Source organism: Uranotaenia lowii, chromosome 3, assembly GCF_029784155.1.
Source record: "Uranotaenia lowii strain MFRU-FL chromosome 3, ASM2978415v1, whole genome shotgun sequence".
Taxonomy (NCBI): Eukaryota; Metazoa; Arthropoda; class Insecta; order Diptera; family Culicidae; genus Uranotaenia; species Uranotaenia lowii.
This window is the reverse complement of record NC_073693.1, coordinates 305215144-305286944: the sequence shown is the minus strand read 5'-3', so window position 1 is coordinate 305286944 and position 71801 is coordinate 305215144. Positions and strand designations below refer to the sequence as shown.

The 71801-nt window shown below is 36.5% G+C and overlaps 5 protein-coding genes across 5 annotated transcripts; 2 read left to right on the top strand and 3 right to left on the bottom strand.

Moving 5' to 3' along the window:
- Positions 1 to 11262: 11262 nt before the first annotated feature.
- On the bottom strand, positions 11263 to 13027 carry LOC129756830 (neuroserpin-like). Its single transcript, XM_055753859.1, has 3 exons — positions 12889 to 13027; positions 11874 to 12833; positions 11263 to 11809 (listed from the first exon to the last, which is right to left on the bottom strand). Exons 1-3 carry the CDS (start codon positions 12944 to 12946, stop codon positions 11685 to 11687), a joined length of 1143 nt encoding a protein of 380 aa, XP_055609834.1. The 5' UTR covers positions 12947 to 13027; the 3' UTR covers positions 11263 to 11684.
- A 326-nt stretch (positions 13028 to 13353) lies between these two features.
- LOC129757307 (leukocyte elastase inhibitor-like) lies at positions 13354 to 14819 on the bottom strand. Its single transcript, XM_055754487.1, has 3 exons — positions 14688 to 14819; positions 13677 to 14624; positions 13354 to 13610 (listed from the first exon to the last, which is right to left on the bottom strand). Exons 1-3 carry the CDS (start codon positions 14743 to 14745, stop codon positions 13486 to 13488), a joined length of 1131 nt encoding a protein of 376 aa, XP_055610462.1. The 5' UTR covers positions 14746 to 14819; the 3' UTR covers positions 13354 to 13485.
- A 1630-nt stretch (positions 14820 to 16449) lies between these two features.
- Positions 16450 to 22008, bottom strand: LOC129753684 (uncharacterized). The gene is made up of 5 exons (XM_055749529.1): positions 20754 to 22008; positions 20609 to 20689; positions 20351 to 20530; positions 19425 to 20245; positions 16450 to 19360 (listed from the first exon to the last, which is right to left on the bottom strand). Exons 1-5 carry the CDS (start codon positions 22006 to 22008, stop codon positions 16820 to 16822), a joined length of 4878 nt encoding a protein of 1625 aa, XP_055605504.1. The 3' UTR covers positions 16450 to 16819.
- Positions 22009 to 45933: 23925 nt separating this feature from the next.
- LOC129758337 (ovalbumin-like) lies at positions 45934 to 47417 on the top strand. The gene is made up of 3 exons (XM_055755836.1): positions 45934 to 45956; positions 46026 to 46985; positions 47054 to 47417. The coding sequence occupies exons 1-3, from the start codon at positions 45953 to 45955 to the stop codon at positions 47218 to 47220; spliced, it is 1131 nt and encodes a 376-aa protein (XP_055611811.1). The 5' UTR covers positions 45934 to 45952; the 3' UTR covers positions 47221 to 47417.
- A 10466-nt stretch (positions 47418 to 57883) lies between these two features.
- Positions 57884 to 68338, top strand: LOC129753682 (neuroserpin-like). The gene is made up of 4 exons (XM_055749528.1): positions 57884 to 58040; positions 58105 to 59064; positions 66898 to 67851; positions 67913 to 68338. The coding sequence occupies exons 1-4, from the start codon at positions 57983 to 57985 to the stop codon at positions 68047 to 68049; spliced, it is 2109 nt and encodes a 702-aa protein (XP_055605503.1). The 5' UTR covers positions 57884 to 57982; the 3' UTR covers positions 68050 to 68338.
- Positions 68339 to 71801: the final 3463 nt, after the last annotated feature.

Below are 71801 nucleotides of genomic sequence, written 5' to 3'. Positions count from 1 at the left end.
AATTACAAAATTACTTTGTGGATTTCAAGATGGTGTCGGATAGCGAAATTCGACTTCTACTTGTTTAGCGCTTTAACACAATACCCATATTGGGGACTTTTCATGAGATTATCAGTCATTTAAAGCTTTGAAAAGAAAAGCGAATGTTGCCATCTTGGATTAATGATGACTTTAACCAACAATTTCAAAGATTTTACATATTTTTTTTTTTATTATGAAAACAACACAGATGACTTATCAAAAATGTGTACAAAACACACTTTTTTCGAGCGTTTTTATGAATTACTGAAAAATTAGCAAAAGGTCGATTTGTATTTGTGTTGTTGTTTTTAATAATGAAAATGAAACAAAATTTCATTGTGAAAAAGTTTATATTTCCAATATTTTGCACAGTATAGCCTAGCTTAGCTTAGCTTGATTTGCTACTCACATCCTACTTAAATCATTGAACTCGAAACCATTTTCGAAATTGTACGAAATATTGATTCAGCAATTTTATGCATTTTTGATTCAATCCAATATTCTTTTTTTTAGCTGAGCTTTTTTTTTTTTTAATAAGTCTTTATTAGCCTTTTAATCATTACATTCAAGTTATATTATTACAGTATATTAAGTGTTCAGATCAATTATGATCAGTTCAACTCTTTAATTTAGTAAATATTAAACATTGTTTATTTGATTTAAATTTGCTATAGCAATTTGCTATATCTATATATATAAAACAGGGAGAGAGACAGCCCATACAGAAATGTGCGAACACGCAAAACTCTTTACTGGATCATCCGATTTGCATGCGATTTTTTTTGTTGTGTTCGTCTTCACGCGAAGAAAAACACAACGGAGAGATAATTTCGAAAATGTTTTTGTGGAATTTGAAAATTAATTTTTAGTTTTTATTCGTATCAAATAAAAGTAATGGCACCCAATTTCCATTTTTTTTTTCATTCGAATCACCCAGAGTAGGAAGGCACCAAAAGCATTCAAGGCTTACTGATGTTCATCCATCTCTCTATAGGAAGTTTTGGCGCCCATTTTCGTTGCAAGTGTACTTATCACGTGGCACCAGTAAAATGGATACTTGGATGTAATTGGTCACCTTCCGTATGGGGTGAAAAAAAAAGAACGCAATAAGCTGGCATGGAATAGGTATACCTATTTTCGAAAATTGTCATTTTTGCTTCAGCATCAAGGCAAGTTATCAAGAACTTTAACTTTTTTCGCTTAATTTCAGAGATTTTCAAGTTTCGCCCTTTTATTGTTTTCGATTCCAGTTACGCTTGCAAGTTTCGCCCAATTGATCGGCCGTTTTTGTTTTGGTTTTGAAGTTTCGCCCATTCGTCCTACACGCAAAAACAAATTAGGCCGTTTTGTCACACACGGTCAACTCAATTACGCCTATTGGCCCTACACGTATAGAAAAATTCACTCCATTTTGAAAAGGGGTAACTTCACGTTCCAACGAAAATGCAACATTCGCCCAATTGAATTTTATCAATTTTTTGAAAGTTTTAAGTAATTTTAAAATGAAACCGCGTTTAATAGGTAAAGTGCAACCGCGTGCATCCGGAATGACCGTTAACTCGATTTGTTTACATTTGGCAGTTTCGCCCTTAGTAAATGCTACGCTAGAATTCATAATTTGATCCAACACTCAGTATCAGAAATCAAGAACAGATCATTGGTTCAATAACATCTTCAAATACAAGAAGCTTGGAAAATAAAAATTTTAGTCTCGACGAAAATATGATTCAAGATCCAAAACAGAGATAATGAAAACTGAATTAGATTTGCAAAGACTTTTTTGAATTTCATTTCTGATTTTGAATTCAAGATCTCAAAGTAAAAAAAGATTTCATAACCGTTTGATTTGAAATTGCTGTGAATAAAAATTCCATGTACATTATTGTACATACACATATATTGAATGTTCTAATTTTCTTTGTTCAGTGCTTAAGCATCCATTTCTCGATAAATATGATAAAGTTAAAGTCGATATAAAAAAGATGATTTTAAAAATTAAAAGGAGATTATCTAATATAGAGAACATATCAAATGCATGATAGATAACGAAAAACAGAATAGTATATGAAAATTTGTTGATATTTATATATTAGCAGCATAAAAAAATGGCAAAATTTCATACCATGAAAAGTGTTGTGCCATTTCTACAAATTTGGTACCTATACGATAAAGAAAATTTCAAACATGGTTTTGGCGAAAAAGGAAAGACAGTTGATCATAACTGCTTAAAATGACGACACATTTCAACAAAACATTTTTTGGCACTTATCTTGGGGTTAATAGAAATTAAACATATCGGTGTCTAGGATCCTCTGTTAATAAAAAAAAATGTAAAAAGGGAAGAAAATAGATTTTTAACTTTATCTCAGAAGATATTCGCTTTCCAGTTTTGTTGGAAGTCAATCTTCTTCGAAAATTTTTGCCCCTGGAGGTAGGCACTACCATAATATGACAGAAGTATTACGAAAATAGTCAAAAAACTGTGTCGATTCACTCCGTTTGAAGGTAACAATCCAGTTTCATGAGCGTAAATAATTATTTACCTATTTTCTGCTTATTTACATGTTCATTATTTTTGCGAAATTCAAAGGCTTAACGAAGTTTGCCGGGTCAGCTAGTTTATATATAAACTTAAGCCTAAACTATATCCTAAAAACTAATTTAATTGTAAAGAGAACGAATCTCTGCGATGGAAGACTGCATCGATTTGCCTCTGAAGTTGGAGATGATTTTGTTGGCCATCTCTTCGATAGACTCCATGCCCGCAATCCGATGAAGATCTTCGGTGCTGTGCCAAGGTGGAAGCCGCAAAATCATTTTCAGAACCTTGTTCTGAATTCTCTGGATGGCTTTCTTCCTCGTCGCGCAACAGCTAGACCAAATCGGAACTGCGTACATTATCGCTGGTCGGAAAACCTGCTTATAAATAAGCATCTTATTCTTCAGTCACAGTCGGGATTTCCTGTTGATGAGAGAATAAAGAGATTTAGTGTATTTATTACATTTAGATTGAATATCTTCAATGTGATTTTTAAAAGTAAGATTCCGATCAAGTGTAAATCCCAAGTACTTCACGTGATCAGACCATTCTAATGAAACCCCATTAAAAGTTATAGAATGATTTTCATTAGGTTTTAAAAATTTAGCTCTTGGCTTATGGGGAAATAAAATAAGTTGAGTTTTGGAAGCGTTAGGAGAAATTTTCCACATTTTCAAGTAATTCCAAAAGGAATTTAAATTTTGTTGCAATCTACTGCGTACCACCCGTAAATTTCGACCTTTGGCTGAAAGCAAAGTATCATTAGCAAATAATCTTCTACCTTTTCCTTCTGGTACATCAGGAAGATCAGAAGTAAAAATATTGTATAAAATCGGCCCAAGTATACTGCCCTGAGGGACCCCAGCTCTAATGGGAGTTTTTTCAGAGCATGAATTTTGATAGCTTACTTGTAAGGTTCGGCTAGTCAAATAATTTTGAATAACTTTAGTGAGATATACAGGAAAATCAAATCGAGCTAATTTAGCTACTAAACCTTTGTGCCAAACACTGTCAAAAGCTTTTTCAATATCTACACAGCAAAAAATTTCTAAAAGTATACGGAATCTAAAACACGCGTGATCTATTTTTTCTCAAGTATAATCAAAAAAAGAGGTAATTTTCCACTCCTTTTGATGTAATTTTAGACTGTTCTCAAAAAGCGAATAGGAATAAATTGTTTTGCTATAATTTTACATTCCGTGATGTAAAAATAAAGCGACCAATGAAATTTATATCGCAAGCAGTGTAATATTATATCGATATAATCTGTTGATTTAAAATTGAATGAAATTGTTTGTTTGTTGTTTTTTTGTATACCATTTGCCAGTCGAGTCATTCTTCGGAAACCGAACGTCTTCGTTTCAATACGCAGCTTAATCATCTCTATACATAGCTAAAGTGGTAAATTTCTAAAGTAAAATACAAACGAATGATGTTATAAAAATTAATTATTTGTTTCTCGATTACAGCGACGGCAGATGTTGCACTGGCAGGGATCCGGAATATTGCCAGGAGAGGAATTTGCGTGAACAATCCGAGGCATTTGTGAGCAAAAATCCCTCCTGACCCGGCAGTGACCGGTATTAATGGACCATGACTGTCCGGAACGAAATTTTGTTTGGTTTCCCCAGTGAGCGGTTAAAATATCAGCAGAATATGAATATATTCGTATTCTACCGTGCCCCAGCCTGGCGGTGCTCGTGATGGTGGGTGTTCTTTGGTTTTTCTTTACTATTTAGGTTTTTTTTTAATAAATGTTTAATAATAGCAAACTGTAGTGTAGTTTTCTTCTCAAGACTCATAATATTTCAATATTTCATAAAAATTGCAAATATCCCGAGGAATATCTAAAATTTTACATCGCTGTGTATTTTTACACGACAGTAAGCTGTTCTCTTTTCGTGCATCGTTTATAGTCTAAATTTACACGGCTCAATGTAATGATGATGTAAATTTAGATTGAAAACGATGTTCCGTTTTCGTGCATCGTTTTCAATCTAAAATTACACGAATTTTTCTTGCTGTGTAGAAGAGCAACACCAGTTGAATAACCTTCAGATTTGCTAGCGTTAATCATATTAGTTACACTCAAAAGTTGATGTGTAGTAGAATGCCCATAACGAAAACCAAATTGTTCATCATGGAAAATAGAATTCTGATTAATGTGAATCATCATTCTATTCAAAATAACTCTCTCAAATATTTTACTTAAAGAAGGAAGTAAACTAATTGGTCGATAACTAGAAGGCTCTGAAGCACTTTTACCAGGTTTCAAAATTGGAGTTACTTTGGCATTTTTCCATTTATTGGCAAAATAAGCCAAGTGAAAACATTTATTGAAGATTTTAACTAAAAAATTTAAAGTGCTTTCAGGCAACTTTTTAATAAGAATATAGAAAATCCCATCTTCCCCCGGAGCTTTCATATTTTTAAATTTTTTGAAAATCAATTTAAGTTCATCAATATTTGTCTCACAGGAACTTTCAAATACATTTTGCTTAGAAAAAAATATCATCAAATTCAAGGGAAATTTGAGCATCAATTGGACTAACAACGTTTAAATTAAAATCATGAGCAGACTCAAACTGTTGGGCTAATTTTTGAGCTTTTTCTGCGTTAGTTAAAAGAAGTTTATCCCCATCTTTCAAAGTAGGAATTGGCTTCTGGGGCTTTTTCAGAATTTTAGTTAATTTCCAAAACGGCTTTGAGTAGGGTTTTATGTCCTCTACTGCTTTAGCAAAATTTTCATTACGAATGAAATTTAAACGACGTTTGATCTCTTTTTGAAGGTCGCAATAAATAAATTTCAAATAAGGATCCCTAGTAACGTTGAAATTGGCGTCGACGAATGTTTTTCAGTCGTATCAAGAACTGAAGATCATCATCAATTAAAGGTTGATTAAATTTATGTTTAACTTTGGGTATTGAAGCGGCTTTAGCATTGACTATTGAAGTTGTCAAATTTTCTACAGCCAAATCAATATCTTCAATTGAATTCAGTGGAACGTTTACATCTAAATTACGTTCAATAAAATTCCTATATCGCTCCCAGTCATCTTTTTGAAAGTTAAAAGTTGATTTTAAAGGGTTTTCAATGGGACTTTGGGATAAAGAAAAAGTTACTGGAAGGTGGTCTGAATCGAGGTCCGCATGAATAACTAATTGACTACAATGCTCGCCTAAATCCGTTAGAACCAAATCAATTGTGGAGGGATTTCTAATCGAAGAAAAACAAGTATGCCCATTAGGATATTCAACAGTATAATAACCTGCAGAGCAGTCATTAAATAAAATATTCCCATTTGAATTTGATGAAATAAAGCTTAGTTCTTTTAGAAATGGGACACTTTCTTTTGCTAATAACTTTTTTACTAGTGATCGGACATTCAAAATTTTGACAGCATTTTGCTGCCTGTGAAAAGTACTTCCAGACCTATTTTTGTCAAAATTTAAAATATACGCGTTTTTGAGATATTTACGATGCAAGAGAAAAAGAAAAAAAATATTTTGCACAGTTTTCTTTAAAATCCGTCATTATTAAATTGAAACCTAACAAAACCGTTGATTATTCAAAGAATTACTGTGTGTGAGTTGTGGAAAAGTATGCAAACACTGTCAAAAATGCCCACAAAGCTCAAATCAAGCATTGGAGTGAAGCACATGATCTGCAACTACGGTTGAGGGTCATCAGGGAAGTCAAGTCTCATACCAGAATTTTTGATTTTGAATAAGCGAAAAACTAAGTGTAGATCGCTGAAATGTCCAAATTTTTTTCTCCAATAAGCTGAAATTGTTGTCTAGATATGAGTTATTCAAATCTAACCTCAAACAATAATTTTTTGATAGTTTCTGAAGCTTTGTAAGCTGTATAGCCGGTACCGAGGCTTGCGACAGATGATTTCTGATGGACGACAAAACTTATGAAAAACCCTATTTCAAACCAATTCCACCGTTGGAATCCTTTACCATGTCTGCTCGTGTTAAGGTTCCTAGCATATTAAAGTATGTAATTGCTGGTTTTTTTGTATAAAATTTAATGATTAGCTAAAATTCTGCTGCTGTGGAAAAAAAACAACCATTTTCAAACCGAAAACTTTGGTTTTCACTGTTTTTAAAAGCCTTAAAAGCGTAATCTTGTATGTACCTTTCCCAACCTACGATATACACTATCCGATTATACTTTAAGTTCAATCTCATGGTGGTTTTGCTTCGTTATTTTCAGATTTTGCCAGTATAAAATCCACTAAAAACGCTTTCAAGTGGCTCAAAAATAATTAAGTTTTATTAATTTCCATTCTGCTGTATCTACTAAACTGCCCTCAGTTTCTTCTAAAAGAGAAATATTGGACCGAAAAGTAGCAGAAATTGAAGAAAAAGGATGTAGCCACCTAAAATACACAATAGACGAAGTATAAGTTTGAAAAACTGATCAATATCATGACTGAAAAAAGTGTGCGCCGGTCGATGGGATGTATCAAGAATAAAGCCGATTTTTTTCTTACAAAAAACGAAAAATATTTTTTTTCAATTTTTTTCATGAATTATCATAAAATTACCATCATTTCTTTCATAGAAAGTATTAAGATCAAACGAACGGTTTTTGAGATACACGCATTCGTAACTGTCCCATTTCTAAAAGAACTAAGCTTTATTATTCCAAGATCGGTGTTTTGCATTAAAGTCACCAATAATAAAAAATTTAGATTTGTTTCTGGTGAGTTTTTGTAAATCTCCCTTCAAAAAATTTTTCTGTTCACCGCTACATTGAAAAGGCAAATATGCGGCAAAAATTATAATTTTCCCCATAGACGTTTCTAATTCAATTCCAATTGTTTCTAAGACATTGGTATTGAAAGAAGGAAGAAGTCTAAATTTGAGGCGGCTATTGATGACTACACCCCCACCTTGTCGATCAAGTCGATCATTTCGCAAAATTTTAAAGAAAGCATTGCTTTTCAAGTTATTTTCCGGCTTTAAAAAAGTTTCAGTGATGGCAGCAATATGTATGTTTTGAGTTTTCAAAAATAAAAAGAATTCATCTTGGTTAGCCAGCAAAGATCTAGCGTTCCAATTCATAATATTTAAACATCTATTTGGATCCATGAGGGAATCGTAAAGTCATAATAATTTTATTAGCATAATTAAAAGAAGTTTGGAAAGCTTCAAACATTGAATTTGCTTTCAACATAAGTTGCATCATTTCCATTAAATTTTGATGCAAAAATTTTAATTTTTCCTCAGTAATCTCACCCAAATCAACAAAATTGTTAGGATCAGAAAATGAAGGAGAAGAACAAGTATTTGAATTTCGGGGATTTTCCCAAGCCTTCGCATGAACGTTGAGACTTGGTTTTTTCCCATTTTTATTAGTTAAACCTGAAGAGGGAAACCCATTTTCAACCACCTCTGAGAACGATAAACAACGAGTCTGTGGCGCAGATTCAGCACAGGTAACATTACAATCACTTCGGGTATTACCCAGCCGTGATTCCAATGTAGGCCGAGGCTGACCGCGAACAGGCAGGTTGTTTGCCGGCCCGACGTGTGAAGACGAAAAAGAGGAAGGAGGAGAAGAAACTTTTCTGGAAACTTTGGGATTTTTCCTAGAAGCAATAATTTTTGCCCTGATGGGACAGTCTAGCGAATTCGAGGAATGATTACCTGCGCAATTACACTTGAAAAATTCTGTTTGTGGTTTATCACCACCAAAAAGGCATTTAGATTTTTCATGATCGAATGAGCCGCAAAGCATGCATCTGGCATTCATTCTACAATTTTTAGTGCCGTGACAAAAAGCTTGACAACGACGACATTGCGTAATATTTTGAAGGAAATTGGTTGAAGATTTTCGAAAAGGTTCGAATTTGACTCGACAATGAAACATAAGACGAGCCTTTTCAAGAATTTGCAAATTATTAACTTGATCCTTTTTAAAATGGATCAAATAAAGCTCAGGAGCAAAACCAACACTACTGATATTATTCGTGTTGGTTCTTTTCCTCATTTGAATTACTTGAATTGGAGAAAAACCTAACAAAGAATTTAATTCAGTTGTGATCTCATCCGGTGTCTGATCGCCGGTGAGACCACGAAGTACAACTTTAAAAGGACGATCACTTCTAGTGTCGTAAGTAAAAAAATGATGTTTTTTTATTATTCAAATAATTTAAAATTTTTTGAAAATCATTAAAAGATTCCGCCAAAATACGAGCTGTTCCCCTTCGACCGATCTGAAAAGAAATCTTCACATCCTTGACGGAAGTGACGATTTCTTTTCAAAAGGCATTGAAGTCAGGAATCGTGACCGTAATTGGTGGAACCTTTTCGTTTTTAAGAGTATAAGAAGAAGAAGGTTTCTTAGTACTCTTATCAGAATTAAATATGAATATTTCCTCATCACCGATGTTATGAAGGACATCGAATGAATTGGAAATTTCAACTTTTTTGGGCGATGGACCTGAATTAGGTTCGGCAATCCGTTTTCTTCCGGTCCTTGAACCGGCCGATGACTTCCCCATGCTGGAAAGAAAAGAGAAAATATGAATAAAAGAAAATAAAAATAATTTTAGCACTGAGAAGTGCTGATTGAAAAACAGGTAAGGAAAAAATAAATAATGTAAAAATGTTCCTGCAGGTACACAGCAACGATACGATGCTCCGGCGTACGTGTTGACGGCTCAACGGTACAGATGGAAGTGAGATTTTTTAGCTGAGCTTAATCTGATTAATCTGAATTGGTTCAGTAGAACGAGTCCTACATCGCCAATGGTAACTACTCCGTGATTGACCGAGCCCATCAATTTTGTTCAATGGCCAAAAGAATGGTACTTGGGATTAGTAGGTCATTCTCATTGTACAAAACCAATGCTCTCTCTTTGAACATCAATAACGGCGCCGGCCACGTCCTAGAAGTCAATAGATAGTTAGCAAAAATAGAGAAAGGGATGAAAGATAAAATTTTGCGCTTTAGGACCGAGGTCACGTCTGTATCCTAGCAAACAATTTTTTTTTGGGAATGTGTGTAAAAGTATACGATCAGGAAACAGTTTTGACAAGTGCATGGATCTTACAATTTTAACCTGTTTTTCTAATATCTACATACAACAAAGAAACACCTATATTAAACTGAAAAAATCACATTACTCTTGTTTCATAAGAAACGAGATCGTAATTAAATTTGTAGTGATGATACTGTGATAAAAACGCTAAGGTAAAAACGAATATTAGGGGCTTACTTTTTTATAATTTTTAACAGTATTTTGTAGTAAAGAAAGCTTAAATTGAAATATACTGAAAAACTAAGGTTGTCTACAATTTTTGTGCTTTATTACTAAACTTAGCCTCCAACTTTTCTGTCCACTTTAAAATATGGTTTTTGTTAACTTTGCTGAATAGCTTCCAAACCATCGAGTATTATATCAATACAAAATTCCATAGCTGAGCTATACATGTCTATAAAAAAAATAACACAACACACAACACACAACATTGATCCATTGATGACTAAGCACTTCCGACAATGTATTTTCAAAGACCAATCAATATTTCAATATTTACACTTAACGCTTACAAACTTCAAATCCACTCTATTACATCGTTTTTTAATGGTCTTCCGATGTAATTTTTGGTTGTTTTGCTATCTAGCAAAAAGTACAAAAAAAATGAAAAAACAAGGGCTTGTTTCGTGAATACCAAAACTATAAATTTTCAACAGTTTTGAAAATATCTTCAAACTATTAATAAATGAAAATCGTAACGAAGTTGTGTAGAGCCAGTTCTAGTTATTTTGAACGTTTTAGTTATTTTCCACTTGACCCGCTGCATCTTAAGGAAGGACAACATGAAACGAACTCACCAATGAGACAGGATTACAAGGATTCGTTACAGTAATTCCAAATCTTCCATTCCTGGGCCATCTGGGGTCGTTTCTGGAGAAATTCCAATCGAATCTTACAAAGCTTAAATATTCTTGATAAGCGGCACCTCCAAACTTGTTAAACAACGTTGTCTTTATACTGCTTCAAAAATTTCAAAATTGTGTTCAAATTTTTAAATTTTTCCAGAACCTCTGTCAACAACCTCTTTTTTCAACCACAGCCTCCTCCTCCTCTTCCATTGCCAATATTTTACACAATATACCACTAAAACTTTGATTTCAAAGTAGTCGATGATTCCTTTGAATCCAGCCACAGCATTTAAAAGACCCAAATACTAGTATTTCACTAGCTACTTGCTAGCATCCTCAGTGGGTTATCGACATCGATAACCCGTTGAGGATGCGTTTGTTAGGGCTTGTGATATAGCTCAGTTGGCAAGTCTGTTGTCTCCTGAGCCGATGTCCGCGGGTTCGAGCCCAAGAGTAAACATCGAACACAGTTGTACCGGATAAGTTTTTCAAAAACGATCCGCCAACTGCAACGTTGATAAAGTCGCGAATGCCATAATGATGCTAAAACGACTATAATCGAAACAAAAAAAACGCGTTTGTTAATTTCAAAATTCCATCCATCCAAACATTTATTTTTATGATTTCAGCTAGTAGAATTTTTCGGAGTATTTTTTAATTCTTAAATGTATAACGTATCAAACACAAAATTTGTTGCAACTTACCCCTTTTTCTTAGTAGGGTTGAAATCGCATGTTTTGATAAATTTAAAAATAACTGGTGAAACTAATAATTTTTTAAGTCAATATGATGTCCCATCAACCCTAAAACTTTTCATGTACAAACGGTACGATTATCTGTGGACATTGAGTTTTTAAAGTCATTGAAGTTGAAAAGTGTTGCCCCAGTTGACGGTAACGATTTTCCATTATTTGTAACGCTAAGAAATTTCTTCCAAAAGATTTCGTTTTCATTCCGATTTCCTCAAATAATAACAAAAATACAAAAACAAGAAAGTTTAAAAGAAAAACTTTTGCTTTCAAGAGCTCACAAAATTACACTGAAAATTCTTATTCGTTGTAAATTTGTGAAGGTTGAATTCGGCGCAGTGTGATTGTGCATTAGACAAATTATGGATTTCGATACTCTTCACATAAAAGGAAGCTTGAATCGTTCATTAAATTTTGTTCTATTTTTCCTATACGATAATTTCAATATGCGAAAGCCGGTTAAGTCATTCTATTGGAAGATTGAATACTGTCCTATGAAGATAATCTCCTTCGAAGATTGCTTCCGAATAACGAAAACGAAGGGCCGGTCAATGAACAGCGGTGAAGGGCCAGAGATGCGGTCTGTTCGAAATTCTGGAAAAGAAAATTTGGTTAAACCTACTTGTCAATATTACTTTCACTATTGTTTGAACCATACCAGTTACAGCAGCGGCAGTAGTTCCACTTTCAGTGACATCGATTCGTGCGTTTTGCTTGATGCCGGACACCTTCGAGGGAACATCACTGGTTGGGAAAGCATCCTCTAGAAAGATCGAATCCAAACCCATGCTTGATAGAATGTCTTCGGCATTTGTTTTCTGAACAATTGAGAACTTGGGCATGTGCAGGTAAAGGTGCCTTTGGTACTGGCTAAGTTTGCGATTAATTTGATCCAAAATTTGTTGATCGTTCAGAAGGTCCAAGGCAACCGAAATGGATTTTCCGGGCTCTGGCATAATTATCAGCATCGATAGATCTGTGCCGAAGGAATATTCTAGTTCTAAGACATTCAACCCTGCCACTGAGCAGAACGGAAAAAAGTTGTGATTGAACATCATGTCTACTTCGTGATCCCCATTTTCAAAGTGGAAAACTGACTTCCGAGTTTTTTCTCGAAAAAATGGCATATCCCAAGTGGCATTCATAGCTACGGCATTCAGCAGCATCATGACGTTATCTTGGGAGAAATCTTCCTGGGAGAAGAGATCCCGGATCATGAAGTTGGTAGCATTTTCCACCCATCGATTGGCAGAGTCGGCCAACTTTTGACTCTCATTAAAGTTCACCGATTCCACGGGCACTTGGAACTGATTTTCGAAAGTGCGCTGAAGCTCTGGTCGAATGGCGTAGACATTGGAGTGGTACATTTGGAAAACCATGCGCAGGGCGTCGTTGTTGAAGCTCGACTTGATTTTGTGGATATTTTTTCGAATCACCTCCGGCTCAACCGGAAGCTCCAGGACGCGTCCTAGTTCTGCAGCCACATCCGGCTGGGCCACTTCGTACATCATCGCCAGCAAAGTGTGAATCGCTATTGGCGATAGGATCGTATTCTGATTCGGATTAGCTCGATAGCAGTGGCGGAAAAAGTTCAACGTAAAATTGGTCTGAATGGCATCTGAAATTCAAAGCGTTTAAGGCTTATGTTTACAAATTTATCCGGAAAAATTTACCTTCAGTTAGAATTCCCATCACTTGGAAACACACGACGAGAAGCACCAGAATCTTCATCTTGTTCGGGAAGTGCTGAAAACTGTTGAACTGAAGGATTCAAGAATCTCAATACCGAACTGAGGCGACAGCTGTAGTGAATTATATATGTACAAATTGTTTACAGTGGGAATTTCTTAGATTAAATTGAAATTCTCCTCCAGATGGAAAAACTGAACGTTGTTATGATGCCCTTACAGTGTTTGTTAACAAAGCTAGATAGTAGCTGAATAGTTGTGTTGATTTAATGCATGGTTTCATTCAGGAAAAATGATGAAAAAGAGTTGGTTAAAAGGCGAACACGAAATTATTGCGACACCGAAAATGTCATGCCAATTTTCTTATAATGTTTAGAATCAAACCAAAATTTTTGGGTAGTTTTATACATATATTTACTTTAAAAACCAAAAGAAAAGGTGAGCATTGATTGTAAAATTGAGCGAATTTTTGCTTGATGCCCCCCAAATTTCATTAATATTTCTTTTCTATTCTCTCGGATGGGAATTTATTTGAATTTATTTGAAAGATATGTTCAAAACATAGAAATCTCCTTTAAGTATTCACTGGTAGTAAGCATAGTATCCGATGAACATGATCTCCTTGGTCGACTGTTTCCGAACGAGGTACACGAAAGGCCGATTTATTGGCACATCGATCGCTCCGGATCTGAACACCATTCGGGTTTCTAGCAAGACAAAGAAAAAACCATAAAAACACGTGGTTTAAAAACTACCTTGTTCAGAAAACTTACCCGTGACTACGGCAGCTGTCGTTCCTTGTTCGGTAACATCGATGCGGCCGTTTTGTTCGATGCTCGAAAGTCGATGGTTAGCCTCAAACGCATCATTCTGGAATACGGCACTGAGACCCATCTGCTGCAGGATATCGTTGGCCTTGGTCTTCTTGGTAATTGAAAACTTGGGCAGATGAACGCCCAAGGTCCAGTGCGAGGTAAGCTTCCGGTTTATTTCTTCATACACCGATGCATCCAAATGTTTGAGGGCCGATTCGAAGGGTTCCACTGAATTTGGCATGATGATCAGCATGGCCAAATTCGTGTGGGCTTCATAAGCTAACTCAACAGCTTCGAAATTTGTAAGTTTACAGTAATTAAAATTGCCCGTGGTTTCCATCATGTCAACAGAGTGATCTCCGTTTGTAAAATGAAAAACGTTCTTTTTAGTGTCCTGGGTGATAAATGGGATGTCCCAAGTTGCGTTCATAGTAAGTACATTGAGAAGCATCATGCTGTCCTGTTCGGAGAAATCATCAGCAGCGTAGAGGTTCTTTATCATCGATTTGGTCACCCTATCGACCCAAGCGTTTGCGGAGTCGGCCACCTGTTGACCTTGCTCGAAGTCGACGGCCTCTACCGGAATCTGGTACTTGTCCTGGAGCGATTGAGTCAGCAGAGGACGTTTGAGGCCATTGTATCGAGCATGGTACAACTTGAAGACCATACTGAGCGTCTCGCTCCTAGAACTGGCCAACAGGTCATTAACCTCACGTTCAACCTGCTGTTTGTTAGGGGCCAATCCCAAAACAGTTTGCAGCTCCTGGGCCACATTCGGTTGTGCCTGATGGTACATCGCTGCTAGAGACGTATGAATTCCAACGGGAGCCACGATCAGGTTCTCACCCGGATTATGCCGGTTGGTAAGACGCAGGAAGTCAAAGGAAAATTTCGTACGTGCTGCATCTGAGAATATGTTAAGAGTTAAACTAAGTTTGAATCATTCTAAGATGATAAAAATCAACCAACCGTTTGCGAGCAGTCCGATAACTTGGGCAAACAGAAACAACAACACTAGAGGCCTCATTTTACTGATACGTGGGTACACTGAACTGGGAACACTTTCCAACTGATAGCCTGGGTTTAGCTTTTATAGTGATCATAATCCTCTACATCACAGATCGTCATTTCAAACTACCCTGCAGTGATACTTCTCATGAAACAAAAATTCAAGAATCAAAGAAATGAAAAAATTTAAAATTTAAAACTAAATTTAGTTTGCTCGATGGCTGGGGTCAATGTGACTCAACTCCGCTTGGACGTAAATCACAGCAGCCTATTCGAAGGTTAATCCCATGTTAAGCAAGTCACAAAATTCAAACAAAAAAAAAATAACCACAATTGGTGATTTGCAATTTAAAACGATTCTAAGAAGGCCTTGCGATCAAAACGATGATATTAGGGACTCAAATGTCAAAACAAGTTGTAGTTTTCAAAAACATATGACATTTTTTGAGAATTTCGCAGTTAAATAAAACATTCAGTCAATTGAAATTGGAGAAAATGGTAAGAAAAAGTTACTTCTTGAATCGATTATACTGTTCGGAAGATGTTCATCATTTAAACTTACATTAATTTTTAGTTTTCCGGCAAAACAAATTGTAGTGTACTTGCAGCAGCTTGGAAAACTTATCCGGAGGAAAAAATGTTTAAAGTGCCGCTCTAAAACGGTAAAAGTTCTCGAGAAGGAGCGATTTGTCAATAAACGAATTGGAAAGATTTGTTTTTTAAAACAACTCTGGAACCGATTAGAAACTGCGTTGGCAAATGATGTTTTGTTTGTCTACGGAGTTAAAAAAAATTCTCGCATCGACCAGACAGAATCAACAACACAGTCAACGCGGTAATTTTAAATTATTTAGATACTGATTTGTTTTGGTTCAGGATTCGCACCATGTATGAAGTTGGAAACAACTGAATTGGAATCAATCAAAATTGTGAGTTGTTTTCATCTAGTGAGTTTCAAAGCCTGAAACTAATGCCGTTTTCGTTTTTCTCCACTAGCGCGGGGCAAAACTTTCTCTGAATAAACAAACAGAATCATCACCCGGGACGATGCAAATATATGGTTGCTATAGTCAACCCTATGCTAACCCCCAACACTGACAACTTCTACGGGTTGCAACCGCCTGCTTGAGGTTCAAACCTCGGGCAATTCTAGTGGACTTCTGAATTAATAAACGAAGACAAAGACAGCAGTTAGGGCAAAACTCGTGGATAGCTAGGTTGCCACTGCTAATAAACTAAAACACTATAAGTGAAGACGCACACTTTTTCAAGCAAAATAGATGAAAAAATCTCAGAACGTTTCGAAAACGGTTGAAAGCAAAAGTTATTGGTCTAACGGCGACGAGCAAAATTTCAAAATTGGTTTTATTTATTTGTAAATATTTATAAATTTTGATTCCCTCTAGGATGGTTTCCACCGCGGGCCAGCTTTTTGCCACAGGGTAAACCAGGACCGATTCCCGATCAGGAGGGAAAAACTATCAAATTATATCAAGATGAGATATTTTGAATTTAATTTTTTCCTATCTAAATGAGTTATTATTCAGTACTCGTAGGATGTTAAAATATCTCAAATTATATGAAAAAATCTATGCGATCATAGCTAAATTATATCAATTTTAGATATGCTTCTTTCAAGATTATATCTCATTCAGATAGCATAGCAGATAGCATATTGGACAGAACAAAACCTATAAAAATTATAACTTATCAAGATATGTGTTTCACCTTTACGACTATATTGAAAGTACGTGCGTTCCGGTCGCTGGTTCGTAGAGAAAGAGAACGCATTTCCCGCGATTCACACGCAGGCTACTTCGACGATTGCTAGCGGTAGCTATGGTAACTAAATGATTGCTATGGTTACAATGAGGGGAAAATGGGTAGTAGTGGGTTGCTATGGTTCCTTGGAAAGAAGCTCAGCCTACTGGGATTTATCAGAATCTTACATACTCCCCTCCCAACACTATTCCAGAACTGTAAAAGAACATTAGAAAGTAAATTTCTCATTGGTTTCAGATTATCTCTTTATGGATGTATCAATTTCATCGTTTATTATTTTTTGTCAAACCGTTACATGAATAAATTGATTTTTAAAGCTCGTTTGTAGGAAATGGGCATAGTTTTGAAATCGCTCGTTTTACTTCCCCTTTTGCAGTACGAAGTGTAGCAACTCTCACGTTACCGTCAGGTCCTGGGTACACTTGCACAACACGACCAGTTATCCATTCTAAAGGTGGCAAATTGTCTTCTTTTATTAGACACAAATCACCTTGCTTGAGATTAGTTTTGGATTTTGCACCCCGCTTTGTTCTTTGCTGTAGATTATTCAGGTATTCAGTTCTCCAACGCTTCCAAAATAACTGTAGACTTTTCTGAACTTCTCCGAATCGGGTTAGCTGATGTGGCTTAGCAGATGATAGATCAATTTCCGGTAGGTTACTTATAGGTTCACCTATAAGGAAATGTCCTGGCGTTAATGGATTTGGATCAGAGGGATCCGCGGACATTGGTGAGATTGGTCTTGAATTCAGAACGCCCTCAATTTGTTTCAGTAGAGTCAACATTTCTTCATAGGTCGGGATCGATGATCCGAGTACTCTTTTTATGTGATGTTTTACGCTCTTTATACCAGCTTCCCAAATGCCCCCGAAATTTGGGGACCGAGGGGGTATAAATTTGAACTCAACTCCTTCTGTCGAACAAAACATACTTATTTCGGGAGCAAGCTGATATTCCAATTCCTTAGCGTTCCTGGCGATTTCGTGACTAGCTCCTGTAAAATTGGTTGCATTATCGCAATAGATTACGGAACTTCGACCCCTTTGCCCAAAGAATCTCCGTAGAGCAGCAATGAAGGCAGCACTAGTAAGACTACTCACTAGTTCTAAATGAACAGCTCTAGTGCTGAAACAGATGAACAATGCAACGTAGACCTTTAAGAACTTCTTCGTTCTTATCAAATTCTCCTTGATAGTGAACGGTCCACCAAAATCAACACCGCAAGTTTTGAAAGTTCTTGCTTCATTGATTCTAGCTGCTGGCAACTGGCCCATGACTTGAGTTATTCCGATTGGTTTGTTTTTGAAGCAAGTTAAGCATTGGTGCACAACTTGTCGAGCTAGATTTTTTCCATGAATAGGCCAATATTTCATTCTCAAGGAGTAAAGAAGCCCTTGAGGTCCAATATGCAGATTTTTGAGATGGTAAAGTTTGGCAATCTGTTTTGATAGAACACATTTCGCTGGGAGAATTATTGGGTGTTTTTGGTCGAAAGTCACTCTTGCAGCTTGTATACGCCCTCCAACTCTAATGATGCCGTCACGATCAATGACTGGGTTTAAGGTTAATAAGGGACTTGAACGTGGGATAGCTTTATTGTTAAGCAATAATTCTCTTTCCAGCTTGAATGCTCGTTCTTGAGAAAATTGAATAAGTAAGATTTCAGCCTCCCTCAATTCTTGTAGAGCAAGAGTTCCGACACGTTTTACAATATTCTGTTTTTTGGTGTTGTAGACAAACCTTAAACAGTATGCAGTAATTCTCAGGGTTTTAGTGTAAGTCGAGAACCTCTCCAACAAAAAAGTCTCGCTTGATGGTTCCGCCTTTGCAGAAGGAGCCGTGATGTCTACGAGAAGTGTTCTTGGCATTGGAAGCCATGATTCGCCTGTTCCCTTCAGGAACTCAGGACCTGACCACCATAATGCACTGGATGCTAACTTTTTCGATGACACCCCTCTGGAGATGAGATCCGCAGGATTGTCTTTTGATCTCACATGATGCCAGCACGTAATAGTTGTTTTTTCCTGTATTGATGTTACCCTGTTCGCAATAAATGTTGGCCAAGCATGTGCTGGTTTGTTGATCCAGTCCAAAGTAACCATTGAGTCCGTCCAATAATAAATACCTTGAATCGGAAACAAAATAGTTTGCTTTATCTTGTGCATCAGATCTGCCAGTAACGATGCGGCTCTTAATTCCTTTCTTGGTATGGTATCGTCTTGATTCGTCTGCTTAGATTTTGCTGGTGAAACTCTAGACTTAGCGCAGAGTAGATGAGACAAAATGTTATTTCCGTTATCTACTCTGACGTAAATTGCAGCTCCGTAGCCCGGTTTGGCAGCGTCTGAGAACCCATGTAACTCAACTAAAACCCCTGCCGATGGCACATGTCTCGGAATACTAATGTGATTGATTTCATATATCTGTTTTTTAAACCAGTTCCATTTGTCCTCCAACTCCTTTGGAAGTGGTTGGTCCCAATCTAATTTCGATTCCCATAATTCCTGCATTAGCAGTTTTCCATTTATGATAATAGGTGAGAGGAGTCCTAACGGGTCAAACACCTTTTGTATTTCAGACAGTACCTGGCGTTTCGTAGCAGTCAAATTGTCGATCACTTGGTTACTAAAACTGAACTTATCAGCGTGAGAGTCCCAAAGTAGACCTAAAATTTTAGTGACAGGGATCACATTTTGTCCGGGCAAAAGGCTCTTTTCATTCGAACCCCACTTATGCAATTCAAATCCAGCAGTACTCAAGATGTGCATCAATTGTCGCTGCAACTGTTTTAGTTTATCAAGTTCATTATGTCCAGTTAGAAGATCATCCATATACACGTCCTCCATGATAACCTAATTAGAAAATTAGTAAATTTTTTAAAGCGTTTATTTATGCTTCCAAGTTACGAAATCTTACCCTTGATGCTTCGGGATGACTTTCTCTATTTTCTTCTGCTAATTGTTGCAGGCAACGAACTGCAGTGAATGATGCCGAACTAGTGCCATAAGTCACCGTCTTTAAACTGAATGTTTTGACCGGTTCATCTGGTGAGAATCTCCAATGTATCAACTGCAGCTGTCTATCGGCTTTGTCAATTTCGACCTGTCTAAACATTTTTTTGATATCTGCTGTTAATACAAACTTCGGACATCGAAATCTTATCAATATACAAAAAAGTTCTTGTTGTATGTTGGGACCAATCATCAAAGTGTCATTTAACGACATTCCGCTTGACGTAACAGCAGATCCATTGAACACTGTACGTAGTTTAGTTGTACTGCTTTCCGGGCGTATTACTGGGTGGTGAGGGAAATAAAACGTGGGTTTTGCAGGATCAATGTCTCTATCAGTTATTTCTTCCATATGGCCCATATCCAGATATTCCTTCATAAACGCACAGTAATCCAATTTGAGTTTAGGGTCTCTAAGGAATCGAACTTCCAATTTCAAAAATTGGCTTAGGGCTGTTTCCTTCGATGAACCCAATTTCTTAACATTCTCTTTTAAGGGTAGTCTAACAATGAATCTCCCATTAGATCCTCGCTTAGTAGTTTCTTTGAACAACTTTTCACATTCTAATTCTTCTTCTGTCCAATTATGATGCTTGATCAGTAAGACTTTCTCAATGTCGTAGTTGTCGCTTTTCATGGGTGCAAGTTTGCTAAGTGTACCGCCAACAACCCAGCCAAGCGAAGTGTTCTGAATTGACGGTAAATTTTGATGAATCTTGTCGTTACCTTTTTTGAGAATATCAAAGAAAATTGACACTCCTAATAATATGTCTACAGGACGACTTAAGAAAAATTCTGGATCTGCCAGATAATAATTGGACAAATTCCAACCATCTATGTCAATATATCGCGGGGGGGTCGGTCCGGTTATAGTTTCTGTAACGTATGCTGCAATTTTCTTCATGTAAACATTGTGTCGGGCGGCAATATAAATATCTGTTTTTGCTTTTATCGGTAGAGCTTGTTGTCCAAATCCAGCGATTTGAATAAACGTTCGTTCTGGTTTGACTCCTAAGAATTCAAGGAAGGATTTTGAGATGAAATTCGTTTGAGACCCCGAATCCAGGAGAGCTCTTCCAGTCACCCAACCTCTATCTTCTGTCATAATTCGAATAACAGCCGTTGGCAGTAAAGTTTCCCAAGATTTAGATAAATATTTTGAAGATGGATCTGTATTTATTAGATAATATAAGTTAGATTACAATTGTCAGCTACAATTAACGACTTTTATTACCTATTTGACGGTGATTCCCAAAGTCCCTTTGCTCACGATGAATGCTTGTGTTATTTTTGCGTCCACATTTGAGGCACCCCGAACTTCTGCAGGTATCTGCGGTGTGGTTGCTTCGCAGGCAGTTGAAACATAAGGCGTGTCGTTTTATCGTTTTGATTCTTGCGTCCAGGCCCATCGAAAGAAACTTGTTGCATCTGTTGAGGGAGTGATCTTCTTCACATACAAGGCAATTTTTACGTTTTTCTTGGTTCGACGTGAGCACCTTCAGTTCCATTCGGGGTTTCTTGTAGCAGGTAGTTGTTTCTGACACGACGTGACGTTTTTTCGGTAAAACTTCCAACATTTGACATCTTTTGGTAATGAACGCTTCCAGACTGTCATATGTCGGGGGAATTGTTCCAGAAGTAGTTGATTCCCACTCTCGTCGTGTAGCGTTATCCAACTTATTGGCCATGAGGTGGATAAGAACCGCATTCCATGCTTCCACTGGTTGCCCCATGATGCGTAGCGATCTCAAGTGTTTTCTTGCCTTGTCGAAAAGGTTTCTCAACGATTTAGCAGATTCCTCTCGTGTTGGTTCCAATTCGAACAGGTCCTTCATGTGTTTTTGAATCAGCAACTTTGTGTTGTTGTATCGTTCTTCCAGTAGCTCATATGCCACCACATAGTTGGCGGAAGTCGTTGGAAGCGAGTCTATGATATTCAGCGCGGGGCCTCTCAGCGACAGTTTTAGGTATTCAAATTTTTGAACGTCCGCGAGAGATGCTCGTCGGTGAACTAAGTTGTTAAATTTGTCGCTCCACTCAAGCCAATCTTCGATTTGGCCTGAAAATAACGGCAAATCGACGGTAGGTAGCCGGACCAAATCATGGCCGGAGTTTTGAGCGGCCTTATTACTTTCAATTGCTTTGTCAATTTCAGCTAAGCCGGTCACGTATTTGAATTCTGTATCCTCCCTGTTTTGGAATTCGTCAGTTGACCATTGCTCCAACCGACTTTGAGCTTGGTCGTATGCTTTGTAAGTATCTTGCAGCATGCTTCTTCGGGTTTTCAGCATGCTCACGTCTCCCTCATAGTGATGGATAGTATTCACTATGGACAAAATGCGGGTGGTCGCGTGGTTGCGGGCACCCATCGTCTTTTCAAGGTCTCCATCTTGAATGATGTAGACCGTTCCCGGCTGACTGATGGTTTCCTCGCTAGGCAAGAACACTTCTTCGTTGGAAGATTGAGATTCACGTTGCTCGTTTTCCATTTCCTGCCAATACAAATTTCACTTGTTAGTTCTTCTTCAAAACTCGGACTTGCTTTTTGGCTAGGCACTCCGAATTTCATTCTCTAGTCCATTTTCTTAATTTACGAATCGCCCTGCAACCGTGACAAGGCATCTAATTTATGGAATCGCTTCTACCATCATTCGAAGCATCTCTTCATCTTAAATTTTGAATCGCCCTTCAAAGTTGCAAAGGCATCTTGATTTTCCAATCGCTTCTACCACTTTGTGAAGCATCATCAATTTTTCACACTCGATAATCTATCACCTCAGAAACCATTGAGGCATCTTAATGTTGTATCGCCAAACCCTCATGTTAAGGCATCTCTTTTTTTTTTTTTTGATCAACTTAAATGCATTATTATTTCGCCAAAACTCTCGTGTTAAGGCATCTCTGAATATTCTCATTAAGATTATATGATTTGTAATAATTTGATAATTACCGTCTCGGTATCCGGTTCGATAGGACCACTTTTATGTTTCACCTTTACGACTATATTGAAAGTACGTGCGTTCCGGTCGCTGGTTCGTAGAGAAAGAGAACGCATTTCCCGCGATTCACACGCAGGCTACTTCGACGATTGCTAGCGGTAGCTATGGTAACTAAATGATTGCTATGGTTACAATGAGGGGAAAATGGGTAGTAGTGGGTTGCTATGGTTCCTTGGAAAGAAGCTCAGCCTACTGGGATTTATCAGAATCTTACAATATGAGTGCTTCGAGAAAAATTTCTAGTGGAATCCCGATCAGGAGAACATATCAAAATAATAACTCAAACGTATCTCACCAAGATATTTACATCTGATTCAGTTATAATTAAGTACTGCAAAATTTAGATTTTAAGTTTCTCCAATCTGAATTATATCTTATTCTGATTGACAGACTTGAATGAGGTTGAGATAATTTTCATTGATAAAGAATTTTTTCGGGTTGTTCCGAAATAAAATGATTATATCTTATTTTGATATATGTACAACTTTTTCTGAAACACGGACATCGAAGTCATCGGCCCAAACCGTACATTAATGAGTTTCGCTCAACAGATCCTTAAAATTGGATCCAACTTTTGGGAAACCAAAAATGGAGCATGGTGTTGACATATAATATGGTTTATTGACATTCCACTAGAAATTTTTTCTCAAAGCACTCATATCTTGATAAGTTATAATTTTGATAGGTTTTGTTCTGCCCAATATCAAACTATGCCATCTGAACGAGATATAATCTTGAAAGGAGCATATCTAAAATTGATATAATTTAGCTATGATCGTATAGATTTTTTGATATAATTTCAGATATTTTAACATCCTACGAGTACTGAATAATAACTCATTTAGATAGGAAAAAATTAGTATCAAAATATCTCATCTTGATATAATTTAGTTTTTCCCTTCTGATCGGGATGTCAACCCGATCAGGAGAGCATATCAAAATGATAACTCAAACGTATCTCACCAAGATATTTACATCTGATTCAATTATAATTAAGTACTGAAAAATTTAGATTTTAAGTTTCTCCAATCTGAATTATATCTCATTCTGATTGACAGACTTGAATGGGTTTGAGATAATTTTCAATGATAAAGAATTTTTTCGGGTTGTCTCAAAATAAAATGATTATATCTTATTTTGATATATGTACAACTTTTTCTGAAACACGAACATCGAAGTCAACGGCCCAAGCCGTACATTAATGAGTTTCGCTCAACAGATCCTTAATATTGGATCCAATATTTGGGAAACCAAAAATGGAACATGGTTTTAGCAAATAATATGGTTTATTGACATTCCACTAGTAACTTTTCTCGAAGCACTCATATCTTGATAAGTTATAATTTTGATAGGTTTTGTTCTGCCCAATATCAAACTATGCTATCTGAACGAGATATAATCTTGAAAGGAACATATCTCAAATTGATATAGTTTAGCTATGATCGTATAGATTTTTTGATATACATAATTTGAGATATTTTAACATCCTACGAGTACTGAATAATAAATCATTTAGATAGGAAAAAATTAGTACCAAAATATCTCATCTTGATATAATTTAGTTTTTCCCTCCTGATCGGGAATAAACCACATTATATGCTAAAACCATGCTCCATTTTTGGTTTCCCGAAAATGGGATTAAATTTTATAAATCAGTTGAGCGAAACTCATTAGTGTACGGTTTGGGCCCTTGACTTCGATGTCCGTGCCCGATCAGAAGAGAAAAACTAAATTATATCAAGATGAGATATTTTGATATTCAATTTTTTCCTATCTGGATGAGTTATAATTTAGTACTCGTAGGATGTTAAAATATCTCAAATTATATCAAAAAATCTATACGATCATAGCTAAATTATATCAGTTTTTGATATGCTCCTATCAAGATTATATCTCGTTCAGATAGCATAGTTTGATATTGGACAGAACAAATTATATCAAAATTATAACTTATCAAGATATCAGTGCTTCGAGAAAATTTTCTAGTGGAAGTTCAATAAACCACATTATTTGATAAAACCATGCCCCATTTTTAGTTCCCCAAAAATTTGATTCAATTTTTGAATCTGTTGAGCGAAACTCGTTAATGTAAGGTTTGAGCCGTTGACTTCGATGTCCGTGTTTCAGAAAAAGTTGAACGTATATCAAAATAAGATATAATCATTTTATTTTAGCACAAGCCGAAAAAAAATCTTGATCAGTGAATATGAGCTCAACCCCATTCATGTTTGTCAATCAGAATAAGATATAATTCAGATTGGAGAAACTTAAAATTGAAAATTTTGAGTTCTTAATTATAACTGTATCAGATGTAAATATCTCGGTGAGATAGGTTTGAGTAATTATTTTGATATGCACTCCTGATCGGGTGTTTCAAAAAAAGTTGCACATATATCAAAATAAGATATAATCATTTTATTTTAGGACAATCCGAAAAAAATCTTGATCATTGAAAATGAGCTCAGCCCCATTCAAGTCTAAGATTTAATTCAGATTGGAGAAACTTCAAATCGAAAATTTAGATTACTTAATAATAACTGAATCAGATGTAAATATCTTGGTGAAATACGTTTGAGTTATTATTTTGATATGCTCTCCTGATCGGGTTATTATCGGTAATATTTGTAACCCCTCGAACAGCAGGAAGTGCTGGCTGCTGAATATAAGCAGAACCAATATGCTGTGCTGGGACTGAAGAAAATGAGGTTAGTTATTGCGGGACGTCTAATAGAAAATGTTAATTTTAAATGATTTGTTTTTCAATTGCAGTTTCTTTTCGACCGATGACGATATTAAGAGAACGTACCGGATCGTTGGGATCGGATTACGGAATGCATGCCTAACCGGAGCAAAAAGAAGTGTCTCAAGCGGTTCAAAAGATGGTGGATCTGATGAACGTCAAAACAGAAGCACAGATAACGTTCGCATCGAAGTAAAAGTGAAGCAATCAAATCACCTTTCTCATCCTGCGTGAGACTAATTTCTTGGATTTTCTGTTTTTTTGGATACGAAATTGAAGTTTAAAAAAAATAAATAATATAAAACGTGACCACACACTACAACGTTGTATTTCTCATTAAAAATTCAAAATTCAATTCGAAACTGCTGTATAATTCCATAAAAGGTTGAGTTATTTTCGTTCTCCCGAGCAAGCCTGAACAAAAACAACTCAGAATGCGCGAAAACCCCGCCCATATGAAAATGAGCATTTTTCCAATTTTGGCAAATCCTGAATTGTTTTCCTTCAAACCTGAGTCATGGAGAGTTAGAGTGAATAGTAGGCATGTCAAACTGGCCTTTTGGAAGCTGCATGCAACCCAACAATAAAATTTTGTTTAGTCTATATAATTATTCAGAGCTACGTTCGGCCCGCTTGGCTACCTGAAAAATTTTCAAATTTGTTCTGAGTCATTAAGAGTTTATATTGTGGTTAAATTGTTAATAAACGGACAAATTTACCGTATATTTACTTTTACATTGTTTAAATTTTCATGAAAATTATCAGTAGGTACATACCCAATCAATACGGGTCATTGTTGAGAGAAAAATTTCGCGCGTAGGGCTGCGATCAATGCCATAAATTCGGGTTTTAACTCTAAACGTGCATCAGTCCAGTCAGCTGCATGCACCGATTGCATATATACAATTACAAATATGTGCATATTATATGAAAAAAAAACCATCCATCTACACAAGTAGGCCTGGAAAAAATTTGCACCATCACGAAAAAACAGTCATTATGAAGAAGGACTGCTGGTGCTCCGTGAGAAGGAGGTGCTCCGATTGTGCGAAGTGATTCGAGTTGATCCGTTCAGGAGTAAGTGACGGTTTGCTTTTTGGGATTTCCTTTTTTAATGATAGCTCTTTTTCCAGCTGGTTACGATCATAACAAACAATCCACCACCATCGATCTCAACGCCGTACGGCTCTGCTTCCAAGTGTTTTTGGAGGGCCAAAAGCGGGGTCAAGAAAGTCATGTGGGATTTGGTAATTCCGGTGGCCGGTGGCGAAGAGATTATTCAGCTGTACGAGAAGGTCGCCAAGGAGGACATCTCCTTACGGTTCTACAAGGAACAGCACGGCCAAATCGTTTCTGAAGATGTCGGCGAATCCCAGCATACCATCGTGCACAATTTGCTTCCGAACCCCCCGGTACCGCTGGAAAAGGCTCCCGGTCCAGATGGTATCCCGAACATTGCAGTTAAGGCCGTGATTATGGAATTTCCCGAAATGTTCCGATCGTTACTGAAAATTTGTATTGAGGAAAGGATGTTTCCAGAGGTTTGGAAAAGGCAGAAGCTGGCTCTGCTACCCAAACCAGGAAAGCTTTTGGGGAACCCATCGGCATACAGGCCAATATGCCTGCTGGATACTGTTGGAAAGGTTCTGGAAAAGGTGATCTTGAATCGTATCCATGGGTACACCGAGAGCGAAGACGGATTGTCCAACAATCAATTCGGCTTTCGAAAAGAGCGAAGCACAGTCGACGCCATTCGAACTGTCATCGAAACGGCTGATAAAGCCAACCTCAAGAAGAGAATAGGGGATCGTTTTTGTGCGGTAGTAACATTGGACGTGCGCAACGCCTTCAATACATGACGAGCGAAGGATTTCAGGAAATGAATGTTACAGCTGGAGTACCGTAAGGGTCGATACTGGGTCCGGGCCTGTGGAATATTACGTACGATGAGGTGCTGACATTAAGCCTGCCAGAGGGAGTAAAGTTGGTTGGTTTCGCGGACAACGTCGTGCTACTAGCGACGAGTTACTCAACAGAAATCGTCCAGCTAAGCATTCATTGGCTCTAGGCAGAGGCTCCAAGAGTTTGCAGTTGGTTCACCACAAAACCGAGATGGTCCGGATATCAAACCTGATTTCTCCGCAAAGAGGCAGGATGACAGTTAGATCATGCCAACTGGCAGCAGCTGTGGGACAGCTCAGAAAGAGGAAGGTGGACCCATCGTTTGATCCCAAATATCCAGGAGTGGATGGAGAAAAAAAAACACGGAGAAGTGGATTTCTACACGACGCAATTCCTGACTGGTCATGGATGCTTCATGATGTACCACAGGTTCGGACATGTGGCCTCGCCGGTCTGCCTAACATGCGGTGACGAACCCCGACACCCGAACACGTGTTTTCTATTGTCCATGATTTGAAGAGGAACGTGCCAACATATTCGCCGCCTGCAGACCAGACACGACAGCGGACAACATGTTACAGAAGATGTGATAATGAACTATGTTAAACAATCAGCGTAGCCGATCGGACAACGACGCGAAGATGATCTCGGCTGGTCAGGATGATATTTTATTTAAATACTAGCTGACCCGTTGTGCTTCGCTACACCTTCCAGGAATAAATGTAATTTGTAAAAATTTATTAAAATTTAGATTTTAGAGAGCATTGTTTTAAATCAAACCTCATCATATTTCAGAACCAACAACTTTGAAATGAGAGCTGCAGCTGCAGTTCTGAATAGCAATTCAAAGATGGTATATATTATTTACTGATCTCTAAACTCTTTTTTCAAGATCTGAAATTTGTACTCTGTACCCAAAAAAACCTTTTTAAATATAGTCCCTTCTTTGAAAAGCTCTTTATCTTAAATTTACATGGGAGCTCTCCCATCTTTTTCAATTTTGTCCCCCACTGCTTGAAGAAGGTAGGCAAATTTAACCGGCTCGATACCCAAACAGCACTTATCATGTTAATGAAAAATATATTAAATAAGTTATGTATTAAATACAGTGCAAATTTCTTTTTTTTTTAAATAAATTTACTACGGTAAACATATAAATATTTAAAAAAAATATCAGTCACTAAATAAGTTCTCAGCGTTTTTTTTTATTTTCTCTTTGAAAGTCAAATATACAAAAATGAAGGCAAAAACAAATTTCTAAGTTTACATTTGTCCCGTATATTGGGGCAAGTGTCAATGCAAAGCTTATTTACAGATGCGTCAGAGTAATGGCTTTAAAATGGATTAAATACGGATTCCTGTTTTTTGTTCTATCAAATTTCACTGATATATCTGCAGTATTTCTGCAATATAAATTTATGTTTGTTACTCCACTTTTAACGAATGCTGTTTAAAGGGAATGACCTTCATTTACAAAGACATTTAAGAATTTTCAATATCCGCTTTCAACATTCGGAATACCCTTTGTGGTCTTTCCAACATATTGAATCATTTTGAAGATGAATTTCTTAAAAGTTCGACGTTTGCCCTTGCCCCACCGTGTAAGTCGACAGAAGGGAATATTGTTTTTAACACTTTAAGGGTAAACTAAAAATTTCTCTTAAAAATTTTGCGTCCAGTTGAATATCAGTTCTAAAGTCTCGCTTTTCAAAAACGAAGCGGATCAAAAGTCTATTTTATGCAGCCATGTAATACAAAAACACTTTTCATGTTAAGTACGTATTTGAATTGGTATGTAAGCAAAAAGTACGATGGTTTTTTCAGAATTATTTAAAATAAAAAGCACCCATTTTCATTTCTAAATTCGTTTCAGTTGTGTATTTGGGCCGAAGTAACAATTTCTAGAAGAAAACATAATTTTTAATTTTTTTTAACAGAAAAAGTTGAACGTTTGAACATGTTCTAATGTTCCTTGAATGAAAAGTCGAATGCTACCTACATTAACACGAACTAAATAGGGAAGTATTTTAGCAAATCTTTCAATTGGTTTTGATTCGATTGATAAAATACCAATCCGTGTCACATATAGGCGTCATTTATTACTACGTGCTGTGTACAAATCAAATAAGCAAGAAAATACCCATCTAGGTTGCATATCGCCCCACGTGTTTGAGAAACAGGCGCCTTAAATTTTCCAGCAATCAATGAACAGTGTGCTTTGGTTACTATCCTCTTGCGTCGACGTTTGCTCGCCCATGGAGACGAAAAACAAACCCCAGGTTGAGAAATACGCGCCAAAATATTCCTACTGATCAGTATGCTATGCCTGGGTTACTTTCCTTTTGCGACGCCTCGACCAGAGAGACGGAAAAATAAACCGCCCAAAGGAAAAAAAATCTCAAGAAAATGGATGTCATGACTTTAATTTGTTCCGAAAAACTACAAATTTTGTATGGAAGCCTCTCCTTCCTTAAGTCGGATAGAGTTTTGACTATTACAGAAACCATCCCCGGCCTCAAAAACCCTCAGATGCCAGTTTTGACGATGATCGGTTCAGTAGTTTCCGAGTCTATAGGGAACAGACAGACAGACAAACATTCATTTTTATATATATAGATGAACTTCTAAGCGAGTGTTGCAAGAGTAGCGCGTATGCGTGAATTAGACCCCCTTCCGAAGTACTTCTTTAGGGTAGTTACCAGTTTGGGAAGTGGTCTGAGGCCCCAAATGGAGTTTAGGGCGTATGTAATATACGGATGAGTATATAACGAGTCACCATTTTCCACTAGAAAACAATGGGACGGCAAGTAGGATTCCTACTAATCTTTCTAGTGGTCCTACTAATATTTTGCGTCAAATACTTTCTATTGAATCGTGCCTGCGACCTTTTAGATTATGATAAATATTTATACAACCCGGGCATCCTCAACACCTCATTAAGCGACCCATTAACCCCTTGATTTTGATATGCATCCACCAAATTGATCTCTTCCAAAATAGCTCCACTTTGGTTTGCCTCCAAATTGATCAAAATTAAATTTGCTAAGAAAAAAATATAAAACATGCCTAATTATATTTACTAATGCGAAAAACAGCAGATTTTCTTACAAGATTCTGCAATTATTATTTTCAGAAACTTGAAAGTTTCCACAAAAACCTTAATTTTTAAAACAACTCACTGCCGTGTTGAAAAACTGCTTATCAACACCCTTTTGTTAGTTCTATTATTGACAACCAGTTGGTGTGGCATGTGAAATAGCTTTGCTGCAAATCGCCAATATCAAACTGTAGTTTTCTCTATAAATAGCCTCGAACTTCCATAATTTATTGGTAAACTAAGCATCATATGAGACAGACTCCATAGACAGCTTTCTCTTAAACATGATCATTCTCTTTTCGACTTAATTTGATTGATGTCACTGTTGGAAGCAACCATTTTAAGAACATTCCCTGTTGACAAGAATTTTTCTCACATTTTTTTTTTAATCGAACACAAACACTGACGTTTCCTCGAAGAGAATCCATTATCTTAACTCTTAACATCTTTCGAAGATATGATGGCTAGCATCTTACAAATGCTAACACCACCAACCCATAGAAAGTGTACTACGTATACCGGGGACCGGGATTCAATCTCATGCCCTCTGGCTTAGAAGACTTGAAGTTTTTGCTCTATGCCACGGACTCCGGCAATTTTTATCGTTATTTTGATCACTTTAAAGAATTCAACAAGTTAGGTGTGGATGGCGATGATTTGAAATTCGAGTAAATGTCTGACACGATGACCCATTTGCTTGGAATTCATTTGCCCTACTGTAGGCAAAATTTTAAAATTGCTAAATTGGCCTACTGCTACATGCACTGCTGTAAATGGAAGAATAAAGGGGTAGTTGTTAGAGAAAGTGAATCAGAATTGGCTGAAGAAGATCAATTTTACTGGTAATTTATTTTTATATAAATTCATATCGCACTCAATATTGTACTCACTATCCGGATGAATAACTTACTTTTCATCAATTCATTGGAACAGTAAAAGTCCGATGAGTTGAGTTGAGTTTACTATCTGTAGTTATAATCGCTGACAAACAAAGTTGCAACAAAGCCAGCTGCGTTGTTTTGGCATATCATTTTATTTGCTTAGTTAATGGTAAAAAATAGTTTTTCCATGCTCATGAGCTCCTTTGATTAAAAAAAAGGTTGTTGCATTTGATGTTTTTATTTTAAATACTAACAATTTTCATAATTGTCAACAAAAAATCATTTCCAGTATTATCTTTTTTTGTTGATTGAACTAACATCTAAACTAGGATTGTTCGATCGTCAAGAAAATATCGATCTCCTAGATCAATGCACAGTGGTCCAAAAGGGCCTAAAATGGAACTTTTTTCCTGGTGCCTTTGTCTTTCATTTTAGCTATTAGATGGCTTCAGAACATTTACTAGTAAAATTATTTCCCATAACATGAAAGTATCAAAAGTTAGCCACAGCCTGCTACGATAAAAACACTAACTTTTTTGTTTGAAGATATAGAGACCAAATTTGTTCTACAAAGTTGTAGATGTCATCAAAATATGAAACTTTGCTGAAGTAATAAGAGCTCTATCTCTATTCAGTGCCGAGTTATAAAGGTTTTAGTTTAAAACATACTTAAAATTTGTTTTTTGTACTTAACTATTGTAAATTTTAAACTTACATAAATATGATGTTCACAACATTTATTGCGATACTCAATACGCACATTTTGCACTAGATCCTAAGTCTCTACGACCTTGTCTTCAGAAGTTATCGCAATTTCAAGTTTTATTTTTCCTTAATTTCAAGAATTTCTAGGGTAAAATGGGGCAAGTGGATCCATATACTAAATACCACATTTTGAAGTATGATTCAAGTTCTACAAACTCAGCCAGAAACTACTTGTCTCCACGCGCCCGTTTTTGAGAACGGTCGGCATAAATTTGTTGAATTCTTAGATTTTAACGAGAAAATAGAGTTTTATTGTCATCGTTGAAATAAAAACATGTTTAAAATGCACATAACTTTATCAGTTTTCAACCGAAATCATCAAATAGCACATCAAAACGCATTGAAATTTTATCACCTTTTCAAATTTAATATTAAAAAAAAATAACCAAAAACATTTCCAGTTAAAATCGTAAAAACGCTTTAAAAATTGTTTAATGGTACAAACGGTATCATCAAATATTCCCTTAAAAATACCATTCAATAGCTCGCTTGATGTTGCAACTTTCATTCGAAGACACCAAAACAGAAAATTCATTCCTTGAGCAGATATGACAGAATTATTAACAATCAATCTCTATTTTCTCGTTAAAATCTAAGAATTCAACAAATTGATGCCGACCGTACTCAAAATCGGGCGCGTGGAGACAAGTAGTTTCTGGCTAAGTTTGTAGAACTTGAATCATACTTCAAAATGTGGTATTTAGTATATGGATCCACTTGCCCCATTTTACCCTAGAAATTCTTGAAATTAAGGAAAAATAAAAATTAAAATTGCGATAACTTCTGAAGACAAGGTCGTAGAGACTTAGGATCTAGTGCAAAATGTGCGTATTGTTGTCAACATCATATTTATGTAAGTTCAAAATTTACAATAGTTAAGTACAAAAAACAAATTTTTAGTATGTTTTAAACTAAAACCTTTATAACTCGGCACTGAATAGAGATAGAGCTCTTATTACTTCAGCAAAGTTTCATATTTTGATGACATCTACAACTTTGTAGAACAAATTTGGTCTCTATCTTTTCAAACAAAAAAGTTAGTGTTTTTATTTTTATCGTAGCAGGCTGTGACTAATTTTTGATACTTTAACGTTATGGGAAACAATCTTACTAGTAAATGTTCTGAAGACAACTTATAGCTAAAATGATAGACAAAAGCACCAGGAAAAAAGTTCCATTTCAGACCCTTTTGGACCACTGTGCAATGGTCGGCAACCTTTTAAGTCGAAAGAGCCAAAATATCGAATTTGATCAAATTTTTAAGTTTGAAAAGCCGCATTAGTTTTTCAGTGGAAAGCACATGTATGAGTAAATATTTTAATGAAAGTCATATGTTCCTGCTGTCTATGAAGAATAAAAATGCAAAAAGAAGAACAAAAAGTCTCATGAAATCGGTGTTTATAAGTATGAAATAAATTGTTAAAATTGGCTCGAAAGAAACAAATCGAGTTTCGGTCCGCGAGATTTTTCTGTTTTGCCTCGAATTTTTGGTAGATACGCGTCTCATTGGAGTTTTTAGAATTGAAGTTATCGTTGTCGGTTACGGATTGTGAATTGGGCCTGGTTTCGTTAACATACGTTGATCAATCGCAATTTTTTGCAACCATTTCAAGTGGCTTGGGTTTTCATTAGTTTCAGTGTGTGTGTGTGCTTTGTTAAGCGGAGCCCTGGTGCTACCGTTTTTTGTCGGCGATGTTTTATAATTGAGCTGTTGGACACAGCCGAAATAGCAACATTTGCGAAACATGCTCGGAATGTGGGGCTTCGTAATGCACATAGATGAATTGTGACATGGTGATAAATATGATTTGTTCGAGAGGAGGAAGAAAATCTTGAGAAGATTCAGTGCAGAAATGATCGGCAAACATGTAGCTCAATATTTACGCTCATGGATGCGATGTTTTTAAACAAGAGGGAAAGTGTGTGCGTTTTATCTATGCGATAGATGGGTTTGATGATGGTTTCGTCAGTGCATGGGAGGCCATGGCTTGAGTGTTAATGATGATTGTTGAACCTTACGAACGTAGCTGAGCAAGACGACCCGCAAACCTGTGTTGCCAAGATGATTCTTCGACCAAACGGGAAAAATTCAACATTTCCTTAAACACTGGTGAGATCCATCCATTTCTTCTTGCATAACTTTTGTATTGGGAACTTTCATAAATTAAAGGTTGCTGTGATAGATATTCATTTATTAGTGTAAAATACTTATTCCTTTATAATATACCGTAAACTGTGGGAACTTTGATCAGCGGGGTAACTTTGATCAACATGAAATTTTTCCAGATAATCACCATTAACTAAGTATAAAGTTAAAATATCTGAAAACTGTTTACTACGTTTGAAAGCCTGTAAATTGAGATACAAATAAGCTAAATTTGGATTGTGTCAGGAGATTTTTTATATTACTTAAAACATAATTTAAAAATCTTAAAATATCTGGTTTTTTGAAGGCTCACAAACAAACATCTCTCCTGATCAAATTTAAGCATTTAGGAGCAAATGGGTTGTATAATGTGAAAGTTCAACTTTTTTCTTGGTTTAGGTTAAGTTTAAGTGTTGTTTTTGTAGTCATTTGATGATAATTTTTGGATATTGAAAAAAAACGGTCATTTTCCATGAAAAAGCCCATATAGAAAAAAATGCTAAAAACCCCATCAAATGATTAAGTTTGAAAAAAAAAAAAGAACATGGGAACAGTACGAGGACTTAGGGAATTGCGTGAAGGTAAAATTTTATTTGTTTTTGAGGCCAAAAAATATTGAGAAATGTTTGTTATTTTTGCCCCTTAATGTATGCAGCAACATTATCCATCTTTCGAGTATATTTGTTTTTGAAAGAAAACGTTGAAAATTTCAATAGAGTCCAAACAAAACATTGCTGTTGTCGATTTTTTTTAACTTTCTGTGCTTAATGCTATCAAAACAATTAATTTGAAGATGTTGAGATACGTAAAAACCCTAGTGATCCAAGTTACCCCGAAACTCAAAATCTGGTTTTGTAACAAACATTTAATTTTAATTACCAATGTCGTTTGAATCTCCTGTAATCAATGATCATGTTTAATACTCCTCACCTTAGTAAGGGTTTTAAAGTTTTTAGGTATTACAAAAAAGCAACCCCTTCCAAAATATTGAAAAATGAACGAAAAAAGTGATCAAAGTTCCCCCAGTTTACGGTACTATTTTAACTGGTTTTGAAAGCGTAGTAACTTTCTCGCTCTACCACAGGAATATCGGAATTTGAAATTTGGAAATTGGATATAGAAAAATTAAAACAAAAGAATTAAATTTACTACTACAGACCAAATTTGCTAAATTTGCACAACAAATGTTGGAAACTAAATAGTTATTGGAAAATTCACAGTCATCGTTGTTCTCTCACCGGGCGCGGTTCGTTTTTTTTGTGTCCCGTTTTAGCCTTGGTTTTAAGGTGAAAATTGTGATAGTCACATGATACCTCAATAATCGCGAAATGGATTCGTTTCCCGAGATCATAAGATAAAAATTAGAATTTTTTCGAAGATTCTGGAAGTCTAAAAGTCAAGTGTAAATAAAAAGTATTAAGCAACGAAATGTTGCCGCTGCTAGAGAGGGGATATTGTGTGTGACCATAGTCAAAAGCTTAATTTAGTGAATGTTTGTATGGAAATGGTGAAAACGAATGCGGAAAATGTGAAGATTCTATGAAGTGAGCTGGAAAATTACTTAGTGAAAATTTTCGTCCGAAGAATTAGGCTTTCAAACAAGCCCAGACATGATTTCCACATTTTTGCGTACATACTTTAGTGTGCGATGCGTGCGCAAAATGGTTGCCTAGTCAACATGCGACATAGTTATGGATTTTCTATGCACGAAAATCAGCGGTTGCTTCGATGGTTTTTTTCGAAGTAGTCGCTGAAATTTCTAGCTGCTTGCTGTTTGTGGTGGGTGTTTCGCGATATTGAAAATAGAAGAAGTGGAAGAGAATATAGCCAAAAGCTGGAAGATAGTGGGTACAAGTTTAGAAGATATAATTACGGAGGGAGGGAAGCGTGAGACGAGTTTGTAGGTGATAGCTGTGCTATTAATTGATAACGGCCGGCTTGATGATTAAAATTGTGATGATTGAAATGTGTGGTGTTTATTATTCAAATAATTTGAGCTTGGATTTGAGCTTATAGTGGTCAGCACTGCCTATAGAGGGAGAAAATGGTAGTAACAATTCGAGATGAAAGTGAGTGGCAAAACTTACAAGTTCTTGCCAGATTCTACTTGATACCACTTTCGACGAGGTGCATGCTGTTTGCATTGGAGAAGTAAAAGCTCAATTGGAATAGCACGGTGAATGGGGAAGTTTGAGTTTTGAAAAGGGTAAAAAATGGTTTATTATGTGGGAGTCGGTGAAATGAAATCAGAAGGAACAAGATTTTTATCAACGCGGTAGTTGAAGAGCAATACTTCAGATGTTCTGTCGAGCCATTTTTGGTAGCCGTGATGGGTTTGTATTAATGTATCTACAAACAGGTAACATGTATTTCATCATTTTAATTAAATAATTATGAATGTTCAATCATGTACAAACTAGCCAGCTATATACACGGATGCCGGAATACCTGTAGTAAAATTATAACATTGAAGATGTTGTAAATTTTTTACTGGTTTTGTATCTGATTGATTCATTCTTCCAAAATATACTCACAATAACACGCAAAACATTCATTTCATGACAGTTCACACGAAGCCATGTGGGTCCGGGTATTGTGTGAGATGCATGGTAGATTTGTTATATTAATTATTTGAAGAATGCGCATGAACACATACTTTGGCAGAAATTGCGGTGAATCCGTGCACCCATGGTGGATTATCAACATACAACATACATGAAATAAATTGTTAAAATTATCTCAAACTTATAAAAGAACCAACATCTAAGAACAACAATAACTTAGTATCAACAAACTCAGGTTTCAAACACGACTTATTAATAATTTCAAATTTCGCCTTTAACTAATATTTTTTAATATTCATTTGTATTGATGTTCACAATTGGTTTTTTTTCTAATATTTGATTTAACCGTCTGATCGATTTTTGTCAATAAGTTGAACATGGTTTCGGTTTGTTTGTTTTTTTTTTTCAATTGTAATTGTTGATTTATTTACACACGAAACCCTTTAATGAGCACAGGCATTTTTATCTGGTCAAGAAAATATGCCTATAGTTTTTATTCGTGTTTTGGATTTTAATTCAGAATCTTAGTTCTGAACCCATAAATACAGAAATCAAATTTTTAAAAAGTTTTTACGGCGTTCCTAAAATAATTTATTCAATCTGACATAGTTGTGATTTGGTAACATTGTTACTTTTTCAACACTAATCGATATTTTGGCTTTGAATGTATAGATCTGAAAAAAAAGATTTAAAATAAAATGTATTTATTTACTTAATTAACTCTTTCCAATGATTTTTAATTTGGTACAGCTTCTCTGACTGATACACATTATAAATTCCTTATAAACTCTTAGTCTTCAAATTTGTTTAGAATTCTTGCCTATAATACTGTCTAGCAATACTCAATTTAAATTTTAAGTAAAAATTTATGCAATGAACTTAGTTTGTTTCTTCACGTGCCAATAAGAGTCAATTTTTGTTACTCGTACATATTGTGTGATTCAGTTTTCATTGCAAATCTTCATATACTTTTCTAAAATGCATTTCGAAACACAGACCTCGCACAGTTTTTGCACGATTCGTTTTCTGCACGGTTCGATTTTTTGCTTGATATCCATATTCATCAACTGAACCGTTTACACACTTACATCAAATTTTTCTTTCGATAATTTTAGAAATATCATTATGGAAACTGGGCTTGTGATAGTTCTCCTGAGTCCTGAGCCGATGTCCGTGAGTTCGAGTTCAAGAATAATCATCGATCACAGTTGTACCGGATAAGTTTTCGAATGACTCTCCGCCAACTGCATCTTTGATATAAGTAGCGAATGACATAAAGATGTTAAAACGACTATAATCGAAAAAAAATCATTGTGGAAAGTTTAACATTTTTATGTTTGGAGCTGAAGAGCCGCAGCTTCACCTCTAAAGAGCCGCAGGTTGCCGACCACTGTCCTAGATCGATCAGATGGACGATCGTAGCAACGATTCACAAAAAAATTGAAGCTTGAGGAACAATCTCTGATAGATTGATCTCATTTAACAAGAATTTTTTTTTTGAAGAGCAAGTTAAAAAAAAAGAAAAAAATGTTTCTATGGAATATTAATCTTCCATCCATAGATAATGAAAAATGTTATCAGACGCTTTAATTTAGTTACTCAATATATTGAAATAGCATAGCATAGCATAGCATAGGGTGACTACACACATCTTGCATTGGCTGATACATTAGGTACAACTAATAATCAATCCCAACACGAGATGCCAAAACGAGTACCTGGATTCAATACTCGTTTCAAGTGCTGGTATTGAGTATTAGTGTGGTACCACAATGCACACCGTGACAAGTCAATGTAATCATAGATGGGATGGTCTGAAACAGCTAAATAAACTTTTCAGGTGCAGAGAACCAAGGATCCGAAATTCGCTCCTTTCCTCTAATCACCAAGCGAGCCAACTCATCACAGGTACAAAAAAATTATTTTTCCTTCCTGCTGCAATCAAGTTTGCCACTTTTCAGCCAAAGGGGAAGGCGTATGTTGCATCTATCTTCCTGTATAAGGCAGTCAAGCGAATGCAACAATATTGTATCAACAACGAAGACGCTCAATGGTGATCTGCAACATTCAAAATTCTAGTTGTCGCTGATCATTGCTGAGCGCATCGTTGGAAAACTATTCACGAGCAGACTATCCGAGCTGTTTTTGTTTTCCTGATTGTCGCAGCAATCTTTGGTCAGAATTGCTTGTAGCTTTTAGCAGGGGAAGTATAAATTTTCTACCCCCCAAACATTCCCGCCTTACCCGGCGTCTACGATTGGTATATAAGCGATACATTTTGAGCAGTTCACTTCCGAATGTTTCACTGCTGAATAATACATAGAGACGATCGCGAGCGAATGCAACAAACAAAAATTTCCCCTACTAAGATCGCTTAGCAACTATGCATCAGACGGAAAATTCTGTTGTGAGTCGTCCATCAATTTGTGTTTTGGACAGAGCCTTCCCCTCATCCGTAAACAAGAAAACGGAAGGCCCGCTTTGATAATTTGGAAATGAAATGTCACACAGCATTTCCTCGGTTCGTACAGCAAAGGCAGGGGCTAACCCATAGTACATGGAAAATAACAGGTAGGCCATTGCGCTTAACCTCACTTCAAAGCTCCGTGTATGTACACAGCATGCTTGCATACCAACGAAAATAGTTATGAAAATTTGGCAGTTTTATATGGAACGGCAATAAAAACTATTAATTTCTCCGACAATAGTCATTCGATTCCTTTGAAAAGGGCTTCAGATTAAAGATTGATTCTTCAGGCTCATCGAAAACTATTTTTTGCTTTGGATTTTCGGATCTGAACCTTAAATAATGCGCATTCAAAACGAAATTTTCATCATCGTCCCTCTTTTTTAAGAGCAAACAATTAAATATTTTCTACTGTCTATGTTCAAAATTTAATAAAAATGTAAAATACTTCATATTTCTGTTATTAAATATCAATTTGTTTCAATTTTTGTTCAAACTGCCCAACAAAAAGACCACACAAGGCAAAATAATCACCAAATTTTAGTTTAAAATCGACCAAAAGCCCGTTGCATATTACTTTAAGCGATTTTGAAAAGCCAAATATTGTTCGTTTCATTAAAATGCATCAATGCATATTTTTCTCATAATTTTAATGATTGTCAATTTTAAGAAAATAATGATTTTTCTGAAAAATTCCATACATTTGCCAGTTTTTTCCATAACTATTTTTTGGGGCCTCTTACCAATACGTTGAAAGAGAGCGGAATAGCCTACCTTGTATATTTCAAAGTACTATGGGCCTAACCAAAGCTGCCTGAGGGTGCTATGAGAAAAGTGTATAGATAGAAGCTAACGCGAGCGAATTTCGGAACCTTGCAGAGAACTCATACGACCCTACATAATGGATGCTGTTTTCAGACATGAGAGGGAAGGGTTTTTTATGTTTACGGAAAATTCTAATTGGCAGATAGGATTGATGAAAAATTATGTTATGATTTACAAATCAATACAAAAATAAACAAACAAATACAAAAATAATGGAACGAGCTCACCAATTTTGTGTTGTACCCAGCTGAATACATGGGGGCTTTTTTGAGATGTGGAACCAACTGACTATCTTTTGAAAACTAACAGCCTGTCGACTGATCAAGCCTACGTATCATACAACACCATTCAAATAGCAAGTGGCGATTCATAGCAAGCGCTTTTTTCTCTATACAGGTTCAAAGACTACAGCATTTTTCTTTATCTTCCTATTCTCACACAGAACTTGATTATTCTTGCATATATAAAGTTTATATCTTTCCCTCGATATTTGTAATTGTACCCAATCCATGGATAAAAATTTCAATCATCATTTACCATAACACGACACTAACAATCCCGATTCTCATGTCCATGATCAAGGAAATTTCATCCTTTTTGGCTTCACACTCGGCTCAAATAATTGTTCCGAACTCGTAATCTTACAATTCCAATTCCCTTGAACCTCTATCACGACATCCAGCGATCACTAGTTCACATTCGGCTCCACTTCGATATCAATTGAGAATTAATATCAGAAGATATTTCAATATATTGAAAGTTTTCAATAAATTTTTGAAAAGCGAAAAAAAACTCCAGCCATCTGTTAGTAATAATTCAAATCAAATTTCTTCGTATTATTCTAACCCTCATTGTATTTTTATATCACTGATTTCCATGAACCAACTATGCAAATGGAGCACTCAAAACTTCCGACCGTTTCCTTTGGCACCTTACAAACGGCTCCTGTACATGGTTTTTCACGCGTAACTTATTAAAAAACACTTTTTTCGCACATTTTCTACATTCCTCAACTGTATTAGTTTTAATATCCTCAAATTTATTAAATGTTTCTTAAAATTTCAATATAATTTTTACAGCACAAAAAAACACGTGTTGACGCTTCAGCACGCGCCTACTCTTCATTTTCTTAATTACTCAATATATTGAAATTTGCAGAAGCCCAGAAGTTCCACCAAAGCCAACCTGATTTAAAAAAATTAAGGACCACGAAAAAATCTAAGCCCGAAAAGACCAAAAATTGACATTCTCTATCTCAGAAACGACCTGGCCAAACTTAATATCATTGAGTTATCGAAAGTGTTATACACAATTATGCAAAATAATGTTTCTTTATAAAATGTATAACATTTGAGATATACATCTTAGTGAAAAAACGGGATATCTCGTAGTTGGTCTGCAATGTGTTAAGGTCCATATCGAATACATGTCCAACAGGTGGCACTGTTCGATTAAATCGATATAAAAATGATGTCTAAATACCTGGCTAAGCGAGAAAGTGATCGAAAGATCGAATCGAAAGTAAACCGTAATCGCTTTTTTCATGCTTAAGAATTAATCCAAAAAATCGAAAATCTAAGTCAAGCACAGTACTTTCGATCGTCAAAAGTCTCACTTCGGACAAAGAAAAAAAAACTGTTATCGTTGACTTGGCGGATTGTTTACAGTGAAAAACGATTTGTTTTGACGCTAGACCTGTAATGGTAAAATGGTAATGGTAATGGTAAAAATAGATTAACACTTTCATTTTCACGATAGGGCAACCGTACTGCTGCTTTTGATTACCAGTTTGATTAATCGAGTTCTGAAAAGCGGAATTTTGATGAAAATATTCAAAAGCAAGATTCAATCAATAATAAATATATAGGTAAGAGGTCTTTCTTAAAAAAATTGTTAGAAAAAATTTGTGGCTTCTGGAGAACGATGAAACTTTTACCGAATTTGACACGATTTGGTGTTCTAGTTTGCAATTTTTCAACGTTGTCAAAATAAAGGGCATTCCTGATGATCTAAAATACATTTGATAAAAAAAAATTAAACATAAATGTGTTTGGGTTACAAAAAATGTATTTACGGCTTAAAGCACTCTGCATGTTTTATATCGGTCACAATAAATGAAGAGACTTATTTGATTAATTTAAAATACTTTAATACTGGCTTATTTTTGTTAACTGAGGAATGAACAATTTTATCGAAAAATACCGAAATTTACCAAAATGTTTTAAACTGCGACATATTGAAATGAACTGTCCTATAATCGATATACGAATTGAGAAAAATGGTACTGAAGTCAACACTAAGGAAAACTTGAGTAATTTTAGTCAAAATGATGGCATATAAGTTAAAAATCAAAGTTGTGCGAAATTTTACAAAATCTACTATTTTTTAAATTCACGAACTCTCTTAAAGCCAGCTGTAAGGCTCTAAATTGTCATACATATGTACACTTTATTGTAATATTTTAAGCCAAGTTTTTATTTTTTTTTCAAAAAAATAATTTTTACCGTAAAGAATAGGTTTTAACTTTTTTTTCGTAAAAACTTCTTCTGTCAAAAATTGAATTCTAAAAAATAACTAAAATACTTTGGCATCATTCAAATTTTAAGTTATTTATCGTGGCTCTCAGAAACACGGAGAAAAAATACGACTGTTGTTCCAGTTGTTTCAGCTTGTTATACCATAGGTCGGCAACCTGCGGCTCTTTGGATGCAAAGCTACGGCTCTTTAAAATAGTATTTTATGAAGCATAATTTTTCGCTTTTCTCTGTTTTTGAAGCATCAGCATAGAGATCAAAATTTTAAACCTTAAATGCAAAAATAACTATTATTTATAACAACAAAAGTCAAAATCAATGTATTTTTTCAACACCTGTGTATATTTTTGAATCAATCGAACATCAATTTACATAAAAATAGTTTTTAGACAGCCTCTGTTTTGTTATCAAACAACGTAACCCTCATCCAAGTTTTATATTTGAAGCACTCACAATCATTTTTTTCCCTCTATGAAAATTGATAAGTTCCAAAATCGTAGAATTAATCAACCATTTCGAAAAATATTTACAACTTAGACGCGTAACAACATAAAAATATTGAAAAAATCTCCTCAATCCAATCATATTGATTGAATTGAAAACGATTGAAAACGTGCCTTGGTAAAAATAATTTTCCATGGGTTTATTTTTCAGCTTTGCTTTTGCCTTTTTATGGTAAAAATGTAGATTTTGGCTGGATTTGCCCAGATATTACACGATTTTGAGCTTAAAATTTAGAAACCCTATGCCCGGATTTGCCAGACCTGGATACGTACAAAAAAAAACTGAAAAGCTTGCTCAGTAAATAACGGTTTTAAAAGTGAATAGATGCATGAATTTCGCATACAAAAATCCTAAACTATGAATTGAGAATAACAAATTAAAGTTTGACAACTTTTCATACTCGAATCAGCATTGAGAATTCATGAAAATTTTAATTTTTAAAATCTTTTTGAAAATTTAATCACATGCTTAATTTTTGTAATCAATAATTAAATAGACAAACCCCGAAGCAGTTTTTGATTATTGAATTGTATGTATTTATTTTAAAAAAATGTACCTTTGAGCCTTTGAACACATTTAGAATTTCAAGTGTAATTCCTGCAGCCAATATCGACCAAAAGCACACAAATTTTGAACGAAGTATAATTACACTAGTTTACAAAATTTGAAAAAAAATCGTGAACTTGATTGACTGACCTATATTTTTTAGGTAAAATCGAGCGCTAAATCCGAAAATGAAATCCAAAAGAATCTCAGTAGAACAGTTTTTGAGTTATGCTCCAAATATGAAAATTTGAAAAATTCGAAAAAGTACTTTTACTAAGATTGAAATATCTCAGACTGCTTAACAGTAATTTTAAATCTATTTTTTGCATATTAAAGGTGAACAAATTTGCTATCGATCATCTGAACATCATTTTTGCGCATCATCAACAGTATTGTTGATATTAGTGGCTTTATGAAAGAAAAAAATTATAAAAATCGCATTTTTTTAGAGAAAATATTTATTGATTAAAAGTTTGAGATTCGATGGTAGCATTTAAAAAATCTGATTTTCTGTTGGCCTTAAAACTGAATTCAAAACAAAGATTTCAAGTGGTTATTTTTCAAAATCGGTTGAAAATTGAAGAAGTTACGATTACTTTACCATAACATAATTTTTGAATTTTAGGATTATTGATGATGCGCAAAAATTAATGATCTTTAGCAAATTTATTCACCTTGAATATGCAAAAAAGAGATTTCAAATTACTGTTATGCGGTCCGAGATATTTCAATCTAAGTACATGTACTTTTTTAATTTTCCAAAATTTCATATTTGGAGATTAGCTCAAAAACTGTTCTACTGAGATTTTTTTGGATTTCATTTTCGGATTCGGCGCCCGATTTCACATTAAAAATGACCTTCAGTTTTCTAAGTTCAAAAAAGCTGTAAACTAGTGTTACCTAACAGACATATTTTTCCATTTTTCATTAAGAGCTAATCATCGTTGAATTTTTTTATAAATTTTTGTTTCAATTTTTTTTAAATATTCTTGAATTGATTTTGCCACTTATAATGTAATGTTTCATTATTTTTTGTAACGAATTTTTCTATGAAAGCTATAAAATCACATTATTACAGATTTAAACTGGTCAAACCACAGCTTTTTTTCCCAGTAATCAAAGTTTTGGCAAACATTGATGAATATTGAATGTATTGAATTTTATTTCTCATTCAATCAGACGCACAATACTGAAGAATTAACAGAAATAAAATGAGGTTTTAGAATTTTGAAGATGCATAAATTTCTGACGACACGCTTGAAAATTAGCTTGATGTCATGAATTTTGAAAATTCTACCAGTTGTCAGGAGCATAATTTTTGAAGATTAAAATTAACGGCTACATAAATTTGAGTTGAATTTAACCTCATACTTCTGGATTTTGGAAAGAATTAGCTAAATCTGGGGAATGACATAAAAAGCTTGATAATTTTAGAAACGTTTATTTTCTTTTACTTTATTATTTAGAAAACTTTTCTTTGCCGAAGAATTTATAAATGTTCTGCTTATGTAAATATGTGCAAATATTTATAATCATGCAAATTAATTTAACCTTTATATGGATTTAAAATTTTATTGACTCAATATTTGCCAACGCATTAAAATTGAAATAAAATCAAGCCATGTTAGAAGAATTGACGATCCAGAAGAGAATCCATAACAGAAACAAATTTAAAAGAAATATACAAGAGTTAGAAGTAAACTCTAACAGTAAAGTTATTAGATGATTTATTTTCTTGAAACAATGTTTTGGTTGATCTTACGTTTCAATGCTGATTGACATCTTCCTCAGGGAATTAATCTATCGTTCTGCGTGTAATTTCTGTGCTTATGTGAAGCTTACTGTCCACTTTTTTATTCTCAGCATTCTTCAAAATTATATCGCTTAAGAAGTTCGATCATGAAAAGTCATTTACACCCGAATATCCCGGGTGGTTAAAAGGTCTCAAATAAATAATAATAATAATAATAATAATAATAATAATAATAATAATGAAAAGTCATAAAAAAATCCGAAATAAGTTAAAAAAATATAGAGACGATTAAAACATTAGTTGATTGCATGAATTTTACGATTAATTTCAACTATGTAGTCGCACAGCTTATTCTAGCCAACTGTGTGCAAAATCTATGCCAATTACGTACAAATACCGGTTATTCATGGTTGGAAAAGATCCTGAACTGTGGGTGTACTTAGTATTCGAACAGTCTTAGCTCGTAACTTTTCAATCATTAGCTGGAAGCACATTTCAACTAATTTCAATTCTGCATATTTTTTATCTTATTCCAACAGTTTTTTTTTTCAATTTATTTTAGAACCCTGGGAAACCCTTTTCAACAAAATTGAACCAATGGTACAATATCGCGACATCTTACGGTTAAGTGAAAGGTTTTAAATAGAAGCCAAAACGCTTGTGGTGACTCTTTACAGCGATTGCGTGCTTGGGACAGAGACACGAAAAACATGAGTGAGTACCGCGAGTCTGGTGATTTTTTCCGCTCCTGTCAATCTTATTTATTTCAATTGTTTATTTTAGACTTTCACGACGCAGCAAGATATTTCGCCTTCAACATCTTCCAGCAGTCGTACACAGCTCAGCCGAATCAGAACTCCAGCCTTTCTCCGAATGCCATCCAATCGGCGCTTGCCATTTTGTTCCTGCAGGCCAATCCGGAAGCGGCTGATGAAATGCGCCAGCTGTTGGGACTTTCACAAAACACCGAAAAAGTGGCCATGGATTTGGAAGCCTTTGTGATGAACTTCAACGACGCCTACCTGGGAGTGGCTTCGAACCTGGTCTACTCGAAGGACATTGATTTTCGAACCGATCTGCTAGAGACACTGCGCCGATGGTACAAAATGTCCCCGGAAGCCGTTGATTTCAGCCAAGGTCAACAGGTGCTGGACTGTGCCAAAGCCTGGACCAACAAGGTGACCAATGGACAGATCAAGCGATGTTTGAAACCTAAGAAAGTTTACAAGGGTGAGAGTATGATTCTGCTGAGCACCTTCACGATGAAAGCATCCTGGAAGCTACCCTACATCAAGGAATCCTCCGGAAAGGTAAAGTTTCATTACGAGAACGGTGATCACGAGATAGAGATGATGAACATCCGTGATTGGTTTTCGTACGCCAAGTGTGACGGGTTCCATTTCGTGGAGATTCCGTATGCCAACAACACCGACCTCGAAATGTTGGTCATCATGCCCCTAGATGGACAGCCCCTAAAGCAGATCATTCCCAAACTGACGGCTTCCTGGTATCGGGATCTGCAGAGTATCATGGGCTCCCGGAAGCTGAACCTCCACCTGCCCAAGTTCTTCATCAACGCCCAGGTGCCGATCAAAACCATCCTGGAGGGTATGAACGTTCCGGAGATGTTCAAACCTGGTGCGTTTAACGTGTCGACCACAACACCGGCCCAGCTAACCGACATCAGACAGTGCGTTCGGCTTGAGTTCAAAGAGCTGGCCAAGAAGTGCTCCGACGGTAACAGTGCGTTGAGACATCAAAAGTTGTTCGTAAGAACCATTTGTTAACTTCGAAAACATTTATAATTTCAGATCCCCGCGAAATCATCTGCAAAAAGTCGGAGTTCCTCGTCGATCGACCGTTTGTCTACTTGATCCGGAAGCAGTCGACCAAGGATATCATATTTATCGGTCACTATTCGTACTACGAGACGGTGGCTACGGTGACGACCCCGGTCCAAGCTCAAGCTGCCAAATGATGGCCGCCAAACGGATAGACGGATTTTAAATTTAGAAAATTACTTGTAGCGCGTGTCGATCAATCTCCTCAGAGTGTCGATGAGAGTTTGCGTCGTGCTACACATATGCTTGGTTGTAAACTGTTTTATTTTTAGAATACTAGGAATACATATATCGATTAATTAGGTGGCAATGCTGCAAACTGTTGCCTTTAGGATTAGAACGTTAAGGACACTTTAACTTGTTCACTGCCTTCGTTTTTAGAAATATTAGTAATAAATGGTCTTATCAAATAGCTTTTTCACTTTTTAAACATTTTTCTTTTCTCGAAGTACAAGAACTTTTTCTAGAAACCCCCGTACAAACTTTTAGACGAATCCATCTTGTTGAAAAATGCTCTGCATATCAATGAATTATTAAGGATCTTGTTAAGAATTCTGAACAAATTTTTCAAGTCGGAAAATCAAAGGTCAAAACCTTCCAAGTAACAAAGATTAAGCCAACTAGATTTTAAAATTTTTATTATGTTTATATTATTGCATTTAATATGCAGCTGAATGCTCTGAATGCAAAAAAGGAAACGCTCAGGCTAGATTGCACATATTTGAATTGGAATTCCCATTTTGACACATTTTTGATAAATCATGTGTTTTAAATATATAAAAATCTTTGAAATACTTCAAATCAACGGAAGTGGTACGAATATCTCTACATTGGGTATTGAGTGAGAGGATCCAACGAGTACACTCAGGCTATTTCTGATTATAATTTTCATAAGATGCGTCTTATGAATCGCTTTTAAGAGTGCAAAATTATGTTTCATAAGATTCTTATGAAATTTTTTCAGTTTTCATAAGAACATCTTATGAAAAATAGAAGAATCGGCTTTGTGAAAACATAATGAACTTATTCATTCGTACCATAAGTTTTTTCATCGTCTAACGAAGCACTTTCCATGAAGTTAATGTTTTTTTTAAGTGAAATGTGATTGTGATCTATTGAATGGTAAGTTTGAGTTGAAGTTCTTCTTAAAAATGTTAAATATAATTTGTAAACTAAAATGCATATTTTGTTTACTTTTCAGCATAATACTCGGAAAAAGTTCAAAGGACCGGATGTGGCAAAAATCCCCGTTAGAATTAAGAGTTGATATGCTGCTGGCTGACTATTATGTCTGTTCAATGAAGTCTAGTCGAAACGGTTCGAAACAAATTGAAATGGATTGACAGTTGATCATCTGTCTCTTTCCAATTGACTTCGACCGATTTCTACCAGGTCGAAACTAATCCTGCTGCTGAGCTTGATCGGTTTCGACTAGTTTCAACTTGCTACATTGAACAACGACCAGACCTGTTTCGACCAAAACATTGGCTCGTTGAACATCTACCAGTTGACAGAAACCAGTTGAAACCGATTTTTACCAACCGTTGAACGAAGATATTATTTAATACAATTTAAAATAGCGAGAAAATAAAATGAAAACACCGGAAATGTTGATTTTTATTGTGATACGTAAGATTTCCTGTTTCCATAAGATCCTCTTATGAAAAGCAACAACCTCTCATTGAAGAAGGCGGTTATTTGAAGAACTCATTTACGTCATAAGACAATCTTATGAATTTCAATGATTTCTCTTATGGCGCCACTTCATAAGAGAATCTTATGGCCTACATAAGAGTATTTTTTTGAGTGTAGGAGATAAAGTTTATTGCTTGACGCTTTCAATTATCCAAGATGGCGACTTTCGTTTTCCTTTTCAAATCTCATGGAACATCCACAATATGGGAATTGGGTGAAAGGGCTAAACGAGTAGAAGTCGTTTTATTATGTGTATAGCACCAAACCGTATGGCAACAGTTTTACTAGCGACACATTTTACTAGCGAGATTCCTGTCATTCGTAGGTTTGTTATTCTTTTTTTCAGTCCAGTAGGCGATTTCGCTGTAGTACACACACATTGTTTACGTTATTTACTATTCATTTCCCTTAAGCCATCAATCGCATGCTTCAAATCTCCTAGGAAACTACGTCGGTATGATTTTCAACGTCGCGACGAAGGCCAAGCTACTATGATTATGAGCGCTCATACTTTGGTTTATATCTGCATGTATAATACCATCTTTATGGCATTCGCGACTTTACAACGACGGCATCTGTAAATCCAAAATAGTTTCATCCACTCAACTTGAAAATGGGTGAAATGGCATGAATCGCTTCTAAACTAGAAGAAAGACAAATTTCGCTATCTGACGCCATCTTGAGATCCAAGACGGCGGCTTCCGTTGAACTTGAAAATACTGTAAATCACAGAAAATGTCATGATGTTTTAATAAGATTTTCGACCATTAACAACATTTTAAAGATCAGCGGAAGTCGCCATCTTGGGCGGCGTCAGATGGAGAAGTTTTACTTCTACTTGTTTAAACCTTTCACCCAATACTCATATTTTGGGGGGATTTCAAGCTATTTTCAGTTACTGACAGCTTTTCAAAATTCAGCTGAAGCCTCCATCTTGGATTTTGAGATAGCGTCAGATCAAGAAATTCGACATTTTCTTGTTTTACACTGACAAAACATCTCACACATTAGTGTGTGAAATTTCACAATTTTTGGAAATAAGTAGACCAACACATTCAATGTGTGAAGGTACTGATGCACATTAATGTGAAACATCCTGTAAGGAAAAGAAATGTGTGTGTTTCACACATTATGCTGAAAGCGTTGAAAACGGGAAAATGTGTGAAATAATTAAGCGCTTGGAAAGAAAATGTGCAAAAGGAAAAAATATGGAAAGGGGCCGCTATTTTTAAGCACGACTGGAACCCAATGAAATGCTGATGGTTTTTTAAAAGTAGTTTTATTTATCAAATTGAAGATTTCCATCATTTTTCGGTTTTTGAGGAAACTCATCTTCAATTTTTGACAAACAATTTCTCCATTGGCACCGCCAGCAATCAGCGGACTGAATCCGAAATCTAGAAAATAAAAATTATAATAAATTATTAGGTTGATGTTTAAATTTTTAATAATGACCAACTTACATCCGACCATCCGATTCGTTACGACTATTCAGCCGTATAAATTCTTCGACGTCGTTTGTACATGGCTGACACCAAATAGATTGAAAAAACAACAAGTGTGATTCACCCGCTTCCATCTTATGTAGACTGATCTGGATAATGTGTAAATTTCGAATCTGCATGGTGTGTAAAAATCACAAATCGATTTGACAGCTGCATATATTTGCCGATAATGTGTGAAACATTATTGTAAAATGTGTAGCCCTTTCACCCAATAGCCATTTTTTAAAGAGTTGCGCTTTTTAGTTATTTAAAGCATTTTCAGTTCAGCGGAAGCCGCCATCTTGGATTTCTAGATGACTTCAGATAGCGAAATTCAATTTTTGCTCGTTTAGCTATTTCATCCAAAACCTATATATGTGGTAAATGTTTCATGCGATTTTTAGTAAATTACAGCATTTTAAAGATCAGGAGGAGAGCAAGAGGAATCGATAAAAAAAATTGCATGCATAAAAAAGAAATAAATGACGTTTCTGGAACAGGGTCAAATTAAGCTTTATTAGAATTCTTGTGATGTATAGAATGCGATTTAGCTTTTGATGAAGAATAATGCTATAGCTTTAACCATTGCATTTGTGGCCAAGATTTTAAATAGGCGGGCCAAATTTAGGAGATTAGATATGCTGGTGGGCTTCACAACAATATTTTCTATAATTTTTAGAGCAAATGTAAGAATAACTGATGTTGATTGGTGATATGAAAAATGGTTTTTTTTCCAAAATTTTCTTAAAAAATTTGAATGTTCCAAAGACAAACTATTGAAATTCGATACCATTTTTAATGATTCTTCTTTATTTGATTAAAAAAATAATAGGAATGAAGTCATAGAAAAAATATCATTTTCATTACTTTATTAAAAACATTTATTGTCTCAAATAGCATTTGGGTTTATCTAATAAAAATTGAATATATATGTTATATGGGAAGCAATATTTATGTCAAGTTTGAAATTTTTAATTTAAAGGTTAAAATTTGTATTGATTTAATTTGTTCCAAAAATTGTCAAACAGTGTGGGAATTATAATGAACATAAAATGTATTTTACAACTCTTTAACTTATAAAATGATATTTTTGGTAAAAAAAATTGTCAAACTTTAACTTATTGTTGTATTTTTTTACACATTGAGCACATTGTCTATTTCAACCAATTTTACTTAGATTCTAAATCATAACTTTGTCTTTATTTTGCGAAAATTAGTAGAACAATTTGATTTTTAAACAATTTGCACAATTTCTAAACTTATGTTTGATAAAAGTAATAAAAAAAATCATCAAAGTTCATATTATGCTGAATCAAAGCAATCGAAAGATTCCCTTTAATTCAATCACGGTGAATCGACTGCTTTGATTCAGTAGAATTATTCAAGCAAGTATGCTCACAACGACTATTAGAGTTCATATTATGATAAAGGATGCACATTTATATCATGTATTTTATAGAACAATTTTTGCAACAGGGGATTTTTATTTATTATCTGACGGGTTTGCGCCGGGGGTCTTCGGATTTTCTCCAAAATTTCAAATTTTGTTCGTTTCAGCACCATAAAAAAACATGTATTTTTGCAGATTTCTAAGACTTTTATTTTTCGAGTTAGATAATGTTTAAGATTTTTTGAAAAAAAAATTACCCTCTTTTCAAATGCCCATAACTTTGTCAATTTTCAACGTAGAATAAAAAATAGCAGCGGCGCGTGAATGTGCGAGAATTTATACCCTGACGCGGGCACAAGACTACATTATGGTCCTTATTTCTTCCATAACTCTTGAAGGAGTGATTGGTTCATTTTGGTGTCTTCAGGTGAAAGTTGTAAAACTAATTAGACTATAAAATGGTATTTTTTGCAGATTTTTAACTCCCGGTGCACATGCGTACGATAGGAGAAGAAGTCCCTATATGTGAGTGCAGTTGTTCTAAAATTGTTAGTTTTTGACGTTAAAAAAGAGATTTATTGTCACTGTTTCTTTCATAACTCTTGAAGGAGTTTATGGCCCACTTTGGTGTCTTCAGATGAAAGTTGTGAAATTAATAGGACTATAAAATGAAATATGTTTCAAAAATTTTGGTGGTGCATCGATACTTTTTTACGTTATTTTTAACATATTTACTTTATTTTATACCGAGAATCAATATACAATTTTTTGTTAATATTTTATTTGAATTGCTGGTAAAATTCTAATGCGTTTTGATGTGCTATTTTTTATTCTTCGTTAAAAATTGACAAATTATGGGCATTTGAAAAGAGAGTAATTTTTTTTTCAAAAAAACTTAAACGTTATCTAACTCAAAAAATAAAAGTCTTAGAAATCTGCAAAAATACATGTTTTTTTATGGTGCTGAAACGAACAAAATTTGAAATTTTGGAGAAAATCCGAAGACCCCCGGCGCAAATTGTCAGATAATAAAAAAAAATCCCCAACACTAAAATGATTCTAAACTTTTGCGTTTGTATCATCGATGTGGGGAAATTTTTTTTAATCTGACGGCTTTGCGCCAGGGGTCCCTAATTTTTTTCATAAAATTACAAAATTTGTTCTTTTTGGGATTTGAAAACACATGTTTTTTGGCATATTTTTTTTTTAATTTATATTTTTTGAGTAATATGTTTGAGATGAAATTTTTTCGTAAGAAATATTTTGATAATATTAGTAATGCTAAAATACCTCAAGTCTGTTAAGATTTTTTTTTTAAACTGTAAGAAATGGCAACAATAAACCGATTTTAAAATTTGGTGAAAACCTAAAGACACCCAGCGCAAATTGTTATATAATGTTTTTATTTTCCGTGATATTTATAGTAAATGTTTTGTTGATTTCAAATGAAGCTAACAGAAGAAGTAAATTCTTTGCCCTATAATTCCTGGACTATTAAACTTAAACAAAAAAAAATGTTAAATTCGTAGATAAATGTGTTTTGAAATTTTGTATAACTTCGTACTGAATTTTACATATTTTTTTTTGACGAATTTCATTTTAGTCTCTCTATGAAATCTCAAAAGCCAGTCAAAATTAAAACTAAGTAGTGTCATGCGCCCACTTGGAAGCTCTCAACGTTTCCAGAGAAATGGTTAGACGTCATCAAATAAGGGAATTTTATCGCAACACATATTCATTCTTAAGTACAGTTGTAGACACATAAGAAAATGTCAACAAAAATATTGACCGCACGTAATTCTTTGCTTTCGTTCGTTTGCTAACCGACTCAGATGGTGCACTGGAATAGATAACGGATTGGCAAGCCGAGATGAGGACGTTGCAGTGAGTTCAATTCTCACTATATATTTTTTTTGTATGAAATATCCTATAGGGTGAAAATTCCATAAAATGTTTTTTTTTTTTGTTTCGCTTGAGTGTAGTGGTCATTAGAGTGGCCCAAATGAACCGACATTTGAAAAAGTTATGCACTGCAGGCTTAAATTAATCATAGGCCTTGTGCAAGGTTTCATGCAAAAATTTGGCCAGATCGCATCACAGAAGGGGTTGCTCAAAGAGCCTTAAGTTTGTATGGGATTTTGAGACATTTTGTTCGGGAGCAACATGAAAATTCAGTATCTCATCAATAACTTTGGTCCCTCGGTCGATTTCTTTTGAAACCGGTTTTTCTTAAAGTCTATACTATGACAAATATTCCATCCGAAGATTGCATTTCAATTTGAATTATTATAAAAAAGTTACTATACTTCAAAAATGGGGGTAACTTTTTTTCAGGGTGATATTCAGCACTGTTAATGCTGCGTCAAAATGCTCGAAGCAGTGTCTCTCATTAATAGTGATGAATATCACCCTGAAAAAGGTTACCCCATTTTTGAAGTCTTATAACTTTTTTTTTATCATAAGTCGAATTGAAATTGTTAAGCCCGCAGGCCTACGCGGCCCTCATTAGATGGGAACCGATAAAAACCGATAAAGATTAATCGTAGCCAGATTTATTTTATTTTATTTTTTATTTTATTGTTCACGGTCTACGATAACTCAATATCACACAGACTGATTTTCTCTTAATCTACGCTTAAAACTATCCTTACTTATATTAAAGTCGAAACATGAATACACTTGGTTAAAAAGCTTACAAGAAATATCAAAGAAGTTATAAAATTCATTTCGTCCGTAATTCATCATCCTTAATGGTTCGTAATTGCGCAAAGCGCGGGAGGGGACATGGAATGGTATCATTTCGATCAGGTTGGTACTGTCGATGTTTCCAGATAAGATATCAAAGATGAATACACGCCGGAGGAGTAATACACGAGATCCGATTGGTTCGATTTTCAGGATTCCGCATCGATCGTCGTAAGGCGGAAGCCGTTGTGGTTCGTTCCAGGGTAAGTTCGGCAGTGCATATCGCAGGAAACGTTTCTGGACAGATTCTAGCAGCTTCATACCGCCTATGGATGAAGGTGCCCAAATTTGGATATTATACTCCAAAACAGAACGGACCAGTGAACAGTAAAGTACTTTTAGAGTGGTGGTATCACTGAATCCTTTTGTGTGGCGTACGATGAATCCTAGCACTGTTTTAGCTTTAGCCACAGTCAAAGCTAGGTGATCCTTAAACGTGAGCGATTTGTCCAGAATCACGCCAAGATCCCTCATAGATTCAACCTTCTCAAGTACAAAATCACCCGCTAGGTAACTATGCGCTATCTCTGTTCTGCTCCTCGAGAAAGTCAAGATTTTACATTTTCCTAGATTCATCTCCATTGCATTCACTCGGCACCAAATCATAAGTTTATCGAGGTCTTGTTGAAGTGAAACACAGTCTTCATAATCTGTGATGGTGCGATACAACTTTAAATCGTCGGCGTAGAATATTATTTCCGAATTGATCAGTACGCAAAGGTCGTTCATGTAGAGATTAAATAGCAATGGGCCCAAGTGGCTTCCTTGGGGAACTCCAGAAGGAACGGCGAAAGTTGTGGATTTGATGTGACCCTGTCTGACGAATGCGGTTCTGTCTTGAAGGTATGACTCTAGCCACATGATCAGCCATTTGGGGAATCCGATAGTGTCAAGCTTATCGATAAGTAGTTTGTGCGGGAGCCGATCGAACGCTTTGGCGAAATCCACATAAATTTAGAACACGGGTTAGAAACCTTACAATGGTCCAGTGTTATGCGCCAACTGACGTTGCCGACTTGCAGGAGACAGAGCAATTTTACAGTCAACTGAACAGCGTGGTAGAGAAAATTCCGAAGGGTGACATTCAAATCCATTTGGGCGACTTCAACGCAAAGATTGGCTTCGACAATCAGGACCTTGAGCGCATCATGGGACGCCATGGCCTAGGACAGATGAGCGAAAATGGAGAGCTGTTTGAAGAATTTTGTGGCAACAACAACATGGTGATCGGTGGATCACTCTTCCCCATCGACCAGCACATAAGGTCACTTGTGTATCCCGAGATGGCCGAACAGAAAATCAAATTGACCACATCTGCATCAGCCGAAAATGGAGAAGGAGCCTTCTTGATGTCCGCAACAAACGAAGCGCAGACATTGCATCTGACCATCACCTCGTCCTTGGCGAAATACGACTGAGAGTTGCGCGTGTCCAACGGCGCGAGGAGAAAGTCGGGTGTCGGTACGACGTCCGTCGATTGGAGAATCCAGAGGTGAAAAGGGCATACGTTGAACAGCTGGAATTCCGAGCCTCGGAATTGCCGACAGACGGAACAGTCGAAGAACAGATGCTCAAGAATGCCTTTGGTGGCTCTAAGGCGACGAGGGGTCCCAGAGAAACTAGTCCATCTCATCGAAGCACAGTACGAGGCATTTTCGTGCAAGGTCTTGCACGAAGGTGGCTTGTCCGAACCAATCCCGGTAACTGCTGGAGTGAGACAAGGATGTATCTTATCACCGCTACTTTTTCTAATCGTAATGGATGAGATTCTGACTGGATCGATCGACTGTGCACCGAATCGGGGATTGCCGTGGAATCCTTCAACAATGGAGCGACTGAACGACCTTGACTTGGCTGACGATATTGTTTTGCTCGCCCAAACACAACCGGACATGCAGAGCAAACTCGACGACCTCACCGAAAGTTCCAAGACAGCAGATCTCAAAGTCAATGTCGGAAAGACCAAGTCGATGGAGATCAACACGGGAAATCCCTCCAGTTTCATGGTAGCTGGGCAACAAGTTGAGAAAGTGGAGTGCTTCCCAGTATCTTGGTAGCCAGATAACGCCTGATGGTGGTACCAGGAAAGACATCGAAACCCGGATCAGAAAGGCCCGTTTTGCATTTGCGAGTCTCCGGAACATCTGGCGCTCACGCCAGATCTCTCTACGAACGAAAATTCGAATCTTCAACTCAAACGTCAAATCCGTATTGCTGTACGGGTGCGAAACTTGGTGCACATATGCGGTGACGACGCGAAAACTGCAAGTATTTGTAAATCGCTGCCTACGGAATATCATCCGCGCTTGGTGGCCTGGCAACTGGATCTCGAATGAGGAACTACATCGCCGGTGTCATCAAAGGGCGCTAGAAATCGAGATTCGGGAACGTAAATGGAGATGGATTGGGCACACGCTGCGAAAAGATGAAAACGAGATTTGCAGAGTGGCGCTAGATTGGAATCCAGAAGGACATCGAAGAAGAGACAGACCCAGAAATTCGTGGCGGCGAAGCCTAGCCGCTGAAATCCGAACTGTCGACGAGAGTCTTGACTGGGACCAGGTGAAGACGCTGGCACCGGATCGTCAACAGTGGAGGTCTTTTACCACGGCCCTGTGCACCGGAGGACCGGCGCGGGACCATTAAGTAAGTAAGTAAGAATTGAAATGCAGTCTTCGGATGAAATATTCTTCAAAGTTTAGGTTTTAAGAAAAACCGTTTTCAAAAGCAACCGACCGAAGGGGACCAAAATTATTCATGAAAAACTGGATTTTCATGTTGCTCCACGACAAAATGTCTCAAAATCCCATACAAACATTAGGCTCGTTGAGCGACCCCTTCCCGTAATCCGATCTGGCCCAAATTTGGTATGAGACCTTGTACTAGACCTAGAATCAATTTAAGCCTGCAGCGCAAAACATTTCACAAGCTTGAAATTTCCCATACAAATTTGGGGCAGTCTAGTGGTCATGCTTCGTTTTGCTTGGAGACTGGAGACTTTATATCAGTAGTGTTTTTGCCGCATTTTCGGCATAGAGATTTGCTAAATAGGCATCGGATTTTCGCAACCTCTTCTATGGGTGTAGTCTCTCAAAAATGGTTTCAACGATTTTATTGTGACTTCATCGATGAACCCCAAACCAATCCAAGTTGAACCGGTCAGCGAAAGACGCGAAGAAAGGACAGTTGAAACTCGATCGTCTCATTGCGGTCTTGAGATCAGACTTGGGGTAATAACAAGGAGACAACTTGTGTTGTCACGAGGAGAAATAGAATTTTCAAATAAGATACTTGGTAATATGAACATATTTGAAACATCCTGTATGAAAAATTCAAATTCAAATTCAGTATTTTCGTTAGCTAAAGCTTAATTAACTTTTACAGGCGATGACCTTCGTAAGTGGGCCTAATCTAAATAATTGATAACATCGTACGAATCTGACCTTCGCAACGATTCGATACCCAACGATTGCAATTTACACTAATCAGCTTAATCAAGCATAAACACAATTCGTATAAAACCACCTATAGTCAAACTAGTACCCAGTGCAGTGGCATCTCAACTGCCAATTGAATCGGTCCAATATGAAATCCCCGGTGCTGTTGCTCGTTTTGTGCCAAGTGGCTGCGATTTTCAGCCAAGGTTGGTATTGAAATTTTCTTTAACTTAATTTGAAAATAGTGGCACTTCGATATACTTCGAACAGCTTTAGATGCCGATCGAACGAAATTCACGTTCGAATTCCTCCGGCAGATCCATCGGGCTCATCCGGATGAGAACTCGATTCTATCTCCGTTGGCCATCCACACGGTGCTTTCGATGATGTATCCGGTAGCCGATCCGGGTGCAGCCGCCGAAATGCAAAGTGTCTTAGGGCTGGCGGAGAACTCGGACCAGGTGGAGTCCACGATCCGTGAGCTGCTGGGAAGCTCTAAGAATGAGGCTCTCAATATGGTCTTCAAAATGTACCACTCGAAGCAGAACGAAATCCGTCGGGAGTTGTTGAACACATTCCGAGATCGGTACCAGGTTCCATTGGAGGCCGTCGATTTTGAACAGGGACAACAGGTTGCGGACTCAGCTAATGTTTGGGTTGACCGGGTAACGGATTCAAAGATCCAGAATCTGTACACTGCCGATGATTTCTCCGCCGACGACAGTATGATGCTGCTGAATGCCATTACATTGAACGCCGAGTGGAAGTATATGTTCTTCCCGGGAAGCACCAAGAAGGAAGTTTTCCATTTCGAGAACGGTGACCACGAGGTTGACATGATGTACAATGTTGCTTATCTGCCTTACTGCGAAACGCGAGGCCTAAGAGCTCTGGAGCTCCCCTACAAATCAAAAACCGATTTGTCAATGTTAATAATCCTACCATCGGAAGGTACAAGCCTAAATCAAGCTTTGGAGACTTTAAACGAACAAGTTTACGATGAAATTAATAACAATATGGAAATCAGTTACTTTGACCTGTTTTTCCCCAAGTTTTCCATAACGAAGAAAACCAAAGCCAAGGACATTTTGTCAAACATGGGACTGAAAAGAGTTTTCTTATCCGGTGCGTTCGATGCTTCCAGCAAAGGACCCTTTATGATAACTGGTATCAATCAAAACGCCAGAATCGACGTCAATGAGAGGGGCACAGTTGCTGCTGCCGTAACTGGTGAGATTTTTCCCTTGAATTATAGTGAAATCTTTATATTCATTTACTTCTTTTTGAATATTTTTTCCAGAAATGAGAGGCATATTTACATCCATGCCCAGGACGCTCCGCATTGACCGGTCATTCGTGTATCTGATCCGAAAACAATCGACCAAAGAAATTATTTTCATTGGGCATTTTTCACACTTCCAGTAGGTGAAGCAAAGGTGGTCAAATTAAAGGATCTTTGGTCTAGGGGAACATACTCTCATATGCCCCATCTAAGCGAATCGCTAAATTTCCGTGTAATCCTTGTACATTTTTAGTAAAAAAACGAAAATATTCGTTGAAGAAATGTGTTTTCTACAAAGGCCGATCATTTTTCATTACTTAGATTCATTAAGTTACCTCGAAGCCTTATTTGTCATTGAAAAACCATAGCCAAAGCCGAACTAAATTGTGTTCTAAATTACCGCCACTATGTTGCATTTTAAAAAGAGTTCAAATTGCTGTTGTGCTCTTTGCTAACTGCTTAGACGCTAATTGCATATTCGAAGGCGCTGATTGCCTGCACAGATTACTTCGACGGCTGGGAGAAGCTTATCTTAAAGGCGGTTTTAAAACTTCGAAGCTGTTGTATTTTACTTATACAAAAGTACTGCTGATGAAACAGCAAACTTGTGTTTAACGAAAAATTTAGATTTTAATCGATTTGTGCTGCTTTTCCTGAAATACCGTGCCATGAAAGCATAAAGTGTTGCAGTTCATTTCCCTGATAAAATGTCTTTCAACAAAAAAAGAGTACATTCCACAAGATATTACAAAAAGAAGAGTACGCTCATTTATCGATTCAGTATTTCTCAATTGGGCGGAGCTCTAGCGTGATGGGAGGGTTCTTGTCCTTGGGAACCACTTGCCACCACGTTGTTGGCGGCGTACCACTCCATGGCATTTTTACCGTAATGGCAAGATGCCAAATCCAGCCAAAACAGTACGGAACAACCGTGTTTCTTCAGGAAAGGCAGCAGACGTTTATTCAAACACTCTTTCACGTAAATTTCTTGGTTGACAGTCCCGGAAGCTATGAAAATGCTGCTTTTCAAGCCACAGGCACAGATGGCTTGCCAAACCAGATATTTTTTCGCGAACTTTGACAGTTTCATGTTCTGAAAATATCTGCTACCTTTCCCCTTCCTTTTGCCGTATAAAACTCCTGTCCCGGAAGCTGCTTGTAGTCGGCTTTGACGTATGTTTCGTCGTCCATTACCATACCACGCAGTCAAACTTTGTCAGCATCGTCGTGTACAGCCTCCGGGATCGCGCTTTGGCCGTCGTATTTTGTTTATCATCGCGATTTGGAGTCACTATCTTCTTGTAAGTCGATAGTCCGGCTCGTTTTTTGGCTCGATGCACGGTTGTGGACGGTACACCCAGCTTATTTGCGACATCTCGAAGAGAGAGGTTAGGGTTTCGCTTGAAACTACCGGCAACTCTCTTTGTCGTCTCAGCGGCTTCCGGTTTTCGATTTCCTCCCGATCCAATCTTCCAGGCTGTCGACAAACGTTCTCCAAACACTTTAATTACATTTGTAACGGTTGATTTGGCAACTTTTAGCGATTTTGTCAGCTTTGCGTGCGACAACAACCGAGCGTCTGTTCTCCAGGTCAGGGGCGGCTCAAACAGCGTCTGTCTTGCAGCAAGCGGCTGAATTTATGAAATGCGGCTCCCGCCAGCTAAGTCCAAGATGGCAGCCCCATCGCGGGATAGGGACTTTAGGCTAACAACCTACTGCTCCTGAAATCTTTTATTGTTACAGAAACTGAGAGAAGAAATAACCGAATTGGAACTTTGGCAACGACTCTTAGCATGAAAACACGGACAAGAATTGGAACTTGGAATGTTTTGACCCTTGCCCAGCCAGGAAAGCTGGCTCAACTTGCTAGAGAAGCTAGCCGCCTGAAGCTAGAGATATTGGGACTGAGCGAAGTCCGTTGGCCTAACACTGGAGAACACAAGACACAGTCCGGGCAAGTACTGCTTTACTCTGGCATACGAGGAGTACATGCTACTCGGGAACGAGGAGTTGGTTTCCTGTTAAGCCCGCAGGCCCATGCGGCCCTTATAAGATGGGAACCGATAAACGAAAGAATAATCGTAGCCAGATTCAGAACACGGGTTAGAAACCTTACAATGGTCCAGTGTTATGCGCCAACTGACGTTGCCGATTTGCAGGAGAAAGAGCAGTTTTACAGTCAATTGAACAGCGTGGTTGAGAGAATTCCGAAGGGTGACATTCAAATCCACTTAGGCGACTTCAACGCAAAGATTGGCTCCGATAATCAGGACTTTGAGCGCATCATGGGGCGCCATGGTCTAGGACAGATGAGCGAAAACGGAGAGCTGTTTGTAGAATTTTGTGGCAACAACAACATGGTGATCGGTGGATCGCTCTTCCCCCATCGACCAGCACATAAGGTCACTTGGGTATCCCGAGATGGCCGAACAGAAAATCAAATTGACCACATCTGCATCAGTCGAAAATGGAGAAGGAGCCTTCTTGATGTCCGCAACAAACGAAGCGCAGACATTGCATCTGACCATCACCTCGTCCTTGGCGAGATACGACTGAGAGTTGCGCGTGTCCAACGGCGCGAGGAGAAAGTCGGGTGTCGATACGACGTCCGCCGGTTGGAGAATCCAGAGGTGAAAAGGGCATACGTTGAACAGCTAGAATCCCGAGCCTCGGAGCTGCCGACAGACGGAACAGTCGAAGAACAGTGGTGTGGAATCAAGAATGCCTTTATCACGACGAGCCATGGTACTCTCGGTAAAGTTTGTGGAAGACGAAGTGAATGGATGTCGGATGAAACCTGGAGGATGATCGATGATCGGAGAAAGGCGAAAGTCGGAATTGAGCAGGCATGTACCGGGTCAGCCAAAGCAGCCGCCCGCTTACGATATGCGGAGCTGGAAAAGGCAGTTAAACGAGCTTGTAGACGAGACAAGAGAGCCTGGACAAACTCCCTAGCCGAAGAGTGAGAAAGAGCCGCCTTAAGAAGAGCCCCGAGTTTTTGGTAAAAATAAGCAAAAACTCTAATTATGTCGGTAATTTTGTACCGGAATCTGTAAATTAGTTTCTGGTAGAACCGACAAAATTGCAGTTTTCGTTAATTATTCAAGGAAAAATTTGGTTATTTCGATACCGATAAGATATGTCGGTGAAAACTACCGATTATTCGGTAAAACTAATCGATATTTCGTTAAAAATTACCGGTATTCAGGTAAAACCTACTGGTGGATGGTAAATATTACCGATTTTTTACAATTTTCCGGTAAAAACATCATGGTATTTCGGTAAGTATTACAGATATTTCAGTAAAATTTCAGATATCTCGGTAGTAAACATAGGTATTTCGGTAAACTCTACTGGATTACTTACTTATATTACCGTTGTCACGCTGACAACTGTCAAGATTTTGGCAGTTGAACTTACATATGATCAGCCGAGTTACGATAATTTTTCACCAACAAAGCATAATATATGACAGTGATCGCAGCAAGCCGCGCTCGAGAATGAACGTGTTTTTCTGACGTCGCGTTTTGCTCGTTTGTTTTTTTTTTAGCGCTATAAAATAAGGTGAAATTTGGATTTTTTTTCTAAATATTTGTCCGAAAAAGCAGTAGATAATGGTTTGAATCGGATATGAGTGTCATTAATGATACAGTGAAGTGCATAAGCCCAAGTTGCAAGTGTTTGCAAAAATGGGGGCTGGTGTTACGCGCTCCAGACGGAAAAGAACTGTTCAAAAGATTACCTACCGCGAGGGACGGTATAAGAGCGATCCAATAGATTCACAAGATAAGTCAATATTTTATTGAATATTTTGAACATTTTAATTGATATTTATTAGGCTGTATATATATATATATATTAGGCTGTAAATTTGAGAATTCACAACGATTAATTTTCTTATTTCTGTTTGAATTTGAATTTGAATTTATTATTTGAAATTATGGTCATGCAAATGCTTAAATTCTTGAATCGACCATCTGATAGTTTTAAAAACGCTCATAAATCTTTCATTAAACATACTGTTCTAGTTATTTAGAAAGAGTTTGGAATGCTATGTTTAAACTATAATAAAACACAAACTAAGAAGTTTGCTCCAAGCATTTTTATGCATGTTCTATAATAGCACTCAGTGCCTGATTATTAAACCGCCAAAAAACTTAGTGACAGTTCTCGATCAAGATGTCAAAACAGGACACGCTCAGGTTAGATAGCACATATTTGAATTGGAATTCCCATTTTTACACATTTTTGATAAGTTCTGTTTGTTCATTTTGAGTTAAAATAAAAAAAAAATATAAAAATTTATGAAAACTTCGAATTAGCGGAAGTGAAATGAATAACTTTACAATATGAGTATTGAGTGAAAGGGTTCAAATAGGAGGAACAAATTTGTTGCTTGACAAAATCATTAATACAAGATGGCGGCTTCCGCTGTTATTTTCAAAGCTGTAAATTATTGAAATTATCATGAAACATTCTTAATATTGTTATTAGGTGAAAGTAATAAACGAGTAGAAGTTGAATTTCGTTGTCCGTCGCCATCTTAAATTCCAAGATGGCGGCTACTACTCAACTTGAAAATACTGTAAATTATTGAAAATCGCCTCAAACCCCTACAATATGGGTATTAGTTGAAAGTGATGAGCCATAAAAAGTCGAATTTCGTTATTTGACGCCATCCAAATTCAAGATGGCGGTTTCCGCTGAACTTTAAAATGTTGTAAATGACTTAAAATCGTATGAAACCCCAACAATATAGGTATTGGATGAAAGGGCTAAACAAGTAGTAGTCGATTTTCTCTTTTCGCTTTACTCTGAAATGCTGTAAGCGACTGAAAATTGCATTAAACAACTACAATACAAACCCCGATCGTTTTAGGCAACATTCGATTTTGGCAACATCCGAATTTGGCATATGTGCCTAAATCGAACAAGTAACAGAAACAACATAACCTTATAGTTTTCGCTTGAATAGGACCAATAAAATTTAGACATAATAGCATGGTAGACATAATATAATGACATAAATAGCAAATATGGCAAAAAAAAAACAAAAACTATCAACAAAACATGAAAAGTGCTAAATGCATCAAAAACATGATAAAAAATGTAAGTAAATAAATAAATAAAAAAAAAGTTGGGAAAAAATATCGATCGATTTTGACAACAACTTTTCACCCAATGCCTATATTGTGGAAGTTCCATGCGATTTTCAGTGATTTACAGCATTTAAAAGTTCAGTGAAAGCTGCCATCTTGGATTTCAAGTTGACTTCCGATAGCGAAATTCAACTTCTTCTAGTTTAGTCCTTTCACCAAATACCAATATTGTGGGCCTTTCATGCGATTCTCAGTTACTAACAGCTTTTCAAAGTTCAGCGGAAGATGCCATCTTGGATTTCAAGATGGCGGCGGAAAGAAAACAATCGACTTCTTCTAGTTTAGCCCTTTCACCCAATATCCGTATAGTGGTGGTTTAATGCGACTTTTTGTCATTTACAGCATAAACAGTTGAGCGGATGCCGCCATCTTGGATTTGAAGATGGCGTCTGGTAGCAAAATTCGACTTCTGCTCGTTTAGCCCTTTCACCCAATATCAATATTGTTGGGGTTTCATGCGATTTTAAGTCATTTACAACATTTTAAAGATCAGCGGAAGCCGCCATCTTGGATTTCAAGATGGCGTCAGATAACGAAATTTGACTTCAACTCATGATTTATTCCACGGGTCATTCACAACCAATCCCTTTTCATTCAAAAAGTCTGTCCTCATTTACTGTACTAATGATTAACAACTCAGAAATGAGGAACTGATCCTAAGCGTGTGATTGGTTGGCTTGCGAGAGAAACGTCAGATCGTAGCTTTTTTGGAGTCATTATTAAACCATAATTAAATTAGCCATTTTTCTGACCATAGAAAAGCTATTGAGCATTGAACTGACTAACGCCATGTAGGTTGCAAAATCGAAGGGCACAAAATGACACCATGTTGATGGATTCACAATGCAAGCATTTGAAAATATTTTCTCAGGCCTATTTTCCATCAATTCCATCATGACTGACCATCAGATTTGACGAGGCGCATTTATTTTGAGATGCTATTTCATACACAGTTTACCTAAAATCTTGACTGGCAGTAGAAAAGATGTTCATAATATGGTTAAAACATTGGTGTTTTGTCTATTAATTTTACCAGATCATATCTCAATAATGCAATTATCATTCATCAACCATTATGGTTGCTGGAAAAAATAAAAAAAAAAACTTCGAGAGCTCACAGAATCGAAAAAAACAAAAATTGCGAGCATGTTTAATAATAGCTTTTTAAAAGCTTTGGAGCCCAACATTGATGACCAACTATGATTGGTCATTATGACGTTTCTAGGATAGGGGCAAATAGCGGCGAATGGGTTTATTAGAGTCCAGGTGATGTTATAGAATGCGCTTTAGCTTTTTATGAAGATTAATGCTATAGTCCAAACGAAATTTTGCTGACCATAATAATGCTAAAATTGTTACTTGGGCTCGGAAATTTCCGTTTACTGTGCAGATCAATTATTTTTTGGATCGGTCTTCAAAATTGGAATTTTTCCAATACTTCCATTGCACCCTAACGCTGCTGTATACATGAATTGAACTGTATTATACGAGGAATGCTACTTTCAAGTTGTTCAGTATTGCGTATTTGCGCAAATGAAGTATAATGTATGGCGCCTATAACGAACTGCCTAATATTAATTAAAAACTGTTCAATGATTTATTGTAGAACGAAATCCACCAGGGAAGCTATTATAATTAAGAGAAAAAAAAAATTAAACGAATCTACTCAGTGGGTATCTCGTGATAGATTTGTCGAGACTGAAAAGTTGCCAAGAATTGAACATGAATGTTTGCACTTTCTCAGACGGTTTGTCAACAAGCTCACCTGTCGGTTGATAATCATCATCAATTGGTGACATACCTACGAATATAACCTTACTTTAGTGTCTGTTGATTTGTTTCGGGATACAGTGCCGAGCGTAAGTTAAACACAATTTCATAATGTTTGAAGAGGGTTTGAAAACAAACGATTTGTTTTTTTTTAGTTTGAGTATCACAAGAATGTCCTTATGATCATGCTAATGAGTATTCAAAAAACAAAGTGTAGGTAATATTTAAACTTCAAGTTAAGGCAATGCAAAAATGGTGCAACTACTGTGAATGCTAATCTCAATTGAAATTTATACAAATTTAATTTCATATCAAGATAAGACAAATAAATATAAGTTCATTATCCCAAATTGCCACAAAAGCTATTGCTGTGAATGGAACCGTGAAAAAAACAATCAATCATTTGATGAGCTCATCTGAACTTTCTCTGAAGACAACATGTAGTCTATTGATAATTATATTGAATAAAAGTGATTCAGGTGTCTTGTCTAACTCTAGCATAGAACAGGTTGAGTCATGGATGATGTCTTGTATCCCTTTCCTTATCCAATGTTTCAATGCTCGCCCAACTTCGCAACACCATGTGACAGGGTTAAAAATCTACAGACACAATTTTGTTGAGGTGTCTGGCATCGGAGCGAAAAGAGAACTGAATACATCATCAGCGGAAGCTATAAATAATTATTCAGCAACCTGACTTGGGGGATTGTCAACAATCGATCAGTATTTCATCAAAATAGCAGACAAGTGCAGGGTTTCGATTTTCGCTAGGCTATTCGATTGATTCGAATGATGTGTAAGTGGAATCTAAGAATCTTTCAAACAATTTATCAACTAAAATGTGGTTCTCAGCACTAGGTATTGACGATAAGGCCTCGCATTTCCTGTTCAACTTATTCCTGTTGTTCTGTTTACGAGAACCGGACCAGAATTGTATCATGTGCCCGGTGATGGTGTACGCTATGCTTGCCACCATGTATCAGCTAGCCGATGGGAATGCGGCCTACGAATTGAGCAGCTTTCTGGAGCTAGCCTACGGAATACACCAGATTAGGTCGGACATTCGAGAGATGTGGCTTAAGTACGAACACTACGCGATCAACACTACTTCTAAGCTATTCTATTCGAAGGAGATCGAGTTGAGGGCCAATCAGTCTACGGTTGTTAGCGTTCCAACGAGAGCGATCGACTTCAACGATGGGCCTCCGGTGGCCGACGTAGTCAACCATTGGGTTAGCAGGGTGACGAATGGGAACATCCACAGCGTATTGGAGCCTAACGAAGACATTTTAAATACAAACTTTCTGCTGCTAAACACCGTTTATCTGAGCGCATCCTGGCAGGCACCCTTCACATCACGAAACACCGGCAAAGCTGTGTTTCATTTCGAAAACGGGATCCACGAAATCGACATGATGCAGAAGAGGGACAACTATCTGTTCGGCCATTACCGCGGTTGTCACGTGCTCGAGCTTCCTTACGAAAACGGAACCGACCTTTCACTGCTTCTGGTGATGCCAAAGGAATACACTGCCCTCAAACATATCATTCCTATGCTGGATGCAAGTTGGATCTCTCAAATAGATGGCACCCTTGGGTACACCAATTTCATTCTGTACATCCCTAAGTTCACAACGATCAAAACGATCTCTACCAAACCCCTTCTAAAGCACATGCAGGTGCAGGAGATCTTCAAACCGGGGGCCTTCGACATTTCAACCAGGACGGCATTACAGTTGCTGGACGTCCGGCACTGTGTTCATGTCGACGTAGCCGAGAAAGGAACTCGGACGGCCAGTGCAAAAGGTGAGGTTGTTAAATTTAGTTAAAAGTATCAAACATTTTAGGGTTTTTTTTTCTCTCTCAGGGATGTTCCTGGACGAGTTGTCTGACCCGGCTCCGGTGCGTCAGTTTTGCGTTAGTCGACCATTTCTGTACGTCATTCGGAAGCAATCGACCAAGGAGATTTACTTCATCGGACACTACTCCCATTATGAGGATTGATTGTGATCAAAATTTTTTTAAATTTTTGTTCCAAAATTTATCTGCAAGGTTTTTAAGTAGGTACTTACATGTATGATATTGTTACTGAATTGTTACAGAATATATACATGAGCTCAAACCAGCATTGGAATTGGCATCCGTCACGAAAAAAAAGTATTCGTTAACAATAAAAAAGCGCAATCTAGGGTCAACTATTTCTGTTTACTTTGTCCAGTTTTGTAGTTCATGTTAACAAGATAAACAAGCCGTATAGTTGGAACTTACTTACTCAATTACCCCGTGTCGATTCCCCGGCGCATCGGGCCGTGGTAAAAGACCTCCACTTTTGCCGATCCGGAGCCAGCGTCTTCACTTGGTCCCAATCGCGGTTCTCGTCGACAGTTCGGATTTCAGCGGCTAGGCTTAGCCGCCACGAGCGTCTGGGACTGCCTCTCCTTCGATGTCCTTCTGGATTCCATTCAAACGCCTTTCTGAAACGCCTTTTTGAATCTCGATTCCATGCGCCTTTTGATGACACCGGCGATGTTGCGTCGGGGGATTGCAATAGAGAGAGATTTCTTTGCATTTGGAATGATAATGATCAAAATTTCATAACTGGAGTTGAAAAATAAGTTTATATTTTTGCTACCTAGTTATAAATTAGAAAAAAATATAATATTCTTCAGTGTTTCCAAACATATGTGTGTAAAGATATTTTTTAAATAGATTTTCATCAAAAGTCAGAGCTGTTATAAATAAAAATTACGTTGGATAAGGCTTCTCGTTGACTTGTTCAGAATAAGATCATGTTGACTTACTTTTTTATTTACTACGAACAGTTTCCTTTGTTTTTAGCAAGGAAATTCAATTGCAATAAAAGGCTTAAAATTACTTCACATTCAATTGCGCCTTCATAACCCAAACACACCAACACGTGTACAGAAACGGCCGGCTTCATCGAAGCAACCCGATGCGAGCACCCTGATAATGTAACTAGTCGTCGAGCATCCGCATGGCATGCTCTTATCAGGCATGTAAAAAAAAACGTCACAATCGGGGTAATTATGTCGTGCGGCCATTCAATTTCAAGCCATTCATGGTGAACTATGATGGGCGCATAGCCACACATAATGGAGGTGGAAAAATTGATCAATGAAAAATGAATTAATTTCAATAAAACGATTAAGCCACACGCACATTCCGGGACCCCATTCCTATTGTAGTGAATATAAAAGAATGGGAGAGAAATGCATCGAGATACACGCAGCATATAGCGTAGTGATTGCTGAAAGCAATTCAAATTGAGTGAAAATCAATCAACTGTACTTTCCGGCCACTGATCCGCGTCGCCGGTAAGATTCAAAATTGGTTTCACTATTCCTGCTGTCTAAAGTTTGGATGCTTTGACCATTGCATACTTGTTCAGAACATCAATCTAGCGGAACTAAATGCATAGCGCTCAGGGATAAAAGATTAGTATCTTCTGCGAAATTGTTCAGTTTTACAAGGCGCATACTTTGAAATGAAATATAAAGACGAGGGGTTTACCGATAGCGATATAAAAATGATAACTTTTTTGATAAGCATTCAAGGGCTTAAGTTTTTTCTACAAAATTGTTTATCTGACCAAAATACACAACTTTGCTCAACAAGTCAAAGCTCTACAATTTCATTCTAAGGAGATATTATAAAATTTGAAAATTACCTGAAAAATAAAGAATTTAGAATCTGGAACGTTGTAGGTAGGTCAAAATAATTAGCAGTCTTCGCCGCAAAGTTGTAACAAGCCATGATCTACAATCGCTACAACTACATTATGATGTGTTTTGAAATAGCTGAAGCGCTATAGAAAGCATTAAGTATAATTTTTTGACGATTTTTAACGAAATATACTTCAAAATCAGCACATTTTCTTAATGCAAAATCGTCAGATGGAACTAGTCAAATTGTAGCTCTATAACTCAGTTGACTTTATCGAGTTTAATTTGCTGCTAGATTCTGCGGCAGAAAATGCTCATCGCGCCCCGATTAATGGTGCTTATAATGCCCCACTGGGGTTCTCATTATGCCCCTTAAGTGACTGATTTTCAGCTTTCGCAAAATAAAAAATAAAATGCATTTTTAAACACTTTGATCTACTTTTTAAAGTTTTTTAGAGTCTGAACACGAAAATATGTTGTAAATCACCTAAATATTAAAGCTGTTTTCTATGGATAAATTTCGAACTTCTTAAGTAGACCATTATCTTCAAAGATTTTCATCATATAATGCGCTTTATTGATACAGTATCAGATATTAGGAAGTGTCATTTTTTTCAATGATTTCTACACACAAACTTTTATAATTGAAAAGATACAGTGTAATTTTTTTCTAGGTACAAAGTTTCAGCCAATACCATTTAAAGCAAATTTGTCGAAGACCTCAAATTGATATGACGATTAGGAAGCGCGCTATGATTTTTTCAATGTTGAAATGTGTTATAGCGTGTCTAAAAAAAACAGTTTTTAAGCTCTTATTCTATTGGATGAATTACTTAGCACTTTTAATAAATCAAAATGAGCACTTTTTGTCTTAGATAGCAAATGTTTATCTTGAAACATGAAACAAGATGTATTTTTCAAACTGCCACAACTGCCAAGATTGGGTCAAACCAAAAAAAAAAAAACAGCGTTGTGTAGGTCGAATTTCAATCTTTTATTTATGGTAGGGGAGATGGGGGCATAATGGCCACCTTAAGGAAAACGGTTATTTAACCATAGAAAATAGCTAAAATATGGAGGTTACATTATTGTTTCGTGTTCAGACACTTGAAAAGCCTATTCCCTAACGGGCTGAAACGTGAAAAACTAGATGAAAACGTTAAAAAATGCATTTTAAAAAAAATTGCCAAAAGCTGAAAACCAGCCACTGTGGAGGCATAATGAGAACCCCCCCTGAGGCAGTATGAGCACCATTAATCAGGGCAAGATTTGCGTTTTCTTCCGGGGAATCTAGCAGCGAATTCAATTCGATGAAGTCAGGTGAGTCGTAAATTCATCAAACAAAACAATAACAAAATAATCTAGGTCTGTTTGTAGAATACAAACAATTCACGCACGCTCATACATTAAGTGCTTTGTTCGGAGGATGATGCTACTAGCCGTATAATGTAACAATAAAAAAATCGATCATGAATTGTGAATGGAAAAAAAATCACCTCGAACAGAAATCTAACTCTAGTCTTTTGATTACCTCTCCGACACCTTACCAATAGGCTAAATTGTCGGATGAAAACTAGTCAAGGTGTGGCGCTTTAAATCAATTTTAATTCGCTGCTAGATTCTACGGCAGAAAATGCTCATTATGCCTCGATAATATGGTGCTCTATATGCCCCTAGTCAACAAATTTAAGTAAAAACGTGTTTAAAAATTGATAAAAGTGAAAAATCAAAAATTTTATGATGGTAAAAATTGAGAAACAATGTGTACATCATGTTGCAGTGCGTACATTATTGATCAAGGTTATTTTAAGATCATAAGAGCTTATTTCGTGGTGCTCAAAAATTATAATATTTTCGAAACTTTAGAACCAAGCTAGTTTTTTTTAAATATCTCTGTAAAGATGATAAGGAGATTCCTTTTTTTGTAAAAAATTAATACTATAGGAAGTACGAAACAAATCCTCATGAAAATTTATTTAAGAAAATACGCACTTTCGTAGAAAAGCGTAGTTCTCATTATGCCTCGGGTGCTCGTTATGCCCTCATCTCCCCTACTATCCCTGATGCGTTATT

What these genes read in the sequence shown, in the direction of transcription:
- LOC129758337 (XM_055755836.1), top strand. An exon ending in GAAGTGCTCCGACGGTAACA is followed by an intron (nt 46,986 to 47,053) that starts GTGCGTTGAGAC and finishes TTATAATTTCAG; the next exon opens with ATCCCCGCGAAATCATCTGC.
- LOC129753684 (XM_055749529.1), bottom strand. Translation starts at nt 22,008, where the DNA reads ATGGAAAACGAGCAACGTGAATCTCAATCTTCCAACGAAGAAGTGTTC. An exon ending in AATTATGACAGAAGATAGAG is followed by an intron (nt 20,531 to 20,608) that starts GTTGGGTGACTG and finishes TTGAATTCTTAG; the next exon opens with GAGTCAAACCAGAACGAACG. An exon ending in GTCATCCCGAAGCATCAAGG is followed by an intron (nt 19,361 to 19,424) that starts GTAAGATTTCGT and finishes TTTTCTAATTAG; the next exon opens with GTTATCATGGAGGACGTGTA.
- LOC129753682 (XM_055749528.1), top strand. Translation starts at nt 57,983, where the DNA reads ATGAAATCCCCGGTGCTGTTGCTCGTTTTGTGCCAAGTGGCTGCGATT. An exon ending in AGTTGCTGCTGCCGTAACTG is followed by an intron (nt 59,065 to 66,897) that starts GTGAGATTTTTC and finishes TGTGGTTCTCAG; the next exon opens with CACTAGGTATTGACGATAAG. An exon ending in TCGGACGGCCAGTGCAAAAG is followed by an intron (nt 67,852 to 67,912) that starts GTGAGGTTGTTA and finishes TTTCTCTCTCAG; the next exon opens with GGATGTTCCTGGACGAGTTG.
- LOC129756830 (XM_055753859.1), bottom strand. Translation starts at nt 12,946, where the DNA reads ATGAAGATTCTGGTGCTTCTCGTCGTGTGTTTCCAAGTGATGGGAATT. An exon ending in GATGGGAATTCTAACTGAAG is followed by an intron (nt 12,834 to 12,888) that starts GTAAATTTTTCC and finishes TTTGAATTTCAG; the next exon opens with ATGCCATTCAGACCAATTTT. An exon ending in TACTGCCGCTGCTGTAACTG is followed by an intron (nt 11,810 to 11,873) that starts GTATGGTTCAAA and finishes TTTCTTTTCCAG; the next exon opens with AATTTCGAACAGACCGCATC.
- LOC129757307 (XM_055754487.1), bottom strand. Translation starts at nt 14,745, where the DNA reads ATGAGGCCTCTAGTGTTGTTGTTTCTGTTTGCCCAAGTTATCGGACTG. An exon ending in TATCGGACTGCTCGCAAACG is followed by an intron (nt 14,625 to 14,687) that starts GTTGGTTGATTT and finishes ACATATTCTCAG; the next exon opens with ATGCAGCACGTACGAAATTT. An exon ending in GACAGCTGCCGTAGTCACGG is followed by an intron (nt 13,611 to 13,676) that starts GTAAGTTTTCTG and finishes TTGTCTTGCTAG; the next exon opens with AAACCCGAATGGTGTTCAGA.